General features: G+C 40.4%; 2 protein-coding genes across 3 annotated transcripts; both read right to left on the bottom strand.

Moving 5' to 3' along the window:
- Positions 1-4,352: 4,352 nt before the first annotated feature.
- On the bottom strand, positions 4,353-9,676 carry MSMO1 (methylsterol monooxygenase 1; the record flags this gene model as incomplete). Its single annotated transcript, XM_079534834.1, has 5 exons — positions 4,353-4,557; positions 5,834-5,988; positions 7,383-7,509; positions 8,289-8,437; positions 9,422-9,676. 5 exons carry the CDS (start codon positions 9,674-9,676, stop codon positions 4,353-4,355), a joined length of 891 nt encoding a protein of 296 aa, XP_079390960.1.
- Positions 9,677-11,757: 2,081 nt separating this feature from the next.
- Positions 11,758-68,112, bottom strand: KLHL2 (kelch like family member 2; the record flags this gene model as incomplete). Of its 2 annotated transcripts, XM_079534715.1 has the most annotated exons (15): positions 11,758-11,786; positions 12,453-12,596; positions 12,691-12,831; positions 16,884-17,012; positions 17,902-18,003; positions 18,690-18,887; positions 19,470-19,587; positions 20,405-20,554; positions 21,474-21,590; positions 22,775-22,884; positions 32,643-32,805; positions 55,410-55,531; positions 60,051-60,157; positions 64,946-65,071; positions 68,090-68,112. In XM_079534715.1, the coding sequence occupies 15 exons, from the start codon at positions 68,110-68,112 to the stop codon at positions 11,758-11,760; spliced, it is 1,779 nt and encodes a 592-aa protein (XP_079390841.1). The 2 variants fall into 2 exon arrangements, with proteins under 2 accessions (XP_079390841.1, XP_079390842.1); XM_079534716.1 differs by lacking the exons at positions 55,410-55,531; positions 64,946-65,071; positions 68,090-68,112 and having other exon boundaries at positions 60,051-60,065.
- Between the last annotated feature and the right edge of the window lie 3,961 nt (positions 68,113-72,073).

Genomic DNA, 72,073 nt, shown 5'->3' with positions numbered 1-72,073 from the left:
GATTGCGGAATAACGCCGGGGATACCGGATACTACTGGCTCAGAGGGTAAACCCCGTTATTCTCTACGGGAATGCTCCCAGAGGAGCTGCTCACGTAAATCCCCAGGCAACGTTTGGGGCGGGGTGGCTGGAAGACGGCGTAGAGGAAATGGACCTGGGGTGTTGATTGGTGCTCAGCTGAACGTGAGCCAGCAGTGTGCCCGGCTGGCCAAGAGGGCCGACGGCATCCTGGCCTGCGTGAGGAATGGTGTCAGCAGGAGCAGGGCAGTTGATGGTCCCCCTGTAACTCGGCTCTGGTGAGGCTGCACCTCGAGTGCTGTGTCCAGTTTTGGGCCCCTCGCTGCAAGAAAGACACTGAGGCCCTGGAGTGGGTTCAAAGAAGGGCGACAGAGCTGTGAGGGGTCTGGAGCAGAGGCCTTATGAGGAGAGGCTGAAGGAGCTGGGAATGTTCAGCCTGGAGAAGAGGAGGCTGAGAGGAGACCTCATTGCTCTCTGTAACTACCTGAAGGGAGGTTGCAGTGAGCTGGGAGTCAAGCTGGCTTCAAGCTGCACAGGGGAGGTTTAAGCTGGACATTAGGAAATACTACTTTTCTGAAAGAGTGGTCAGGCACTGCAATGGGCTGCCCGGGGAGCTGGTGGAGTCACCGACCCTGGAAGTGTTCAAGGAACGTTTGGATTTTGTGTTGAGGGACGTGGTTTAGTGAGAACTGTTGGTGATAGGTGGATGGTTGGATTGGATGATCTTGTGAGTCTTCTCCAACCTTGGTGATTCTGTGTGATTCTGTGTGATCAGTTCTGTGCTCCGGCACTGCATGCAGTCAGCTCAGCCTGCTCCGATAGAAACTATGTCAGAATGCCCCAGACAGCTGAGAAAGGCAAATCCCCAACAAGCAACATCCACATCAGTTTTATAAATTTCCTGCCGCAAATAGAACCCCGTCTCTGGTTATTTAACACCTGGTTTGCCTCCATCCTCTGATCTAAAAGACTGAGCCCATGGCACATCCTCTCCCATCACTGATCTACACCAAATCAGCTCTCAGGAAGTGCTACAAACAGCCCTTTGTGAACCTATGGACGTTCCCCTGCACGGTTGGCTGTCTGGTTCCACAGCAGCATCGTGGAAATAGTATCTCTAGGGGAGTACCATCATTAACCACTGATGTATAGAGGGGACATAAGGAAGATGTTTTTCACACTTAGGGTGGTGAGGCAGCAGCACAGGTTGCTCAGAGCAGTGGTAGGTGAGACCCCAATCCTGCAGACAGCCAAAGACAGGCTGGAAGGGACTTTGAGCGCTGATGGAGCTGTAGGTGTCCTTGTTCAGTGCAGTGCAGTTGGACTAGAGGACCTATAAGGATCCCTTCCAACTCAAATTGTTCTATGGTTGTACGACACCAATGTGGAAACCCATCCAGTACCAGAAACTCGGACCTGGAAAAATAGTTCCCATGTGGTACATCTGTATGTATGACACGTATGTAAGACACAGGCACCAAAGTGCCTGTACTCCTTTGCAGTTTTTCCCTTTCAGCCTCCTGACATTGTTTCCTTATTCCACAATCGTTGTTGAGGTCCAGAATCCCCACACTCTGGAGCAGCTTTCAGTGGCTGCTCCTAAAGGCGATTTCTCCAAAATACAATCTATAGTTGACACAGAAATCAGCTCTGTTGATCTATCCAATCCACGATTCCTCCACATATTCTCATGCATACATTTTAAAATTCTTTTGACTTGCCTCAATCTGTCCTTTTCAGCAGATCATGACTCACCACAAGCCTATAAATAAACATTGCTAAAGACAGCCCTACCAGGTATTGCAGAGCTTGCTGTGCTTGCCAGGGAGTGGAGGCAAACATTTTTTTTTGCTTTTTACAGGCTTGAATTGCATCTGAAACGGATCTGATGTTCACATTTGGGAATTGGGAATGTGATTTAAATTGCATGGTAAGTCAAGCTGTACTTAAATATCCCATTCCTGGAGTTGGATGGGGCCCTGGGCAGCCTGGTCTGGTATTAAATGGGAAGGTTGGTGGCCCTACATGTGGCAGGGGGGTTGGAGATTCATGATCTTTGAGGTCCCTTCCAACCCTGGCCATTCTGTGAAATGAGTAATGCTTCAGCACAGCAATTAGTAAATTACATTGAAGAGATACAAAACACAGTGGCAAATGGCACCTCTAGTAGCAATCAGAGATCACAACAGACAGGTAACTCCACTGTATTTTCCAGTGCAGCCCTGCAGAACTACTAATTTTATCTTTGAATTTTTGAGCAGAAGGGCAGTGCTTAAAAGGAAGGATGCGATTCTGCCACCAAGGAGGTGTTAGTGTGAATGACCCAGAACTACTACCCTTACTCCTTGTAGCTGCACTGGAAAAACACCTTGAGAATTCAGAGCCAAGCCACAGAAGGGACGTGAGAAATAGGAGAAAGGTCTTGCTGCAGGGGACTGGATGATGAAAAATACCATTAAAACTAGATTTGGTTGTGTTTACTACCCTCACAGATAGAAAATTACAGCAAGAACCACTGCAAAGAAGTGGCCCTGACAGCTATAGGCTTCTGTGGGTAAGGTTCACCAGAAAGCCGTGTCAGAGGGGCAACAGTGATGGGATGGAGATTTGGAAACTATGAACCAGACACCACTTAGCAATAAATTCCGAGCCAAAATGCAGGTTTCACTGGTACCCGTGTTCCTATAAAAATAAATGTTGAAAATCACCTTCAAATGACCTCAGCAGTCATCACTTAAAGTATAGGTGAGGAAGAAAAGGTCTTAATGTTTACAAACATGGTCTCTGCCTACCAACATTCTGTGGTATACCTGGCAAGGTACAGTGTGATGTAATAGCACCTATCTCATATTGGTGGACAAAAGGTGTTTGTGCTGCATGAAATAATCCAAAAACAGAAGTAGCAATGAGTAGCAAAGCAAAATAAGGATTCAAATAAGAAAGAAAAAAAAAAAAACCATCAGGCAAACCCCAAAGATGGGGTACCTAAAAAAGGTGATGTGTTACTGTCAGATTCACTACTTGTAAACTTCTTGTAGGATGCAATGTATGTTGTAGCTTGGAATTGCTAAGGCTGGAGAGACACTCTTTACTAATGAAGAGAGTGTTTAAGCAGTTGGCTGGCTCACAGTGGTGATTTTGTTGCTGCGTTTGCACCGACACAAAGGTGAGCTAAGAATCAATGAACAGAATCATAGGGACCAGGGACATTCCATAGCACTGAAAGCCCCTTGTATTTTTAGGCTGGGAGTTCAGCAAGAATAAAGCTAAGTACAGCTGCAAGACGAGTGGGAGTTGACAAAGCAAAGAGGATAAGGGCCATCTTTGAAACCTGATTAAAGAGGTTGCTTCCACCACAGAGAGCTCAGGCTGGCAATTGAGCAAGTAGATCCCTTTCTTACTGCTGTCTCTGTGTAACAGTTCCATCTGTAAAACATTTCGACTTGAACAGAAACTGTGTTTCTCCATTAGAGAAATAAACAAAGCAAGACGCTGCATCCCAAATGCTTTTGGTCAGTTTTGTATTAAAAACATATGAAAGGTGTAATACCCATCTTAAACCAAACCACATTTATTTCATCAGTCACAAGTGCAAATACAGCAACAAGTCAGTTCAGCAAATTACAACACTGAAAGGAATGTAATGTAAATGCTAAGTACACTGACAGAGCAACTTCAAAGAGCAGCAAAAACCAAGTTTGTTCAAATAAAAACTTCTATTCTTTTTATCTGTACCCTAAAATAACATAATAAATCTAGATCAAGAATGTCTCTGCTAACTCATGTTTAGCCAGGTATTCTGAGATTAACAGCTTATATTATCCAGTGTGCAAAAGGCCTGCCTGTCCATGCTTTCTATTAACAGATATTTTGGATATTTGGAAGCAAAATTTTACCCAATATTTAAATTACTGTGCGGATACCAGTCTGCTACTTGATCTTACACATTTAAGAAGACATATTTTTAAGAAAGAAGTCCAATCTCAGTGAGCATAAACAATTCTACCAAAAAGACCAAAAGGGGGCAACGCCAAAGATAAAACTGAATAATTTTTTGCAAAAGGAAAAAAAAAAAAGCATGGACAGACTCAAGTAATCTCTGTCTTTTTTGCATCATCTTTAAATTTGTAGTTAAAATATATGTGGTGCTTACGTATAAAATAGAAAGCATTCCCATTAGGAAGATACTGCAGTTTAATTCTTGTGTTTTTTTTTCCCTACCACTTAGTAGCCAAGGAAAATGATTTATGCTTCATACCCAATCACGACTTTGCTTTAAAGAAAAGCAGAAGTTGACTACCAGTATTAGGCATCACAATTTTTACACTGGATTTTTAGTTAGCCTTCTTCATCCTGAGTTGCTGCTGCTTCTCTTTTTCTTTATAGGCAATGAATTGAGAGTCCGTGCCAAAGATTCTGTCCCACCACGTGAAGGTCGATGCGTAATTGCCAATAAAGTTCATGTGATGGAAATCATGGAAACGGGCTCCAGCGTAGAAAGGCACCAAATGAAGAGGGTTCAGTGGAATATCGTAGCCACTGGAAGGGAAGGGGAAAAAAAAATCGTTAATTATATTTGGGAAGAAACCTTACTACAAAATATAGGCAACAATTTGTTTTTTTTGTAATACAGAAAAAAAATATATTTTTTATTTTTTGTTTTATAGGGTCCTGAAGTAACCCTCCTACAACAGAATCCCCTCCTGCCTTCAGCAAATGCTTCTGTTAACAGTGGCTTTTTGGCACTCAGTGACCTTTTTCAGCTCAGTTGAGCAACACTAAGAATTCAGCAGAAACACCTAGGAGATGACAGAGGCTGATCTCCTGCTTTGTTAAGCAGGCTTAGCTGTCTGAAAAGTGATGTTAGTAAAAGGAAATAACAAAAAAACCTTAGTGACAGCAAGCTATAAATATCAGCCAGCTCAGCTCCTACTCAAACAGCAGCTCAAATCAACTACAGTTGTAGACTTTCTGCTCTTAATCATTTTCTGCTTACTGCAAGTTCTTCAAAGGTTTAAAACTGAAAATACAAAACCAAAGTAATATTAAAACCAGACTGCTCTGCTTTAAAGCCATTTCGACTCATCTGCTCAGCAGTACTGGAAAGCATCACCACCTAGTGGGGAGAACACAGTATAATCTGTTACAAACACCTGCAGACATTATCATTGAGAGATGAGGTTTCTGTTTTACATGAATTACTTGAGCATGAACTTGTGCTTCTCAGCCTAGGATCAAAACCACCTAAAATGGCAACGGTTTGTACAACGAGCCAGTTAATAGAGTCCTGTTCCACTAAAATCCTTCACACAGCCTATATAAGGCACCACATGCTTCACAGTGTATATCCAGACAGGAGGTCAAGTGTGATGCTAGTAGGTCAAAAAAATAGTTTTCCCCTTCCTCTTGAACACAGGAAAGAAAAGCTCATTTTCTCACAGGTGAATCTAAACCATCAAATACTAAATGGAAAGAATTCCTGGAGATGAAATATGAAGTTTTCCATTATTTGTGGCATTCTAAGATGCATGTATGCCAAACATCCTGACAAAAGCCAGGCTGACACCACACTCAGGTGCTCTAGCTCATCTATAGCACTCTTTTGATCAACAAGATTCACTGACTACACAACCTCAGAACAGAACAGAGCTTAGCTCTTTAGACCGTGCCATTCTAAGATGTGTAAAAGCACATTTCATTAAAATAATAATAACAATAACAAAGCAGTAAAGCTCAGCTCAGTGAAAAAGAGACAGGTAATTTTAAGACAGACTTAGGGAAAAGTGGAACTATTAAAAAGGAACAAAGGTCTCACCTGTGCACGTCAATGGTTTCCATCAGGCGACATATCACCCATGCCCACAGAAGAACCACGTGGTTACAGAAGACAACGATTCCAATAAAGAAGCCAGCTCCGAGGATGAGCGTTTCCAGAGGATGTGCATATTCTGCTTGCATTCCAAATGGAGACTACAAAACAGAACAGACAGGAAAACTGTCACCCTTTCTGATTTTTTATACTCCCAAATCAAAATCACTATTTGATGGCACTCCCCACATCCCACAAAACCCACAGCAAGAGAAACAGAACATTGTGGATGAAAGGAACAGTCTGGTTGAGCAAGGATCTAAACACGAGGGTCCTTGCTAAAACAGAAAACAGTACTTCGAGTTGATAATGATTATGATGCCATTAGCAATTCCAGGTGCTTCCATATTAAACCCAAAACCTTCTGCTTCGGCTTACCATTGCCCCTGGCCAAAGAACAGGAATGTTAAAGCATTTGGCAAGCTCCTATCAGCTTTGCAATAGATCCAGTCTTGGAAGTAGAACAAAACAGAAGGAAGCCAAAAGAATTTGTCATTTAAAGAAAAAAGAAAATCCACAATCAAAACCTACCAAAATGAACAAGTGCCCATATTGATAGATCAGCTTTATAAATTAATTCAATTCTTATGATTCAAAACCTAAGATAGAACCAAAGCATTTTATGTATGTATACAGGCTGCCCAGAGAGGGTGTGGACCCCATCCCTGGAGGTGTTCAAGGCCAGGTTGGATAGGGCCCTGGGCAGCCTGGGCTGGTATGAAATGTGGAGGTTGGTGGCCCTGCCTGTGGCAGGGGGTTGGAGATTCATCATTCTTGAGGCCATTCTGTCATCTATACACACATATGTATATATATGCATATGCACATACATACACACACAGTCATTCCCACATTTTATTTACCAAAAACAAAATTCCACAGAGAGTTTTCAACAGTGGAATGCTCACATAAAGATACTAAATTAAAAAACAAAAATAAAAGCAAACCGACAACCTTCAGCATTGCGTTATCAAAAGAAAATGTTAAGTCTACTTTGGCTTAAGGATGATTTTAAAATCATCAGCTTGTGTCGTCAGGGGAAGCTCTTAGTGAAACAGCTGTTAGCTTATAGATTACTTCTATATGAAGTGCTACACGTACTTGAGAATGCTGGCCAGAAGCTGCTCCTGCTAGAAGTCTGAGGGGCTGCCAAGAGGAGAACGGCAGCTACTGCTGCAGATCTAAGCACATCACCACACACTCATCAGTTTGCAGCAATGCAAAGTGATGAGCAGCCAGAAAACCTATTGCATCCCTCCTCCCTAATAAGCAGACTACGCTTTTAAAAGTGCACCCTTTCACTCTCTTGAAATAAAATCAAAGAACAGCCGGTGCGTCCAGTAACAAAATGGATGGCTGTGCTCGATGCTGTGCTCAAGGAAAGGCCACTGTCAGAAAGATGCAAAACCCTTAAGTCTGCCAAATGAAGTCTTTAAACAAGCCGTATGAATCTGCGTATACTAGAAGCAACCAAATCAAAACAAGGAATACATACTACAAACTCGTGGTGAACCTTATGGATGTACTTGTATATTCTTTTGTGATGCAGCAGTCGATGCAGGAAATAGTGCCAGGCATCCTCAATCACTGCACATCCAAAACACTGGGCAAGCAGAACATACCTTTAAAAACGAAAAGAGGAGTCAAGAGTTGTAGAAGATACTTGGAAACGCACAGTCTTGAAGGATAAAGGAGTTGACAAGATATTGAAGGCAGGAAATATGTATTACTGGTTGAAAAGGTAACATCTGTGCACTGTGATGTAAAAATCTGCATCAGCCTTCGTAGCTCATCTGTTGATATGTCAGAGCTAACGTGCAGTGCAGCAAGCTGTCATTTCAACATCACATGTACAGCCTATTAGGAACACCTGCAATCTAAGACCTAGGTACAGAAACCTGCTGGATATTTGACCAGACAGAAAACAACTAAAAATGATGAACTTCTGTTGTAAAAACAGTTACTGGTGGAAAAAAAAAAAAGGCATTTCTAAGTATTGCAGCATTTTTCACCAGTTTAGGGCAAAAGAGGGAAACATGAGGCATCTTCCCCTCCCCTGAGTAACGCACTGCTGCTGTGAAATAAAACAAGGTGGGGCAAAGAAACACTTAAAAGGAAATAACAGAGAATAAAAAAAAAAGCTGGATGATAAAAAAAAAAAAACCCACAGCACATCACACACTTGGTATCTTACATGAGCCACTGTGACTCTAGGAAGCTCTAATGAGCTTCTACTGCAATTTAGTCTCAAGGCTGGTTAGCAAATATAGTTTGTTAGCCAAAAAAGTTACGTTAACGTCACAAACTCCATAATGAAGTTTCACAAACCCCATAATGAAGTTTCTGTTACGTGTGTAATCAAGTGCCGCTCAGTACGAACGCACAAGACATGTCTACGTACCACCTAGGCATCTCTTCCCACTCATACGGGATGTTGAAGAACTCTGTGAAGTAGTACGTGCCACAGATTAGAGGAAGTTGAATGAAAAAGTGATTGAACATGAGTGTTTTGAAGCACTTCCACTGTTTTTCCCACGTTTCTGGTTTATCCTAAGGAAGAAAAACATAACAAGAAAAATGAGCTACGCATTTCTACTGCACATAAAGCCAAAGACGACTTCAAAGGCAATTTCGTATCACAGTACGAGACAGGTAGCTGGTCTTCCCACCACACAAATTAAACCAGGGAACACCAGTTTCATAGGCCTGGATTTCACAAAGGCTCTCACTTTTCTAAACTGCTTTTCACAGAATCACCAAAGCTGGAAAAGACCTTCAAGATCATCCAGTCCAACCCCCCACCCTATCACCAGTAGTTCTCACTAAACCATGTCCCTCAACACAACATCCAACCGTTCCTTGAACATTTTCTGAAGTCTTTCATCAGAAATTGTCCTTGCCAGCCCCCTTAAACTATTCTTGTTATTTCAGTCATTGTAATTAGCAGAAACGTTTCAGATTCCGTAATTCAAATCTAAGTTTATTTCTCTTCTTTGCACCGAAGTGTTACCATAGCTAAAGGAATACAACAGAAGCTGAAGATAAAAAGTTGTCAAGAAATTAACTGCCTTGAAAAAAGAGATGTTTGCAGGAAAACACCTTATCAAATCATTGTGATGATTCTAGAAAGTGGTTTATTTCCAATTCCTATTACAAAGAATAGAGGAAAAAACTGTTACCAGGATGGGCAGCCTGGTCTAGTACTAAATGTGGAGGTGGTGGCCCTGCATGTGGCAGGGCGTTGGAGATTCGTGATCCCTGAGGTCCCTTCCACCCCTGGCCATTCTGTGGTTCTATGACTCTGCGATACTCTCCCCCTCAGCAAAAAAAACCTCCTTTGCCTCCCCAAACCCACTCCTCTTTGTCCCCTCATCACAAACACTCTAATTTCCCTCTGTTCCTTCCAAATTGCTCGCAGCAACTGAGGCCAAACGTGGCCACGTGAAATGGAAACCCCCAGCAGCCAGGTAGGTCAGCGTGCCTCCTGCACACGTCCCTAGGTGGGTCAGCATGCAGCCCGCTGCTTTGTCTTACCGGCTGGATTTTATACTTCTGCATGTAGGGAATAAACTGGAAGATGAATCCTGGCACGCAGAGCAAGAAGTAGGAAGCTTCATGAACTAGAAGCGACCCCCACGTCGCTATCTGGAACTTGGTGTAGTTGTCCAGCATGTAATTCCAGGCATTTTTAAACGGCTGCTGCAGAGGGTTGTCGGGCAGGAAGGAGTCTATATATTCCACTGCCAGGTAAGCGGAGTTCAGGATATTAACGCTGTCGTTCGCTGCCATCGTTCAGGCACAAAACATCACAGTTAGGGCTCTTCTACGGCCGTCTGCGCCTAACCTGAATGTCTGGAAAGGAATAAGCGGTGGTTATCGGCCAGAAAGGGAGAACCTTAGCCGTTAATTAATTCGAGGATCAAAACCGAGGAGCAGGCTCACACAGCCGCTTTTCCTAAAGCACAGCATAAAAGAACGAAGCTCCGCACGGCTACAAAAGGCAAGCGGCGGGGTACAACGCGAGGAGACGCCCGGCTCGGCCCTCGCTCTGCCCGCAGCCCCGGCCGGGCGGCACCCCAGAGCGGCCCGCGGCCGCCCGCCGGCCCTCGGAGCCCCGACCCCCGCCCCCCGCCTCAACGGCACCCGGCGCGGCCCTCGCTCACCTCGGCGCTGCGGCGGCCCTCTCGCACCGCGGGAGATGGCAGCAATAACAAGAGCGGCGCGGCCGGCTCTTGACCCGCGCCTTCTCATTGGTCGCCCGGTAACCCCGACGCGGCTCTCATTGGTCAGCGGGAGGCGACGGCGGAGAGTCAGGCGTGGGAGGGGGCGGGTCGGAGCTGCCGTGCGCGCGCGGCGATTGGCTGGAGGGGTGGAGTGAGGATAGTGAGACCTCGGCGCGCGGCCAATGAGGCGGGCGGACGGCCGGGTGACGTGCGCGAGGTGATGAGGAGGAGGCGGGCCCGCAGGTGGGCAGGGCGGGGTGCTGCCCTGAGCCCCGTGAGGGCGGCTCTCCGCCTGGGGAGCTTCCTCCTTCCCCCAGGGCCTGGGGCCAGCAAGGCATCCCCCTAACAACGGGTAACTACAATTCCAGTACAGTGGCTTGAGTACGACCCCTTCAGAACCACCCCATTCACTAAACACCCACCGCTTCCCACCCTCAGCCATCACTAACTCACAGTCTTCCCTGACGCGAGGGTGGAGTCACTGCTTTTCTCCCCACACATCTCTTCCCTCATGGCAGACGAGGCGTGTGGAGAAACGCGAGCTTTAAGCAATTGGTTGGCATTAGGAAACCATATACAAACTGTTTATTTGAAGAAAATATCTCAAATATGACAATAACTTTGGTCGTGTTAAAAGGAGGCCATCCAGGAATGAATAGAAACGAGCTGCTCTATGAACATGGCCACATACAGCATATCCAGTATTAGCTAACAGAAGCTAAGGTTACACGCATTAAGAGACCTTAGTACCATGCAAGTTCAACTTAATTTCACACATTCATTATAAATTTTCAGTTATTTTCATGCCAAATCACCTCTCACATAAAAAGGTAAGAAAGAAGTAACATCTAAACGTGACCAAAATTGAACAGAAAGAAGAAAAACATTAAGTACAGACAACGTTTTTATTAAAAAGACCTCGAAATCAGACCTGTTCAAGAATCATTATACCATCTCTGATCTCCTTCTGTGGGAATTAGTAGTGGTAAGTATTGTTAAATATCAAAAAATACAACTCTCTTGTACAACATAGTACTGGCATATCCAAAGTACTGTGCCAAATTATAAATAATCAAGTGGGGTTTTGAAGAGTTTCAATAGAAAGCAACTTATGCTCACACATACATTATGCACATATTATAGTTATGTAACAAAAGTTTTATATAAAAGGAAACAGATTCCCCCCATGCCAGCTTGAATTACTGAGGTGGAATTCCATACCTACTATGTAGACTGACGGTTCATTTCTTTCAATACGATTATTAGTCTCTGGAAAAAATAAGACAAATTTACTTCCACCAGAATACACACCATTCTCCACTGACAATCTGTTTCTCAGTCACAACCGACATAAGTCTGTCCTTATGAAAGTGGCTTCTGTGTTTGAAGACCTTGCAGTATAAAAAGAAACGGTCCTACTACACTTCAAAAATTCCATCAGCCCCTGTTCAGCCGCAGAGCAGTCCCACGCATTGCTTCTGCCCAGAGTAATCTTCATCATCCATCATCTCTAATTGTACACAGCCACATCTTCCACTGTGACTCAAGGCGCAGCTACAAGTAGAGAAGTGCTCAGGTACTCAGTCACTTCAAATACACTTGAAGACTGCTTCTAGTGCATAATCAAATTGAAAATCCCCTCGTCGATCATAACGGTTTGTCAATAACTGTAACACCTGGAGCAAGGGAGAAAGGTGCAGGTCTTGGGAAAACAGAAGAACCTGTGCTCATGCACAGCTTTTCAATATGATGCTCGTTGCAGGCTATTACTATGTTCTCGATTTATTTTTAATAGCACATCAATTACACAACAAACTTAAATGAATCAGTGTAGATTTCTGAATGTTTCTGTTATTTGGAAAAAAAAAAAAAAAAAAAAAAAAAAATCAACCTTACCCTTTATAGTTAATATATCCTTTACATACACTTAGATTCTGTAATAACTTAAGAAACTGCAGTTATTAAAGGAGAAGCTTCCTACAACACCTCATTTTCTAAATAGCAGTTTCCCACAGAGAGCTTCAGAATTGGACCGCTGCAAGTTGAGACAATGACAAAAACTCTTCCGAGGAAAAAAGGGACCAGTCACACTGCAACCTTCTAACTCATCATTGCACGCTAAATTCTTCTTCTATACAGTTCAGTATCTCTTTCATTTTAGTGAATAATTGTTTGAAGTCTTTATTCAAAATGAACCATGAAATTCTTTGTACCTATTCTAGTACCTTAGCTTTTATTTTCGACGCTACTTTGTGCTGGAAAGCTTGCTTTATCAAGTTTCTTATCCTGACTACAGTTCAATATGCTCTAAAGTCTTAAAAACAAACCCTAGACAACGTTACCTGCATAGCTCCTTCCTGTACTCATACAAGATGACACAACTGTCCATTTATCAGTTGTTGGATTATAATATTCCACTGTTGATAAATTACAGGAGCCATCATCTCCTCCAACTACATACAAGAGCCCATTTACAGCACAAACACCTAAAAAAAAAAAAAAGACAGGGAACCAATTATGAAAATTAATGATCAGCTCATTCACACCCATGAAAGCGTGAGGAGTGACTGCTGTACGTACCTGCGTTCCTTCTGCACATGTTCATATCTGCAACCTGCTTCCACGTGCAGGTGACAGGGTTGAACACTTCCACGCTTTTTCTTACCAAAGGACCATCATGACCACCTACCGCATACAGTAAATTGTTTAACACACCAACACCTGTGGGCACGTGAAAACACTCCAAATTAACCACAGCATAATTTGACTGATGCCAAAAAAACAACCAACCAAAGAAATGTCCGCTAAAATAAATAGTTCATCCAATGTTAGGAACTGTTTCAGAAGACATTTGGGTCAGGATACATAAAGAGACAGTAGAGTAATGCAAGACACTGATAAAATGTCTTGCTTGCCCATCCTTATTATACAGAGATCAGAGGTGTTCTGCAACATAACATTTAGAAGATTTTGGATGAAAAAATGATGAGCAGAACCAGGAGGACGGCTGGAGCTTAGGACTAATTAGAAATGATAGTAAATAATACAGTAGGCTCAATTCAACGTAAAGGAAATCTGATGAAGTGATAAAGGCTTAACTGAATTTTTAGAAAGTAGAAACTATGCAGTATGGAGGATAAAAGCTGAGTGCACAGACATTAAACAATAGGAATGCCTCCACTGAAGTGCTGGAATACCTTATAAACGTGTATGAAACAAAATAAGCAATTACAGTGAGTACCTTCCTCTGGTAGAACACAAAACTCCAAATTATCCCAAAGTATTTTTTGGATCTCCTTTACTCCCACGGTCCCCTTTACTTTACAACATTTTATGAGTCTATAAGCTTGGGATGAAGTAATAAATGTAGCTAGTCCAAGACCTACTTGCTAGTTAGACTGCACATATGGAAAAGATGGTAACAAAGGAAACAACAAGGGAGTTCTGTTTGTTTATTCCTGGCTTTATAATGCACTATTATAACCCAAGCATATTAGGTTTCAGAAGTACAACTTTCCGGCACTAAAAGTTGTGAATGATGGACCACAAAGATAATTAAAAATCATTACTATGGAAGGATGTTGGGCTTAAAAAAAAAATGTTCTGAGACCTTAAAAGCCAGCTGAAACACCTTTGAAAAATGTATCCCTAAGACTGCAAGTGTGGACCACTCCTATCCTACATGGGGAAGAGAAAATAATTCTGTGGTAACGATTTGCTCATTAAGAAAACCAACAGATTTTAATAATGAAAAGAAAAAAGGCAGGAAACAAGGAAGAGTTAATTAGTACTGCAAATCTGAAAAGCGGCTCTTAATATGACACTGATTGTAAATCATGCTATCTAGCACTCTGCCAGTGCCGTTCACGACTGACATTCGCCTCTACCCATCCCAGTTCATTTAATTCCTCTTGGATTGCTATTATTTCTAGCTATCATGTCACAGTACTAAGTGACAGCTTTTCTTCCTCCCACTCTCTTTATTAGACAGGATAATACAGCATTCATCTTTTGTATGGTTAAACATTATGGAGCTAGGATGGCTAAGATTTTTAGTTTCAATGTGTGATGTGATATAGATCAAGCAAACAACCATAAAGAATGTGCTTCATTGCAATTTTTCTTCCCCACCTGAATTTTCTCTCCAGTTTCTGACCTGCCTACATAGTGTAAATAGGGTTGTTTTTTTTTGCCATATTGCCATTTCTTATTTGGCAATTCCTTTTTAAAAACGTCTTTCATTTCTCTTTGGTCCTTCATTTTCCCTTAACCCCACCCCCAGTTTCCAAGTCCTACCTTATTTCTTGCTCCCTCCATCTGTATCTTCTTGTTGCCGTCTTCAGAGTTCTCCTGTTACTTTTCTTTCCTGCCCATTTTCAGGACCCTGTCTTATCTCTCATCCCTCCCAAACGGCCTATATCTGAATCTGAAGTTCCTCATCCCAACATGTTGCCTGAAACAGATCTGTCCCCACACTGACCAACAGAGATGCAGTCACTACTAGAGAAGATGAACTGAGGGTTAACCTCTGAAGTGGCTTTTGAATGAAGGTGAAGCAGTAGGAACAGCAGAGATGGGCTTAAGTTCCTTGAGATGAACAGAGATCCATAGATTTAATGCAGGAACGAAATTCTCTTTAAGGAGTACCTAAAACACCAGGGCTGATCACCTGCTGAAGCAGATCTAGAGCTTTGAGATACCTGGCTGACAGACAAGCTCAGTCAACAGCCACGATTTTTCCATATTACCACCCGCTCCTCCCCAAGCACAAGTGAAACTTTCCATGCATTTAAGAGTGGCCCCAAAGAACACTGGATTATTTTCCTCAATTACGTGAATCTGAAATTACTGACCGGATTTACCTTTTTCCTCTCTATTTCTTTTTTAAACAGAGGATGAGGTAAGAAGCAGCAGAGTTACATGAACAAGGTCCTGAGCTGTAAGGCTAGGGACAGGAGGAGAGGGGCAGGGCAGAAAGATCCCTGTAGCTGTTGCATTTAAGGCACTAAATTTTAGACTTATAGAAGTAGCTCAAAATCCAAGAAAAATCTGAAAATATGCTGTACATAAATAGGCTGCAGGTGCAATGACAGCTTGCAAAAACAGGTTGTGGCTTGTTGTTTTTTTTTTTTCCATTTAATTATTATTTTTTAAACTTAGATAAAAGGGTGTTGCTGGAAGACTGCAAAATGAACCTTCTTAGCAGCCCACCAACGCTGTTTGTCTCTGCGATCATTCAAGTAATTTGGCTGTTTTATATAAACATCTTCCTCAAAACTCGCCAGTATTAGACAACTGCCTACTGCAGCTCTGGCCAAGTTTTAATCCTGGATTTATTTTCGTGATACACCAACTAAGTAACTAGAAGCTTCAGACTTCTTTCATTAACTTAACTTTCATTTAAAAACCACAGAAATATTATTGCTAGCAACAGCAGACCGGTCTACTTGCTAGTATTGTAAGGGCGGTAAGGAAATATGACCAACTATGTAGCTTAAATTCAGTGCTGATTTTAATGCTTCTATATAATGCCTACTGAAATAATTTGGATTGACTTTAGACATCATTACCACAGCTTAAAAACTACTCAACATTAATAAAGAATAATGGAAGGCAAGACGAAAAGTTGGGACAACTGTCAGTCATCTACAGAGCATACAGGAAGGCCATCCATTTTATTTGCAGCAACATCTTTTCCAATTGTGAAGCAGGTTAGCACAATCACCAGTAGGTATGTGAAAGGTGTTGCTAAAAAGCACCACTGAGTAATTGACAAAGAAGTGACTTAAGTGAAAAAATAAACGTAGAAAAATAATATTGCGCAATTTGACTTGAAAAAGTTCACGTTGGATGCATCTACAGAAATAAAACAACTTCAGCGAGTTGAAAAAACCTGAAATACCAAAAGACAAATAGAGGAAAGTGAACAGTAAATGAGAGTCGAGTCCAAAATAGATAATGAAAATGCTAAAGTCAGTGTGAAGCTCTGGAAACAACATTTCATTAAGCAAGAGCAGAATACCACAGGCATTTTCAATGTCTCTGAAGACAAATATATATATTCAGAATCCCAAAGGGAAAAAAAATCCATGAAAAAAAACAAGAAGGGATTTTTAAGATTAAAGAAACAAAAGGATATACCTTGGATAAATATGGAAGGACAACATAGTAATCTGTACATATCTAAAGGGTGTGAACATCAGGTGGTGAGAAGAATTACTGAGGATGAAATGAAGGGCGCATAAATGGAAGTCGTAAGATGAAAGCAGTAATGCCAACTTAGGGATGAACAAGGACAAAATTTCCTGTAGTAAATTATAATGCAGAACGAATCCTCTGAAGAGGTGGAAATCTAGATTATGGTTCACAAGAAAAGTGCATCTGACAATGCTACTAGATAAATCAGCCCAACACTGGCAAAGTGATATCTTGGAGGAAATGACATCTCTCATCCTAGACATCTAGATTTTGATAATTCCTTATTTAGCTGCTACTACAGTGACTGTAGTAACCACACGTAGTTCACTGTAAACTTGAGAAGCTATGGGAAGAGTATGAAAAGTACGAAAAAGCAAGGGAAAATATTTACTCTTACCAGACTGAATTTTACTCTGCAAGACACTTCTGTGTTTATAACCTGAGACAAGCCTGCCATTTGAGACTGATGCTTTTCATTAGACTCAGACATCACCTTCCCTTCTGTATTTCCGATACAATCTAAAAGCACAGATCGGCTTCAGTTTTACTACGGCTGTTGATTTTTGTTCGCTCACCTGCTCCGCTCCGCCTAGTGCTCATTTCTGCCACGTAGCTCCACTCATTTGTATTGGCATCGTAGCATTCGACTGAACTAAGGCACTGACGTGATGCCCCATCATAGCCACCAACTGCATACAGTTTACCTGTAAAGGTAAGAGAGAAAAACCTGTACATTTCTGATGCACATGGAGTAAGTACACTGTTAAACATGCAAAGGGAAAGTCACCGTTCTGAGTTAGCTGCCCACTACTTGTATCGATCAGTTGCTGTGAGTTTCTATTTTTGCACGTAGTTCACGATAATACACTGCGGTTCTTGTCATTTTTAGGAGGTTAAAGACAGCTTTTGTATCTAACAAGAACAGTGCAAGTCAAAAGACTTTGAACTGCCTAGCTGACATATAAGGGCACTTTACTCTGGTTTTAACTAAGAATTGTTCGAAGGCCAGCTAATTCAAGTGTATCCAACATTGCTAGCTCACTTAAAGGCTCCCTAGAAACATCAAAAAAATTCAGATGCAAATTACTTGTATACTCTCCATTTTTAGATAAGGAACAGCAGTGGCTCCTATGCAGTTAAAAAAAAGAAAGTGCCTAAAACTCTTTTAGGACACACAAGCTGGCTGTGCATTGCACAAGCAACAACCAAGCTATTCACCACCAAGCTGCCCTTGAACGCCAGTCACCCACAGATAACAGAGTTAACAGTACAGAGTTACGTCATTAAAGACCAATTTCAATGCTCGTTGCTTCAGCAAACAGGCTCTTTATCTTTGCTGACATGCATAATATAGAGCACGCACGGTTAGCACGTATTGTTGGTTGGCCTTAGGCACATCTGACACACAGTTGAAACCCTGGAAAAAACCCCTATGCTAAAAGCTTGCCAAACAAAATAGAATGCCTATGTTTTGTTCACACCATTTGAATGACAGGGTTGAGCGGAAACCAAAATCTGAAGTTGGTGAAAAAAGGCAGTAAGGTCAATGATTGCATTTCTCCTCCTCATTTCTAATGTTACTTGTAAACTTACCTCCAACAACACCCACTCCAACACTACTTCTTCTTGTGTTCATTGGAGCTACATGAAACCACTCATTAGTCTTTAAGTTGTAAACTTCAACTGATGATAAACCTGTGAAAACAATATAACGTCAAGTTCTCTACAAATCTAGATGCAACATGTCGTGTATCTTCCAGAAGGTTCTCGATATCTGTCAATTCAAATTAATTTTAAACTTAACTACTTTGCAAGAGGTACAACTGGTATCCTTCAGCTGGCCAAATATAGTCACCACATTCTTGGTGTCTGCAAATGGACAAATCAGTAAAAGCTTGGGGAATTTTGAAAAATTTTCCCTGGGATTTATTTCTCTTTAAATAAAACGTTCTCTACTACGTACACATCAGTAGTAGCTATTAAGGGAAGAACCTCCAGACAAAAGGTTTAACATACCTTTGAAGCAAATGACTATGCTTTCTCACAGTTCAGACAACATTGTTTACAACCCTGTTTACACCAGACACAAACTCAGAGGTGTAATTTTTCTGCTCACAGGCTCCTTGAGGTACGGACCTAGACTGTAGAAGTAATACTGAAAGGGAACTTGTCCAGGCATTATGCCTGAAGCCTTAGATGGAAAAGAACAGCCTGCAGCTCAGCACTGGGTAGAAGGATGAGACCACTAAAGCATGCTCCAACCACAAGGTGCTAGGCTATCCTCACCATTCCCTTTCATCACCCGTAAGAGATACTCGTATTTGATACAGTTGCATCAAGAGTAGAGAAAACTTATCAACAGAAAGTAAAGGCAAAGATACCTGTACTCCCATCAAATCCTCCCACAGCATAGAGAAGTCCATTTAATACAGCTGCTCCCAGTGTGCTTCTCCTGTCTTGCATATTAGCAACACTCGTCCACTGGTCCTTCACCGGATCATAGGAATCGACTGTGCGAACTCTTAATGAACCATTGAAACCACCAACAGCATAAACCATGCCTCCCATGTACACCATTCCTAGAGCAGGAAAACGGAGAAGAAAGTGGAGCATTTTGTCTGTTTCTTAAATCATTTCATTCTGTACTGTAAGTATGCAGATACTGGACACAATTTACAGTACTCACTACACAGACTTTTGATACTGTCACAGAGCCACACTTCCTTCCATTTAAGTACTAGAAGTTGTGATACTTTTTGTTATTAACGTCTCACACTCCTGAAAGTGATGCTTTCTGAATTTCTTCTTGCTTAGCTATCTCAAATATTTTAAGATCACACTTTCACCTTCTTGGTATCAGGTGGTCATTTCTTCCCATTCGTCATCTAGCATAATAATACTAAGGTATGTTAGTAATAGAATTGCTAATTATTATAATGTATTAGTATTTCACATATTTATCCTCTGTATCACTGGCAGTTGATGTAATTTACTCTCAGATTATGAACTGAAATACCAATTAAATTCAAATTATCAAACTTGTGTCTATCTAGATTAGCAAGCACATCATTCCCCATCTGCAGCACTGCACCCAGGCCTGTCTGGAGCCAGCTGAAGTCTGAAGCATTAATCAACACAACAAAATATTGGGCATTATTTACCTGCTCTACATCTTCTGGAAGGCAACTCAGCCACCTGATGCCAGCGTTCCTCTTTAAAATCATAGCATTCAACACTGCGAATTGCCTTTGGTGCCTGTCCTCCAACTACCATCATCAACTGAAAGAGAGATGATATTTATTAATTATCTGTAAATATGAGAGCACCTGTTTTTAAAAACCAAAGGGTGATCCTCCTAGAAAAGCAATTTGGGCCTCGCAACGTAGGCATAACTCATTTTTCAAAAAACACAATTATTAACTGTGTCCAGAGAAAATATCTCAGGTACGAAAGCAGGCAGTAACAAGAATTTAAAGCTCTCATGAACGAGGCACAATTCTGCTCCGTTTTCACCTCATACTCAGAATGCAGGTAGGAGAATTCAGTAGCTCTGATGTTCAATGGCACTGTGAACATCCGTCATAGAACAGCGTATTTGGTTCCTTGGAGGTAAAAGTGCTAGGAAAAAAGTGAATCTCCTTTTCCATTACTGCAGTTGCCATAAGAGCACAACAAAATTTCTTTATCACTGGATAGAACATTCTATACACACACAACACGCACACGCTTTGTTTTAAATGAGCAGAATTTTATACTTTGGAAAAAAATGAAGTGCCATGACTCAGAAGCATGGGTCCATTTTTTAATTTTATTTTATTTTTAAACCAGGCTTATGTAGTCAACAACAGGATCATCACCGTGTATTTCACAAACGCTGAAGAACTTCCTCGAAATATATATTTTGGAGAGAAAGGTAGAGCAGGAAGGAAAAGAACTGTTCCACCAGTTACATGGATTGTAAAGCTAATGACTTCTTGTATTTTTTTAGACACGCTATTCTGCTATTCATTATTTTACTGGAGTGATAGTAATGCTGTCACGTCTGTTAAAATGGGATTTGAAGAAATAAAGTGCATTGCAAAAACAAGGGTCTTACTTTTGGAAGGCTGGCAGGTGTTCGCAGTTTCGTTCGAGTGCTTTTCATCAGAGCTCGTTGCTCGGTAGGCAGCAAGTGATACTTCATAGCTTCAATGAGGTAATCCTTACAAGCACTGCTGTTCTTAACCAGTATTTCCTCTTCAACTCTCTGTTTATTAACAGAAGTTTAACAAGATCTGAGCACGTTAAGGAAGTAAAACAAATCATGAAGTGTAATAAGGCCTGTATCACAGAAAAAAATGCAGATTACCTTAATTTTCTACTAATACTTTAACCATTTAGGCACAAATGTATGTATGTGCTGGCAATACGCAGTCACTGAGAAGAAATCAGAGGATACAGATTCTCTTAATTAGTAAGTGGAAGAAAGAGCATCTGACAATAGCAAGCGACTGCTCACAATCAGACCTTTCTTGGCTCTTCAAGTACAAACACTTAAAGGTAGACTGGAGGAGAGAAAAGAATTTAAAGCAGCCTGCAACAACAAAGTGGAAGAAATTCATCTCATAAAGACAGAATTTCTAAAACTGGATACTAGCAACCTACTACTGGAGCTATTAATTAATGTTAATGGTGAAATTGTATTTTCAGTCTTAAATATTTGACCTGACACCAAAGTAGTCAACGTAATCTCACAGAATTAACATATGTGAACCAGGTAAAGAAACATTTTCTTTGTCACCAAGCCCTGATCAATTTAACAGACATAATTCTGAAACTTAAAATCCTCTTAGGAATTGTTGTATCGAAGATCATATTACAAATGAAAGCTATCCTGGCCTCCGAAAATTAAATCGTTCAGCCTATTAGTATGCCGTGACAAGCAGTCATCCAAAGCAATAAATTACACGTGGCATCCTTAATGTGGCAATCTCTTATTTGACTGTGTGCATGCATACATGTGTGCACATGTGGTAGTGGCTTCTTTTATTATTATTATTATTTTTTTTTACCATTAGCAATGCATTACGTGACACCGTTGTTTAAATGTAAAACTCTCCACCTGGCATTAAGAAAAAATAAACAAGTGTTCACGTGCTCAAGAATTAGTGTTCTTTTTTGCTTACCTGAACTAAATACTCCCGGGAAAGCAAAGGCAGCCGGACATGCTCCATCAGGCGTGCCATTAGCTCCTGCCTTACATCTTTGTCATGGTTTACCCATGCTATCACCGCTTCAAATACCTTCCAAAAACAAACAAATGCAAGTCCCTTGACTTACAAATCCGTGAGTACAAAAGTATCAGTCTGTCTCCAACATTAGCTTTTACTTTTCTAACGTAAGGAAAGACCGTAGTAGTTACAGCCCCAATTATTTCTGTATTTATCTAATCAAGGGTAGTTGTGCTGCATTGACAGAGTGCACACAGTGATATCATTAATACTGAAAACCCAGTAATACTGTCTAAACAAACAGTACAGCAGAGTTATCACAATGCTCATGCTTCTCTTCTTAGAGAACCAGCACGCCACCACTCAAATGACTTATCATCATGGAGTCTTAGCAGGAGAAGCAGCACCAAGTCTAGTTTCTCCTGTATTTCACAACAGTTCATTAGGTGCTTGAGCATTAAAACCTTATTAGCATTGTATTGTAACAACATCTGGAGCTCCAGAGTATTATGGGAACTTTGTTAATTACAGTTTAAGCAGATGATTCTTAGATTGAGAGTTTCTCCGTTATGAAAAAATATTTTAACATGAAACACAACTGAGCCATCATTATCAGCACTGAAACAGGCTTTAAAATACAGTTAAAGTTCATTTGAGCAGAGATGTCACTACAAACTATGTACTCATTGGAAAAAGGATAACTGATTTTTAACTGCTCACTGCTAGATTCAAAGGCCCAAAGCAAATGCCTCTACACAAACAAAAAACCACTTGAGGCTCAAGGAGATCTGCTAGACTCACAGATCAGTTTCACAAGCTTTGGCAGGGTAAGATCTAGCTAAAGCAGAACTTAAACAACTTCAAATTCAAGTTTGGTAGTATCAAGCTACCGAGCCACCTCCTTTACAATGCACAATTTTCACTTCATCTAAACAGCCTCATTAAAAATGGGCAATCACAGCAAGAACTCTCCTTGTTCTGCTGAAGATGAGAAGGAATTTCCATTTAACTGACTTTGCTTTTTCAGGAACAAAGGCTTAAGGGATTTCATACAATTGTAGGATTTCCACATGTGGAGATCAATTTTCACCAAACTGACAACACTTTTGGGAAAAATCCTTTAGACTAGCACAGTTTGTGCTTAATTTCATTAAGGAAAGAATGAATTCATCCAGATGGTTTTCAGGAGCAGTAAGAAAAAGCTTACTTTCTTACACAAAAGGAAAATCAGAATAGTGTAATATAGGTGGACTTACCTTCTCTTCTGAGGCAATTGTAAGTTTGTCACTGGATATCAGACTGCACACCTGTTCTACACCAAGATTGAGGTATTCTTCACTAAGCACAACGTCAGAAAAGTGCTGTTCTGTTTGGAGGGGAAAAAAAGTACATTAATACAGAGCGCTAAGTCACAGCAAACCAAGCATTAGAGCAGTAGAAGAAAAAGAGGGAATATGATTCCATATATATGCTACTCCATCATACTTGGAAGCTGCAGCTTAACATTTTATATAGGGTAAAAGTACTTACATATAGTATTTATATTCTTCAAAATGACTGAAATATTAAAATATATGCTAACAGTAGCAACCATATCAATTTAAGGTTTTCAGTGGTTCTACTCTATGCTTGTCCTTGACAATTACTTAAAGCTCTTTTTGCTAACTTCATATTTGAAAGCACACACAAATACAGCAAAAAAGATTCCAGAGAAAGAACACAGCCTGTACGTTGTTGACAAACGTTTTAAACCTGCAGTTCAAAATGAACAAGGGCTGATTCATTACAACTAACCAGCGGTTACACAGAGGAACGTAGATCAAATCAAAGAGCTGTCCAACAGGTTTGCATCCTATTGCATCTCTCAGAGCTTCTTTCAGTTCATTAACACACCACATACCTCACTGTTTACAAGATGTAGGAGCTGCTTAAGTTTTCCTCTTCTTTTTTTATTGTCTCAAAGCTTTAAACAAAGCTGACAAAATTTCATGAACTGGCTGCAGAACCAGCAGCTTTCTTTTAGCATAGAGCATGTAACCTAACCCAGTTGTTGGTTCAGTTACTCACCTGTCTTCTCTCTTCTTTTATAATTTCTTTGTAAGCTACTCACCTACATGCTAAGTAGCTCCATCCACTTAACTGCAATTTCACCCTCTTCAACTAGGCTTAACGAAAGTTAGAAGGAACAATTCTTACAGGAAATTTAAGAGTTCACTCAAAGTTAAAGTTATGTTTTAAAAAGTTATCACATATATTCAAACTAAAGAATTTTCTGAAGCCTTTTCTACCACTCCACTGGTGGTACTGTACAACTTGATGCCTGACATTAACTTTTTCTTTAACAGCTGCCCAGAGAGGCAATGGGTTCTCCTGCTTAGAGATCTCCCAAAGCTAATTAGATGTGGGCCTGTGCAGCCTGCTCTGGGTGGCCCTGCTGGAGCTGGGGTTGGACCAGGGGACCTCCAAAAGTCCCTTCCCACCTCAGCCATCCTTTGGAATCTGTAAAGACATTTTAGACAATGCTGAATGCTCCCAGATTAACAAGACCCATGTTTCAGGTTGACTTTTTCAAGGTACAACAGCTTTTTTGAACTGCAGTCAAGATTAGAGAACACTATATAATTTATAATGTGCAATATATAATATGTAAACCTAGTGCAGCATGATTTTTCTAGTTCTCTATCTAGTTCAGCATCCTGCTTACCTTCAAACAGGCAATATAAATTGCTTCAGACAAAAGTTCAAGAACACGTAACATACGTAAATGATAATAAAACCTTCTGCCATCAAGATCTCACCATAATTGTGAAAAATTAGGGATTGGGAACCAGAACGATGATATTTTACCTTAACCACATTTCATTAAACAATGAGTTTCAGGAAGACACAATCCAGTCCTCTGACCTCTGTTACATTATTGACTGATATGTGCCTTGTTCCATCAAAGTAGACGCCCTGCATCTGAACTTCACACACACTTCACCATTGATCAGACTTCAGTAACATCAACGTGCTCTAATGCTCGATACGGTGACAGAAAAAGTCACAATCTACTTAAAACTGTGACTCTTTTCACCCTTCAATTCTATTCTAAGTAGGCAGTCGTTGCCTTTTCTTTTATCCTACCAGCCTTTTCATACATGTAATGATAATCCCTTCAATTCTGCAACATTCTCTCCTAATACAGACTAGTATTTTCCATAGTATTTCAGGCTATGGAAAAGAATAGACGAGGAGAAGCAAATGGATTTCTGTAACACTGCCATTACTCTTCTATTCCTTACCAATCTTTATGTCTGCTTGCTTTTCAGACTACAAATATGCAGTTTCTTGAGCCTGAGTAGAATGTTGAGAGGCACACTTACTGAAATAAATATCTGCTTAATTTTACTGTTAGCACATTACACATAGAAACTGAAAACTGTAACTTGCATAAATTAGTTTCATGATAAACCCCACGTTTTAAACAACAATACCACGAAACAGTAGATTTGACAGAACAGGGAAGCTGAGTTCAAAAGTAGGCAGAAAAGAAGCCTTGTTCACCTTTCTTTGAGAAAGCCAACCCAACAGCATCACATTGAACAAGATACACTTTGTCATCTAGAAATACTCAATTTTATATACAAGAGACTTTTGTTTCTTTTCAAAAGGTGGTTTAGATTTATGACATGCTGTGAGGAAAAAGAAGAAATCCAGTCCATAACCAGAAGAGAAAGCTGAGAATTTTTGATGTAATTTGCAAAGGTGAAGCTGTCGTCTTTCCTCATGCTAGCAAAATAATTGTAGGAGAAATTATTAAAAAAAATACAGTATTTGAGTAAAAAATAAGAGGTTATTTTACAGGATGCCACCTCTGTGCTTAAAGCACGAAGTAATGCATATGGCCAAGAAGTAGGAGGGTACATTGCTATTTAAATTTTATTCATGCAAAAATAATGAGTGGGAAGGTGAAGTGAAATCACTTGCCTCTTCAGAACTGCTTTTCTTGTTGTCAAGGAGACCATCTTAAGTGATTGACAGGTAACTGTTTGGCAGAAGCCAATTGAAATCACAACAAAATGGATTATTCAAAATAAGAAATGAAAAAAATAAGGAAACTGAAGAACACCAATTAAATTTGCCAACGGTGGTTTATCTAAATCTGTTCAAGCACTGGAGACAGGAGGCTTTTTCTTTCTATTCCATAAAAATGTGTATGGAACTCAAATCTTTCTGCTTCCTTAGACACAGAGGATATCGGCATCTTACTCTGAAATAATATGATCCCATATTAAGAATTCAAAAAACTCCATTTGGGCTCACTTTCATAACAATTATGAGAGACAAATAATAATGAGTGGTGTTTTTACCATCTGGGTTAGGATTTGTATTGTTCTATATTACTCAAATCCTGAAAGCTTTGACAATCTGAGATATTAACATCAAGCATCACGAAACTTCTGACGTGACCAACCATTCTGTGCATCTCTTCCCCCAAACTAGCTGTGTTTTTATTTGTTGCAGTAGGTAACGTTACTTCAGTTATTAACATTTCCTAGATAAGCAGGCAGATAGAATCATTTGGCTAGAAGTTTTCATATGAGGATAAAATACTTAATTTTTTCCTAACCAGAATTTTGCACACAGCGTGCAACTTTCACAAATTCATACTGGAATCTTGCCTGAGTTCTTGCTGCTTTACCTAGATATTGAAGCCATCTGGCTTGAGAATCCAGCAGCCTGGAAGTAAGCTGGCTTATGAGCTACAGGATCTTGGCTCCCAAATTCCCACTTCCTGAGCAAGTAGAATTAGAATTCTTTATCATCAGAACTTAAACCTGCCTTAAAAATAAGAGGATCCTTCAATTTTAGGAAGCTCCTAAAATATCTGTTCCAATTGCATGTGAAAAACAGATTTTCACATTTTCACAACTGGCAGAGACCCAGTTTGTATCTGGGGAGATGAAGATGTGTCCTCGTCTGCTCTGTACCAGTAGGTTGGGACTTCAGCTTCAAGAACATACTGAAGAGACAAAGAGGAAGTTCTTCGTGTGAAAGCAGCTGGTAACAAAATGCTCGGAAGTACACTGCACATAGCTAACGTGCAGAGCAAAGGAAGATAAGAGGAGCTGTACAAGTACCACGTGTTGGTACTTTTCATCAGGAGCTTGGAGATCCGCGTTCGTTCTACATACACACAGCAGTAGTAAGTGCTTGACCAAAAAGGCTGGTCCTCCTGGCTGCTGGATTTGGCCATTTGCACGTATCTGATGCCTGGTGAGAGATCTGAAAATAGTGGACATTTGACATCAATTACTTTTTCCTTTTGGAGCTTTTCCTGTCCAAAAGGTACACGTCTCGATAGTGTGAGAGATGTTGTCACTACTTTGGTGTTTCTCACTTATGCAGGGAAAAAACACTGCATCTGAAGTTTGCATAGAACACTTCATGCTACAGACATTTGTGGATTAATTCACAAAGACTACTTCACTCATTTATATACCCACAGACAAACATCCCCTTGGTTGATCTCCTTTCCATAAAAGGAATAAACACAAAAAATCTTTTCCTCAGATGCAAAGCCTTCTAGAGAGTCACAGTGACAAAAAGAGTGTAACTCATCTCCTACTTGCTTTTATAGCAATGTCTGTTCCCAGTGCTTTTCTCCACGTACTGAAAACTGCCCACGTTTCTATTCAATTAGCAGCAGGCTTCAATCATTTAGCATCACTGACTGCTGGAATACGAAAATGCTATTTAAAATGCATTTCCAAACAAACTTTTCAATACATCGTACGCTTCCAGAAATCTTCTCCCAGTGCATCTTCCCACAGCTGCATTAACACATGAAAAATATGGCTGGAGCTTATCAGTGGCATAGGTTGCAGTTAATAAAAGGACCCTCCTATTTTTTAGATCTTTGCATGACAGTAATCCAGCATCTATTCGTTTGGGAAACAAAAGATCACCATCAAATATCTCAACTCTCTTTTGCAAGCATTTTTTGTGTTATAGGCCAACTATTTCTACTCTGTTAGAAATCTGTTTCCGGAGCTAAACAGAGTACTTGTGCCTTCCTGATGTGCTAGTGCTACAAAGCCAGCTGGAGCCTCCCAGAAACACAGCTTCATCCTCAACTGATAACATTCATTTTATTTTACAGAGATGCAGAGCATGGAGCTTGGAAATATCTGAGCCTTACATTCACTTCCAAGAACAGTGATAATTTCTCAAGCATCTCAAGCACATCTCAGAAGAATTAGTGTAACTTTTTTTTTTTAATTATGACTTCACAGTGTCACATTTCTGACTTGTGAGAAAAGGTCTTCACTAATAGCTTATCACAAGGCACTGGCTAAGAGGAACCCAGACAAGCTTTTCCAGTTTAACCAGCGAGAACTAAACACAGCAGAAACCAATCTTTAAAAATCTGTCTTGTTAATTTTATGCTTAAACAACTGCTTTTTAGAACACCATGAAACTCATAGCAGCCAAGGTAACAGAAGCATAGCAACAGACGTTGCTACTCAGAATAGAATTGTAAGAAAGATCCTGCTAAATATGTCCTTTAAATCTCACGAGTACAAACGTACACCAGAATAGTTTGCAGCAGACATGCATGCTTCCAGATCTAGTCAGGGCTCCAAGTTTTAGGCACAGTACCAGAAAGCAGCATGCAGTGTACCACAGCTAAGTACAACCTAGCAGTCTGTGCTTCACAACCCATGCTAAGATTCCCCATCAAAAGTTTCTCAGAATGATACTAAGGCCAAACAGCTTGGCTGTATAAAGCTGGTTATCGAGACTCCTTTAGCTCAAAGCATAATAATGAAACAGTGCAAAAAGGAAGAACAGATACTTTCAGCATCAAAGACGAGTAGTATTTCTTCTGGTCCAGCTGCCTTGTATGGCAAATAGCCTTTCCAATTTATCCCAGGATCTCAGAAAATCTAATTGTAAAGGAAGCTAATTCCAAATCATTTGTATCAAGCATCCACTATTTTCAGATCTTTTGATAGGTATCAGATAATGATGCCTACATAAATGGCTCTCCCAGATTATAGAAATCTAGTAGCCAAAGGACCAGCCCCATCACATAGTTATGAAGCTCCAATTTTAATGCAATTTGGGATTTTAGTCCCACTGGAAGGCAGCTTCAGAGTCTCAGTTTTCTAATAACATTTGATCTACACTTGCATCATTTGTTTTTTATGTCACTGTTGTCTGTTAGCAAAAGTTATCTTTCTGGCTCTTTTTCTTCAACATTAAATGGCAAATATAAACAAAAAATTTAAATATCCAAATGCATTTTAGTTACTCTAGCAGGACGATATTTTTTGCCACACTCAAATAATCCTCTTCTGTAATCCTGAAATGTTTGCTCCTGGGAGTTCAGCTGTCTCTGATTCTGAAATGACACAGCCACATACATTTGGCTCAGACTATTAAGAAAAAAAATGTTAAGTTGTGAGAAAGAGCCTTGAAGGACACAGAGCCATCCAAGAACAGGCTAAAAAGGTGCTGTGATGCCAAGATGGCAGTTGGATGCTTGAAAATTCATGAGGAAAAACACTGACCTGAAAAGATATAAAATTGGACAAAAGAAAACCAGGAAGTTAGAAGACAAAACCAGCAACATTGATGATCAGCCCACTGCAAGGAGAAATGGAGGCCAGCCTAAGCGCTTTCACTAGGAGTGGCAAGTCCCAGATGGAGATGGGATCAACAAATGGAACAAATAGCTTCCTTATCCTTCTCTGTTGTCTACACTCTGCTTGCAGTGTGTCTCTTACCTCAGCAAAGGACACCTAAACAAAACCTTCCCTCAGACGGAAGGCTATAATCTGTACACAGCACAGATGCCAACAAGTATTGCACGCAAAGACTTGCCAATGTCTTAGATTTTATATTTCTAGAAATTAATTTCCACAAATATCAACTGCAACTAGTAAATTAACACAAGATCATTCAGAACTGAAGTTATCACAGAGAACACTGACATTCATTTGAACTTTTCCCCCCAAGGCATGCATTACAAAAGCTAGTTGTTTTAAAACCAACATGAATAGCTCCTGAATTGTGTCTTGTTGTTATTATCGCTGTTGGCTTGAGGGTTTTTTTTTTTTAAATTGATATACAAATGGTTTTCATACAGTTTCGTGAGGTTAAAATAATGAAATACTACTGAGCACAGTTGCTTTGTATAGCTGTTTCACACAAGACAACACCCAGGGATTCTTTTCATGAACACCCAGCCACATGAGTTTGCTGCCTCAAATTTATTTCTTCCTCAAATGTGTATTCTTGATAGAGAAACTATAATCTACTAAATTGGAGGAGAAAAAAACTATATTGAAAACAGACACACTTGGAAGGAAAGCAATTGAAAACATCCATGAAAATCTTTCTGAGATCTGAAACGGCCATAAAAAGCCTACTATTCGGACCTATACATCTGCAAGAAGCAGTTTGGGCTCTATTTCAGGCAGATCTCCAGTTTTAGCATTATTAACATAGGGTTATATGTAGTACAGGGTTAATTTGCCATTATTCATTTCATAAAAGCTATGAAAAGCAATAAAAATGTGTCTTTTTTTTTCCTGGAGCATTTGCAGGATGTTTCATTTTTTATTCTCTTTTTCATACTTCTCTCAAACTGAGCCCAGCAGAACACAAGGGATTAACAAAGACAAGGCAGAGAGTGCCAGGCAATGAACAAGCTCACATTCCAACCACACACAACATATTGATCTTAGGAGTAAGAATAGAGTGCACACTGCTTTAAAATCATGACAGGTCCAGTGAAGCTACAGCAGGAGTGGAGCTGACAGCTCACGGAATGGCCCAGGAGGACTCCAGGAATATGATGACCAAAATGGAAGCATATATGAGGAGGAATTTATGGAGGAATCCGACAGAAACAGTGGGGAGAGAGAGAGATGTGAAATGATAGACTGAAGTACAGGAGAGTGTGCTGAATTGGAAAATCCAAGCTTGAAAGACTGGAATATAATCTGGCTGAGAAAAAAAAAAAAAAAAAGGAGGGAGGAGGAGAGGGCAGAAGAGAGGGGACTTCAGAATAGAGAAATTAGTGAAGTGAGCTTAGTAGATGGAGAGCAGCAAGTTGAAGCAGATGTTGATTTACACCGCAACAGAAGGGAGATTCAAGGCAGAACTAGTTTTGTGGAGAGGCAAGAAACAAAGAGGAATAAATAAGACAGCAGTTGAAAGTAATGGCAGAGGAGAGTTCAAGTTTACAAAGCTCGACAAGTGGGAAAACGCTGAAATCACAGAGGGAAAGATATTTAAGTGAAAAAACTGCATTGAATTTTGCTGGCTCTAAAGTAAACTAAATGAAACATCCAGCAGGCACCAAAAGGACAGAGGAAGATCCGTGACTGTGGAACTGTTCCACTGTTCCATAGACAGTTGCATGTAAAGAGGCTCACCTGAGAATCTCTCTCAATTTCTGACAACCCATGATTTCTGAATTTGTAGTACTTTCCAAAAGAAGTTTGTCCTGTTCTTTGAACGTTCACTACTGCGTAGTACAATCTGAATATACTAATTTCCTGGTTACTAAGTTTAAACTCTATTGTAAAACAGGCTTTTTTGTTCACTGTGAAAAACCTGCATTAAAAATTAAGTAACTGTAACGTCTTCAGTCTTTACCCAACATCAAGACCCCAAGGCATTAACACACACAAAAAAGATAGCCAGATAATTGCTATTTGCACCAATTAAAGCATTAGATCTAGTCAGTGGTATGCTACAAACTTGCTGCTTTGTGCAAAGCTTACGCACGTAGCTATGTTTATGCTTTACTCATCTACATTAGGCAATCTATCTTAGTATCAAAAGCAGTCAAAGTAACGTACTAGATTGTTAATAGCTACTGATTTGGTAATAATTTCTAACAACAGAAAATGTTTTTTGAAAACAGGAAGGATTCCAGCCTTCACAGAATCATAGAAATGCAAGCCAGCAAATCACGTTGCGCACCCAGGTGTGATTTAGATCAATCTAAATCATCAGTTCATCTACTCAGTTAAAGTCTTGACCTAATCAACTCCTCTCTCACAGCCTTTGGCATAGGTCAGTCTGTGTCCTTAATGTGTTCTTGTTAGATTTCGTTGGATTCCCTCCAGCCTGTTTGCGTCTGTCAGAAAGTTCAATTCAGCATTTTCCACCTGAGGCCTCATCAGAAAAAGCAGAAAGGGAATAATTGCCCCTTGCCCTGCCATAGCGCTACTACTAGTTCACCAAAGAATCAGAATTGCTTTATTTTTACTTCTTTTAATTTGTGGCAGCAAGCAAAATAAGAACCTAATTTTGAAAATGTCAGGACTTGATGAGCCAGTGCACTCACAGATATGAAAAACGGTCTATGATGACAATGTACTTCTACCAATAAAATTTAGATTATATAAAGATTTTTCAGCCAAGAATGAGAAATAACGACAAGCGTTCTCTGAAGGCAAGTAAAAATTGGAGTAATAAAATATCTTGTTGTTTGAGCTACATGCTTAATTAGAAGATGTACCTCTATCTAGTTGGTGTCAAGACAAAAAGAATGATACTACACATACAGGAGAAAATTTGCAGTCTTGGGCTAGATGAGTAAGATTTTCAGAAGACAAATTACAAGACACAATACTGATATGGTATGTTTCTTGCCTTACTCTTTACCCTTAGTGCAGTACAGGGGCTACAGATAGCTTTCCCGTATGCTCTCCTGTTCCTACATCTTCATCCAACAGCCTTGAAAACTGTAGACAAGACTTCCCCTCTTAGCAGTTGCTCTTCTAAAACCAGAGTTTTAACTCTTTTTTTCTACATTCCTCCTCTGAGTCATGGTGCAAATAGTTTCAAGCAGCAAGCTAGATTCTTTAAGGATTAGTTCATGGACCTGATAGGCCATGAAAATACTGCCTCTCTGTATTCATTATAGCTGTGTTACAGAGCAAAGCTTCTTTCTGACATTCATACAAAATGGCAGTCTTCAGAAAATGTATCTTTGAAATATCCTGAATAAAATTCAATTACCTTTGGGCAACTGTGAGTGGTTAAATATGAAATCCATGAGCATGTATGCATCTCCATGCAAATATCAAGCTCTGCTCTGTACTAGCAGTAACTTGCCTGCATATGTGTTGGCCTTGTTCAAGAGATCCGTGCACGCATGCATGTCAGCAAAAGCACGAATTCCCAAGCAGTTGACAGGATGAAGCTGGGATTCCAAAAATTCACAGCAAGTCCTTTTCACATCCTGCAGTTGCAAGAGACCAGCTGCTGGAAGCAGCACCTGTAAGAAGGAATAGGTGGTTAATATCCCAGTTCAGTTCTGACCTTACACAAGAGAATACCAACAGCAATGAAGAAAACACAAGTCAGTCCACTAATAAAAAAATGAAGGAAAATTTCAGAACTACTGGACTGAAGAACTCAAAACCCAGTGTCACTTCACTTGTCTGCAAATTCCGTTTAAGATTCAAGATCACAAGAAACATCTCCATCCCTGAGAAATCATTCCATAGATTATAATTCTCACGCATCAAGTCTTCCCAATATTTACTCACAAGTTTCCAATGCTCCACAATTGCATCTCACCTCCAACTCTTCAACATGAGACACTGCTTTAATTTAATAGTTATCTAGATCGTGACAGAATACGTAAAACTTATTTGCCTGCTAGTTTCCATGGACATTGTCCATTTTCTTCTAGAATCAACAATAAGCATTTTTATACAATACTTTCCAGAATGGATTCAGTACAGTCTCCAAAGACAACTATGACTTGCCTTGAAAGAATAAGAGTTCCAAGAGTTCATAATTCATTAGAAATCCATACCAGTAAAAGACCAACGTAAATGAGATCTGCCTCTCCAATTTCACAAAGAAAGCCAAAAAGTAAGGAAGAATTTCAAAAACAGTTAAGCTAATTAATGTTAGCTTCCATCCTCAGTGGAAAATAAAAAGATATTAGCACAAAAGTCTCGAAACTTTTTACTTACATATAAAGAAAACATATTGTAGAGCTGCATCAATAACAAGCAAAATAACGGCTGCAGCACCCCTGTGAATTTTTACTTTTTGCAAGCAGTTGCTTGGGTAGAATTAAGAAGTCAGGCAAGAAGACAACAGGAAGAACAGGACAGCTGCAAGAGCAAAGAGATCTATGTAACTCTTTGCTCATGAAAACTGCCAAATATGCTTAACTCACTGCTCTTGGGAAGAAGTTTTAATCTTCGCAATACTGTTTGCAGAATCAAATCAGCTATTTGCCATAATACCTGTCAACATTACCTATCTAGCTTCTAAGGAGCTACTCTTATTGCTTACTGTTTGTGTTCTTTTCTTGAAACTAAAGATCACGACCCAAACAAAAACAAACAAAAAGGATTTTGTCTAATAGTCTCCTAATTGATGTTTGTTTTACATTTTTTGCTGTGCCATATAGGAAGCCTGTTTGAAAGTCATATACGAGATATTAACCCTTACCTCTGGAGCCAAATGTGTAAAACAAAGAATAGGAAGGTAAATAACAAAAAAGAAGGATCGCATCTTTTAAAAAAGGTTTGCTTCAGGTATTAATTGTTAATCAAAGAAATGAAAGAGACAAACATGTATGTGACTACAATAAGATACATAACCTACTACTAAGCAAAATAACTTAAAGCTAGCTTAAGCCTTCAGTACTGCTTGAAAGTATCAAATAATCTCACAAAATAAATGGAGGTGTGTATAACAGTTAGGAACAAGTATCGGGTAAAGTCATACAATAAGTCATACAAAAAGAAATTCAGATAAGCTTCAAGTCTGTTAATGACAATGTTAAAAATGAGGTCACTGGACTTCTTTATTAGCATATATATTAATGAAAATGTGAATTTAACTCCAGAAATGGATACTGCTTTGCTGGAACTACAGTATGATTGGTTACAACAGTGAGTGAATAAACAGGGAGGTTGGTGGCCCTGCATGTGGCAGGGGGTTGGAGCTTGATGATCCTTGAGGTCCCTTCCAACCATGGCCATTCTGTGATTCTGTGGATAATTCATTTGATAATGAATTCTAGGATAAAATACCATCATATCATTATATGCCAAAACTCAGGGCAAGAAATCTGTAAGTATTTATTTACAAAAGTTATTTCAATAAAACCAACGTTTCACACCAGCTTACAAATTCAGTAATTCGGACAGTCCTAGATAAATTGAAGTGGGTTAACTGGCACAATTGAGTAAATTACTCATAGAATGGCTTAGGTTGGAAGGGACCTCAAGGATCAACCACCTCCACATTTAATACTACACCAGGCTACCCAGGGCCCCATCCAACATGGCTTTGAACACCTCCAGGGAGACTACAAACTCTGGATAGCTCCAAGAACTATTTCTAACGTAAGAGGATTTAGCAGAAAAGTGTGTAGAATTATCATCATCATCAAAACAGTAAAAGAAATGAAAAGATGAAATTTGAGAATATTCTGCAGGGGAAAATTTAATATCTGTATTTACAAACAGACTTGTAGTACTTGCTCATATATGTAAACAGCAAATAAATGTTACAAAAACTAGAAGCTGTCTTCATTATATGAAATTTAAGTGAGGTCCTAAATCATGGTAAACTGGGTTGGTAAAAATAAAGATATTAATACATCCCTGTTATTAAGCAAACGCTCATTTAAATCTAAATACACAAATGTGTATTCTGCTAAGTAAAAAGGAAAAGACAGGCAAAATGCATCACATTTATCCCACTGAAGGTATAAATTGCACTTTAGCTACTAGGCATCAAGAGCAACGAAAACATCCAGGTATCCCCACTGGTACCTACTGAACTCAGCCTGAGAGCTACAACTACCTGCATTTGAGATAGTTCTATCACAGGCAGGCTCACTCTGTTTAAACCAGGAACAAAATTACATGTTGGGGGGGGAGAGGGAGAAGGGGGAAGAAAACAAAACAGCAAACAATGATGCTCTTCTTCAAATTAAAATTGCAGTTTGGATTAAGCTAAAACTGCGGCTGTCTGTGAAGAGGTAGGTTACAGTTCAGATTAATTTCCAAAAATAGTCAGTAGGGGGTACCCCTAACTTTCCTCTAACAGACAAAAATAGCTTAGTATGCATACTGTTTTGTACACGTAGGGATACAAAGGGAGAAAAAAATCATTTCCAACCGTATATTCAAAGAAAAAAAATATCCTCATTGTGGTAGCTGTTGTTTTTGCAATGAGAGATACTGAACAGATTGCTTCAGAAGGCAACTAAGAAATAATGTGCTTTCGTCTTTGCATCAAAGTAATGGTGATGAATTTTGGAATCACTGCTAGATTTGATAGAGCACATTATCTAACCCTTACAAGTTGTAACAGGTTGCCCAAGGAGGCTGTGGATGCCCCATCCCTGGAGGCATTGAAGGCCAGGCTGGATGTGGCTCTGGGCAGCCTGGTCTGGTGTCTGGCGACCCTGCACATAGCAGGGGGTTGGAACTGGATGAGCATTGTGGTCCTTTTCAACCCTGCTATTGAGGCAGTTGCCCTCTCTTGCAATCCCTTCAGACACAGGCCAGAAGTATGATGCAGTGTTCTGTCATTGCCTGCAGCTCTTCTCCCTCTTCTTTTTTCCAGCTCACCATCGTACAGCTGGGCAATCTTAGTTCATGTTGCCAAAGCACACATCTGTTCAGCTCTGAGATGAGGAGCAGCTCAGACAGGCAGGTTCCCATCCAGTTCACCAGTCTCAAAGAGATACAGCGTGGCATGAATGAGTAACCAACAAACCTCTGCAATGGAAAAAGGCTCAGAGGAGATGGGCGAGGGTGATGACCTCATGGAAGAATGCAAGGCACAACCATTCTGTAGTGTTAAGCTAACTGAACTTATCACAATACCAGCAAGAGTAACCTTTCAGATATACAGCTGTACCAGTAGGTTCAAGCTGTTTGAACAGACTTCCCTGAGATAATTAGCAGAGCAGTGCCTTTGCAGACAGCCAGAGCAGCAGGGCAGTAGAGAAATGTATGTAGCTCAGTCCAAAAAAAAAAAAAAAAAAGAAAAGAAAAGCATAAAATCTGAACAGCCAACAAAAAGAACCTCTGGAGAGAATAATAGACTTGAACTGGCTTTAACTCTCATATTCCTTCCTGGTGACATGGGATGTCCATCATGCTGTGGATGAGCACGTGGAGACTCAGTGATGGGAATCACATTTTATGGTGATTTAAGCATGCACTGCAATTGCAACACTGTGCTTGTGCTGTGATTTCAGTATACTGCTGTCTCCTAAATCCAAACACAGAACTAAGCAGCACCAAGTATCTTTGTATCAATAAACCTGACATTAAATGTTAAACCCTCCTCATATGGACTATCGAAAGCAACACAGTCAGTACTGAACTAGCAGCATTCTACAACATTGTGAAGACACAACAGACGAGGGAGTTCATCATATCTGAAAAGCTTCACATTATTTCCACTTGAAGATATTCAGCGCTGTATTTCACTCCACGCAGCCCCTCACTCCAACCAAGGTCACAAACACAAGTTGGCACCACTTCACACAACACAAGCACAGTGAATTCTGCCCAGCCGTGAAAGAGGTGAGGGCCAGAGCACGACCTTGCTCACTGCTGTCTGCAGCTATCTGATGGGAGGACAGGGTCAGACTGCTCTTGAAGCTGCACAGCAACAGGACAAGAAATAACACGCAGCTGAGAATGGAGGAAAATCTGTCTGGAAAAAAAAAAAAAGAGACTTGGGTTGTGTCTGTTGCTTAGACTTCATTTTTTTTTGAACCATCAGGGTGGTTACATGCTAGAACAAGTCACACCAGCAAGATGCATCACCTCCATCCTCAGAGATGCTCAAAATCCAGTGCACAAATCCTCCTGCAACTTGCCTCGACTGCACCTGCTGTTTAAAAAAGTTCAATGCAAAGTAAAATTTGAATTGATCTAAGTTTTCTGCCTGAGGATTTTAAACCATTTGATACAGCAACTGAGCTTTGTTTCAACTCGTGCTATTATCCTTTGTTTTCATCCTCTTCATCTTTGGACTACTGGATTTCCTGACAACTTGTATCACCTGCAGTATGAAAACGCTTAAGTCAGTATTTCTATCTCACCATTTTTAGTTTCCTTGGAGATTCTTGAAAATTTAATCAATTTTTGCCTAAATCCAGATTGATACACACCACCAACGATGTATCTGCACACAAGGAAAGGTTTTGAGGAAAACCTTTTGCAGACAGAAGATCACATTGCATGGAAAAAGAATTACTCAGAACACAGCTTCGTGCGTGAATAAGCCAATGAAAACCAAAGCAGACTATGCCAAGAGAAATGAATAGTGTGCTGTCTAAAATAGAAAAGTGACACTATTTTTAAACCACATGCAAGGGAAAAACGTATCAGTAACATGAGGAAAGAACCTAACCTAGTAAAGCAGGTATGGGAGGAAACCAAACAGTGCGACATAAAAGCACCCAAGACATCAAGTTACATCCTTGCTCACTGCAGATGCTCCAAACTTCAAGTTTTGATATTAAAATTAAATCAATTTCAGAGAGCAGCAGCTATGTTAAGACAAGTCATTAAACCTTGAGGAAATACATTAATATGTAACCTCTATTTAAATAATTATCTCAAGGTAACCCTTAACTTGCTGTTTATATTGCTACGGCACAAGGAAGAAAGAAATGAACAGAGTGGTCTAAAAAACACTCAAATACAATTTATTTTTTTTTTTTAAATAAATGTGCTATAATTACAACTGCTTTGTAACTAAAGATCAGCCTTAATTCTAACAAAATAACTGCGTTGCTCTGAAATTATGCTGTTTGAGTACACATATAAAACCACTGAAACAGATACAAACACTTTAACACTTGCATCTATGGGAAAAAAGATAGCATTTTGACAAATTCCACTTCACCAGCACTTTTACAAGGACAAGATGTGCAAGCTGAGCATACTGTTCCAATGTGAAATACACTGTAATAAGATGCTGTACTGGATTTCACAGTGTGCAAGAGCTACCAGATTAGAACATGATACCACACGTCTTCATGAAATGCAGCTTTTGGCTTTCTTCACAGTCCTTGATTTTATAGGCTATTGCATGCTGTTACAATGCCCCGTGAAATTATAAACACAGGTGTGGGTGGCAGTTCTACAGCATCACAGGAAGGAATCAAAAGAACTACAAGAGATACAGTCCTGTTCCTTTCCATTCCCTTAGTACTAGCTACACATTGGTAAAGTACTTTCAGTTGAGAATAGGCAAACAACCACACTAACACAGTATTCTGAGTATATGAGAGATGATCTGTAAAAATACTAAGGAGATCCCAACCAATAAAGTGGTGTCAGATTAAGAAACTATACAAGGCAGAAGTAACTGGTTTACACGCTTGCTTTTCAACTAGAGTCACAATCTCTAAGAATCCACAAGAACTACAATCACATGCAGTTTAGTGGAAGGAACTGATCTGCTCAAAAAACTGGCTTTAGAAGAGATACCACATTAGATCAGCCTGAATGAAAGTTCTGGGAGGGATTCGAAAGGAAGCCTATGTATGGGTTGCAAAGAGTGGAAATAGTTCACAAGGCAGACACAGTAACAGAAGGCTCACTTGAATCAAATAAAGCACCATCATTAGCAGTACCTGTCTGGCCTCCAATGGAGAATTGTGTTCTCTTGTTGAGCATGAGGATTTTCATACATCTTCTCTGTCAGAACTGTGCCCTAACCACCATCAAACAGCGTATCTTCAACTTACCCAACTCTGATGGTTATTTTTGTTAACAACGAGCTTTCACATCCTCAGCTTGTGTTAAAGTTTCTCAAAATAGAATAGCAAATTATTTCACCTCAAGTGAAACATTCCTGAACCTACAATATTTTTAGTTAGAATTTTAGATTTTTCTTACAGTGAGAAAAATACCACGCGTTTTGATTCAATACAAACACGACTGAAGTTTGGTCATTGAATGTAAGCATATGCACAGCAAGTGATGTAAAACAGCAGCTCAACAACTCATCATACTGTAATTCAGAGCTTAAAAGATGATACAGCTGCATAAAGACATCGGTATGTTTTCTTAGGGACAGGAAAGCTTAACTGAGACTGACTGCAGTCTAAACAAAGCCAGTTGCTGCTGATACTTGGCCATTCAAAAACAGTGTATTTTCTAATCGTGGGAGCTGAAGTATTAAGTCAGTCAAATTAAACACAGAAGTTTCCTGCTGAATGATTTAAAAAGCCGAAGAAGGTAAGTAGGCAGGATAGCATAACTTACTCCATGTAATGTACGTAGTCTGTGTAGTCTAACATCTTCCTGCAAAGCTGACCCACAAAGAAACACTGCATCAGCTGATGCTTTTAGGTGATGTGCTTAATCTATAGGATGTAACCATAACATCTCACACCTCCAGAGTCAGACCCCACTGACAAATACACTGAGCCTGGTTATAAAGAAAGATCACCACAACATTTTAAAAATATTCCCTAGTTACAGACATATATTCATTCTACATGACAGACTGACTGACTTGTAACAAACTAGGATTTTTTTCCTAATATAACTGAGTATTTCCTGGCAGCCTTGAAAGAGAAGAACTGCAACACCATTTCCAAACCATAAAGCCTGTGCTGAAAATAAACAGCAATGCAACAGAGGAAGTAGATTATGAGCCTCTGCCATCTCTGTCATCCCAATCTCTGCTTCAGAAGATGTATCCATACCACCAATTTCTCTATTAATAGAAGACTAGGGAACTAAGAACAACAGAAAAAGCATGAAGAAGAAATATTTTGTTGGTGGTTCTTAAGCCCAGAATAAAAACTGAGACAAGATGAACAACTAGTGTGCAATAAAAGGCTCTTCAGTAGACTCCAAGTAATTGATTACAATCAGCTTTTAGCATAACAGTATGTTTTATATATCAGATCATATTATTTATATCCTCTCAGAAATGTCACAGGGGTCTACCTCCTAAAAAAAGGGAGTGTTTCAATGACAAAAACTCATTATCATTTTAATCTGGTTTTTGTACCTGTAAGATTCAGGTATACAGGAACTGAATTCTCAAAGCAGATGGGATCCCTTGTCTTCCAATTGAAAAAAAAAAACAAAAATAAAAAATCCAAGTAAAAAAAAAGCACAACCAATACTCCAGGTTCTTATTCACTAATGTCTAGTTGAAGGGCAAGCACATGTTAGAGAGGGAAAATGAAAGCACTGGGGTTTAACAACCAGAAAACTTCTGATCTTAGTCCTGACTGCTACCAACTTAGCTGGTTTGTTTGCCATTCCCCCCCTGCACCTCCTTTTGGGCCACACCAAACTTGCAGCTTGTCATAACTCCTATCATAACAGAATCCCAATCCTATCTGTCCATAAAACAGACTTAAAAATATTTTCCAGGCTAACCTAAAACTTTACAGTTCTGCAGCTCAACATATGTTCAAAACGGATAAAATCTCTGTCTAAAGAAGGAAAAGCAAGGCATCTCTCCCAACTCAACTGCTGGGAAAAAAAGAAAAATATATTTATATATCTATGCTTCCTTTCTGCACACTCTTCTATTTGCATGTTCTTCCCACCCTACTTTTTAAGACATTTTTAGAATGCTAACATCCTAACAGAAGCTGGGCACTTACAATGCGTTCTGAGACAAACCTTGCTTCATGTTAATACTGAAAATATGGGGATAATTATATTAGACCAAAACGACAGTCTTTTCATCTCCAGTCATCTAGGAACATCCATCAGACAAAGATGCATGAGATCCCATAGTCTGCAGCAAATCAGCCCTTAAAACTACTTTTATCTACCTCTTCTGGAACCAGTCAGGGAATTCACCCACCGTTTCAGCTGTACAGGAAGCAAGTTTAGCAGCCATCTCAAGAAGGAATCTGTTAAAGTCCTCCTTCCTTCACTGATGTAACTTGGTACTGACTGGGCTGATGCTTCAGAGCACTGGCAACATTCCCCATCCCTTCCCTGTCTCCCTTTCCAAGGACAAAAAAAGAAGAGGAAGCCAAGGAGAAAGGAAAGTAAAATAGGTGAACTTAATTCAGAAATGAAGCAGCCGTGCTCTACTTAACTCAGGATGTAAACCTTACTGGGTAAGGAGGCCTGTTGTGGAACACTGTCCGTTCAATGGTAACTCAAGATCACATTCTGCATCCCAAGCAGCTCCTCATATGCAGCAACAGACTCCATCCATTCCCAGTCACATGTTCAGGCATGCACACGGGTGTTTTTGTGCACTCTTCTCTCTGTGTATCTTAAGGAACTCATTATCTTTCAGCATAAACACATAGATCAATCTGAATGTAATACATCTTCCTTATTTCCACGGAAACTCAGCTACAAAACTAAAATAACACTACTTGATGGAGCACATTCTTAGCTACAAAGCAGCTTTTTTCAACAGAGCCACTACGATTAGCTAGGCATTTTCACCAGCCACAAACAAGAGCACGCATTCTTTTGATGTGGTAGGCCAACATAATAAGACAGGAGGCATTACCTGTGGTGCAGTCCTCATAAATAACTCATTCTTTTACCCCCGCTTACCCTTTTTAATGGTATTTGGAACAAATACGGTATTAGAGAAAAAACACCAAGTTGTCCTCTAGTTATTTCACAGTCAGTCTTAAAAAAAAAAAGGCCTGAATTATCCGCCTTCCTTAAATGACAGCTTTTCTATGCTTTTAACAGCTTTAAATCATTCCCAGAATGTACTCTTCCTGTCATATCCTTCCAGGTGGGAACGATGATTTATATAATGACATACACAAGCTACAACATCGCTTTGTGCACTCCTTTTCTAAAATCACTATTTCACAAACAACAGAAGTTTTTTCTAAAGTGACTCCAGTATTATTATTGCACTCAAAGGAAAAGTTGTTGAAGTAGAACACAGCAATGCATTGGAGTATTTCAAATTTATCTATTCATATAGACATATAACACATATATGCACTGTAGGTCCCAACATTTAATCCAGCCTGCCATCGTGCTCGCCCAACATATTGTTTAGCTAGAAAGCAGTGAAATTTCCTATTTTCATCTGTTCTTGACAAAGACTTAAGCCAGTTTATCATCTACATCTTTTTCTACTTTTTCTAAATAATGATGAAAATCTATCCTTTATATTATTACAACTATTTTGTTACAGTGGAAACCAGCGCTGTCCTGCACAATATACCGGTCACCAAACTGGAGAAAAATGGATTTGATGGATTGACCTTAAAGCAACCTTCCAGTACCTGAAGGGGCCTACAGGAAAGCTGAGAAGGGACTTTTTAGAAGGGCAGGTAGCGACAGGACGAGGGGAAATGGCTTTAGACTGGAAAAGGAAATATAAACTAGATATTAGGAAGAAATTCTTTACTGTGAGGGTGCTGAGACACTGGAACAGGTTGCCCAGAGAAGTTGTGGATGCCCCCTCCCTGAAGGCATTCAAAGCCAGGCTGGATGGGCTGTGAGCAACCTGGTGTACGGGAGGTGTCCCTGCCTATAGCAGGGGGTTGGAATTAGGTGATCTGAAAGGGCCCTTCCAACCCAAACCATCCTTATGATTCTATTTATTCCTATTTCCTCCTGAGCTCCCTAGGGATTTTTGATCTATTTATTGCTCATCACATGAGCAGTTTAAGAGGGACTACAACTAACTTGACTTTCAAAAGCCTTTGATACAGTTATTTCTGGACCTTTCAAAGAACTATAGGAGAGTTTTAGGAGCAGTGCACGACTCAGAATTGTAATACATACACAGTTTGAAATTCACTCATACTACCTGACACTAACAAAAAAAACCCCAAAAAAACCACAAACCACCTCGTAGTTTCTTTAATACTCAGGATCACAAGTAGCACTGTATTTATTTACCAGAATCAGAACTGAAGCTGGAGTAAACAGCCAGCTAGAGAACATAACACTTCTGTACCATCTCAGCCACTTCATTGTAAAAATTTCTTCTTAAGGGTATGCAAGAATTACTTTTAGGTATGTTTATAAAATCCTTTATGCTCTACTGATCTAATGTCCTTATTTATTTGCTCCAGTAACTCATCTTTTGACCTCCCTTACTGTCCTTGATCTGTAAGAGCATGCACCTTGCAAAGTACTTCAGTATAAATGGGACTTAATTAGTTCTTGGCACCTTGCTCATGCATGGCTCTGGCAACCCACACGTTCTCTAAATCACTCATTAAAGAAACAATATGCAGGAAATGAACAGCTGTTATATTTAGAGCTGCAATGCTGAGTAAAAGTGTTTTATTCTTTCTATCATTTAAATTAAACATGCCTGTTTAAATCCTGCAGTGACTTCCCATTCACCTCCTACAGCAATCAGAATCACATGTTTATCAAAAAGAGGAGCACAGATTAGTATCTCTTCTATAATATATTCCTGTCTCAACCCCACTTCTATCTCACCCCATCACCTCCTCCACGAGTTTCTGATTCATTCCTTGAATCTTACTTAGACCATTCTGGTGAAGTCAAGCTTCAAGCCTCATCATATTCTCTACCCAGAATTTTCTGTTCCAAATAAGTAGAACCAACTGTTTTGCACCCAGCCCTCAAAACACCTTCTGAAGTAACAAGGAATTTGAGATATGGAAAATCTGCGATGCAGTCCGTAACGGTTTAGTCTCTCTCTGGAAGAAATTCTAGGTTCTCTGCCTCCCCCCAACAGAGGCATTTGATAGTCCAAGATTCTTTTACGACCCTAGAAAATTTTAATTCAAGTCTCATGCCTTATGATCCAAATGGAAGATACATCTTCATTTCTCACACTGTGTTTCAGTCCTGTTTTCCCTGACTTACTTCTCTTCAGCAGCTGCAAACTGTGATAAGACAACTCAAAAATCCATTCAGCTTTCTTTTCACTCTTCCAAGGCTCAAGCCCTTCTGCCTACCTGGTTTGGCTGGAAAACACCGGTCAAACATGAATCAGATGGAAGTGTGAACAGCAGGTTGAGGGAGGCGATTCTGCCCCTCTGCTCTGCTCTCATGGGAGCCCACCTATAGCAATGCACCCAGTTTTAGGGCCTTCAACACAAGAGGACACGGAGCTGTTGGAGCAGGTCCAGAGGAGGGCCATGAAGATGATCAGAGGGTTGGAACACCTCTGCTATGGGGACAGGCTGAGAGAGCTAAGGGTCTTCAGTCTGGAGAAGAAAAGGCTCCAGAGGGACCTCACAGAGGCTTGCCAGTACCTGAAGGGCCTACAGGAAAGCTGGGGAGAGACTTTTTACATGGGCAGATAGCAACAGGATGAGCGGAAACGGCTTTAAACTGGAAGAGGGTAGATTTAGACTAGATATTAGGAGGAAAATATTTAATGTGAGGGTGCTGAGACACTGGAACAGGTTGCCCAGAGAAGTTGTGGATGCCCCCTCCCTGAAGGCATTCAAAGCCAGGCTGGATGGGGCTGTGAGCAACCTGGTCTAGCGGGAGGCGTCCCTGCCTATAGCAGGGGTCATCTTAAAGGGCCCTTCCCATCCAAACCATTCTATGACTCCATAAAGTGTCACTTAGAGAACAGAGAAACAGCAGGAAGGTATCTAGAGGAAAAAAGAAGTCAGGAAGCAACATTTGCCATATCTGCGTAACAATTGCTTTTCCTAGTTTCTCATACTCCTATCATTTATTTCTGTCTTAACCAAAGCTAAAGCTGGCCAGACGGAGCAGTTGCCCATCTGCAAATTTCTTTTGCTCCCTAGTTCCTGGAACTTCACCCTGCCACCCTTAACTAATGAAGCAAACAGGAGACACTAAAATACATAGATATGTCTGAAAGTAATACCGCTTATTTATTGCCATGGAAACAACATACAAAGAGCATAAGCTATTTGATAGAGCAAATTCTCAGCTACAAAACATTTTTCATCACAGTCGCTATCAATAGCTATGCACGTTCACCAGAGATGAACAAGAACCTGCATACTGCTCTCATCAAAATCTGCACCGGCAGAGGTGACCCACTGTCATGGTCGGCGCTAATTAAAAGCATCACCCACTGCCTCACTGTGCTCACATCCACTATTTTGTCTCCATCAACGTTCAGTAAGCACTGATGAATGTCAATGGGTGCCACTTCTCCTGCATGGAGGAATTCTATTCCACCAGGCTGTTTATGCTTGCATGAGCACTGGTTGCCCCGACACGTGCCTACACGTTCTATGTGTTTGTGTACGTACCTACTGGAATTACATAATCTTGCTACTGGCTGGGCCTCAGGGACACAGAGCTGCAGCTGCCTTGAGTATCACGACACTGCATTTGCAGGCCCCAAAGTACACAGCACACTTCTACTAAGAAGAATACTTACTTCACCAAGTAAGAAAATGAAATGTCTTCGTCAGGGGTATTTAGTAGCCACATAAGCATGGAATATACTTTCAGCCAAACCAAACACTCCAGTTTTGCAGTGTTAGGAAAGAGAAGCACAGAAAAGACAGTGACAACATATAAACCACATCTATTTCGCATCACATAACAAATGAACATTGCGCGTGAGAAGCGAGGTTTCTATTTTGCATATACATAACAGCCAGTGCCATAGAAGACATACCATGGGGGAAAAAATGTACTAAAAAATACACAGTATTCAGTATACATTTAAAAAACTAACAGAACAAAATATTAAGGCTCCCTAAAAAAAGCTCTTTGCTCAGTATTTTAGTCAGCACAAGACCACAGCTCTTTTATGCAAAGCTTACTCATTCAACGCACAATTTAATGAAGCTTGTATTGGTAATAAAATACAGACGTAGAAAGATCACCTTTCCCTTTTCCCTTCACTCCTACATGCACTTTCCTGACATACCATCACGTATAAGCAGATGAAGAACGCACCGTAGGATTTTTTTCACTGGAAAAATTAGATCAATTACTGTCGCCTGACACATCTGATAACGCATACAGATTCAACTAGCACGCCACTGGCTCGGTCCTCCAGCTAAGGCACAGACTTGTTTCACCCTCACATTATTAAAATCCTCAAAGCCACTGTCACAGACCAAAAAAAAAAAAAGGGGGGAGGTCAAAAAAGGCAACCAGATGGTTGCATCAGGCACAGCATACAAAACACAGATAAGTGGTACTCCACTAGTACTCTACATGTGTTTTCAACACATGACCAAGACATTCAAAGAAACATTAATGATTGTTTAGTCCAACATTAAATTATTGGCCATTAAAACTTAATGTTTCTATTCAAAGGTTTTGTAATGAAACTCACGTGTGCTTGGATTTAAACACCTCTCTGCAGTGTCAGCAATCTCTTAATGTTAATAGTACTTTCTGTGGCATTAAAAAATAACAGTGAAAGTTTGGATTACCATATAGACAGTGGTTTCAACCTTCATCAGGGTTAACTGATTTTATAGTTCAGTTTTAATCATGAAGCCAGTAATTTAATAAAACATTTTAATGTGACAGACTTGAGCTACCATTTCATAAGCCGCAAGAATTTCCAGAGTTTAGTAGCAATGCCATTGCAGCCATGATAGAGTTCAGCAGAAAGACCAAAATCTTGTTTAATTTTACAGCTCTAGAAGATGATCCTATAAAGGAATTTCATCTCCTCCTAAAGCTTTAATAATACCTGTGTTAAGGAAATAAAATCACCAGCCATTGATAGCTGCTGAAACTCAATAGCTCTATTATATAGAATGTTTTAAAAGAAAAACATTTTCAGGAATTAGTGCAATTGCCTGAAATTAGGGGGAAAAAAAATCATTTATGGACACAAAGCTCAAGGTCTCCATGACAGCAGTGTAAAAAATAACAGGAAGCTGAAACATGATGAGGAACGGCATAAAAATATGGTTTCTAGGTTTCAAGATCAAACCACGTCCAGCAAAAACCCACTGGTGGAGGCTATGGAACACGAGGGAGGTGAACATTAGGACAAGCTCTCTAACTTCTCCAGAACTAAGCAGAATATCCATCCTCACATCCAGGTTCAATAGATAGCACCTTACTATTCTTATAAAGCACTGTGGGGTGTGGGGTTTTGCAGAAATTAGCACACAAGAGATTGTTGATGAAATAATAGAGACGTAATATCAATTGAAAAGTTGAAAGAATCAGCCCAGATATCCTTACTGTTTCTTCTTAACATCTTAACGTGTCATTAAGTCAAAGAATATCCTGAGTTGGAAGAGACCCACATGGATCACCAAGTCCAAGTCCTGGACCTTCAACTTTCCCCTTCCTTTGTTCCAAAAAGGTTCTACCAAGGGCGAGCCCTGAGAACTTCATGAAAAGAGCAAGCAGGAAAGTTGGAGAGTCTGCATTCTAGGACATGCCACAGTCTTAAAACACCTTGGTGTTATTATGACAGAGGAGAAATGTTTTCTCTTGACATTCCTGAATTCAAGTAAATACACAGCGGTAATTACACATTTCTGACAACAGCTTTTCATCTTAAGAAGTAATGCAATTAACAACTCGGTTTAGTCTTTCAGAGCATAAACTGCTTCGGTCTGATGAGATACAATGTACCTGTACCTCATTCCTAAAAGTCATGTTGTGACAAATTATCTGCTACCTACAGGAATGCACAGACTTAATAAAAGAATTTATGTGTTATGGTTTAATACCGATAGCTCTTCATATGGCAGCTAAAAACAAATCCCAGATAAATTCTTGCCGCAGGAGCAGGTACTGCAAGTAATTGCAGCATGCAGGATGATTATCACATCCTTAACAGGTCAAACGTTGAAACAAGATGTCATCTTGTTTCACAAGATTTCAAGATGCCCATCTGAGGCATCACAACACAGAGACTGTTTCTGTTTGAGTGGTGCTGAGAAGTCACTCAGGATGACAGTTTAACATTTCATGTTATTTAGCCTTATATGGAAAGAAAAACCATTTTGAGAAACAGCCTCAATTGTCATCAGCCAAATCTGTTCAAAATGTTAAGCTTGTAGTACATTCAATATCAGTTCAGAAAAACAGAACTATATGAACAGCTTGAAAGATAGTTGTACAGTTTTAATGAACATTTGGCCTAACAGTTTGTCAAGAAAAACATGGGTTGCACCAGGCTACTTAGCTGAGAGTTAATGGCAAATGAGATTTAGCTCAAGAAATACAGGCTCACAGATTTCAGCTCAAAAGATGCTGTCAAAATCCTTACTGACTTCACATTGAAGTTAGAGCTATTTTTATGATTAAAAACTAAAAATCTACTGCAAACTATTGACAAGGAAACCAGTACAACACTGTTCCACCCTCTTTTCATTGTTTTGGGCCAGCATAAGAAACAGCTCACAGTGAACACATTCACTGCATAAAACTTTCTTTGGAAGGAAAAAAAAACATTCAATAGTGATAGCATTTTCTGACCTAACCTGTAACTTCATTTTTCTCGACAACCATGCCAAATTTAACAGGAAGTCTCCTAACAAAAGCCCTCTGGCCCAGAATGAAGATGCTTACACAGCCCAGGATTACATTTCCCAACAGCTGCAGCTAAACAGTGAGAGTAAAAGGCTGTGAGCTCGGCCATGCTCTGCTCTTCATACAAGTCAAGCAAGTGGTCGTGTATTTCTGGAGAGACTCTGAAAGCTAAATCAAGACAAAAAGGTTCTAAGGAGCGGCTGTCCTGCTGCTCTGGGGACACGTAAAGAGAGCTATTATGAAGAACTGTGGGGAAAACCAGCCCTGGCTTAAAAGATATATTTAACAACTCAAAACTTGTATTCAATTGATGAACATCGTAGCAAGGAATTAAATGAGAAGTGCAAGCGAAGTCTGAAGAGCAGACTGGCTTGGGTTGAAAGGAACATTAAAGATCATCTCGTTTCAACCTCCCTGCCGCAGGGCAAGGTAGCCAAGAGCAATTTCAAAATACTGTCACCAAGCAATTGTGGTCAGTGAATAGAAGCAAAACAGCGTAAACAAAAACCCTTTGTCATACCAATAACCAGCCTGCAAACTTAACGGATGTCAAATTTAACCTGTGGTACAGCATACCGGTCCTAATAGGTTACAGGGATCTGCTTTTAGCCAATAACACTGCTACTGCTATCCATATTGTCTCAACACTTGCACTGTCTAGTGTATGACATCCTATTTGGAAACTATTCTGACATTACAGTTAATTCAAGATAATTTTATCTCCAGAGGCACTGCATTTCACCAGAGTACATAACAGGGTAGGTGTTGAGCCTGTGCTGATTATCTCTTGGTCATGATGTATTGATAATGAGAAATAGGGATGTAATAGTGAAATAGGGCCTACATTCAGCCTACCTAGCTCTACTTTTTCCAGTGTAGTGCTTTTATTTCAGCTGTTTTCCTTTCCCTGATAATCAAAAGCTCCTCAAAGAAGAGGTGGCTGGAGAAGCACATCTGCAAATGCATCAAGATCAAACTCATTCCCTCCTTGTAGTTCTCAGGTTCCTACATCAAGCGTAGCACCTCTTTCCCAGGCATATCTATAATTGGTTCTCTAGTGGAGAAAAGCCCAGATCCTGTGGAAGAACTTTCAGCCTTCCTTTGACTCAAAGCAATTATATACATATACGGTAGATTTAAATTAGAACCTTGCTTACGATAAGATTCAGTGAAACCTTCACAGCATTCAGTTCAGTTGAACAAATACTCCTTTTATCTCTCCTACCCCCTTCCACAGCAGAAGGCATATTTCCAGAACACAGAATTCACATCTCCTCTTGTGATACGCAATTACGAGTTTGTATAGGACAAGCAGTCTTTAGTTCAAAAAAGGAGTTTACCCCATCTAGACTGGAAAATGTATCCGTTCATAACGAAAAGCAAATACAACCTTTTGAAAGGTAATGGACATCTTGTCATCCAATAAGAAAAACAGAATCACAGAATGGCCAGGGTTGGAAGGGACCTCAAGGATCATCAATCTCAACCCCCCTGCCACACGCAGGGCCACCAACCTGCACATTTAATACCAGCCCAGGCTGCCCAGGGCCCCATCCAACCTGGCCTTGAACACCTCCAGGGATGGACGGGGCATCCACAGCCTCTCTGGGCAGCTGTTCCAGCACCTCACCACTCTCTCCGTAAAGAACTTAAGAGATGCTCTGTAGCATTCAAATTGTATAATTTAATGGCAGGCTTCAGAAATTCTCAAAAAACATTCAGAGTTTGGTATTTAAAACCAATTTAGTTTCAAGAAACATGCAGCATGTGTCTTATGCTCTTCATACACCATACTGCTGCTAAGATACATGAAGACTGGTAGTTTAATCAGCAATTTGTATAAACAAAGTATCTCATTTGAAGATATAACTTGGTTAAGTATCAAAATATTCCCAAAAGTATTCTGGCTCCAAGCTCATACAGAAAGACAGTACTGCTCTGTAACACAAGCTATAGTTATTTGACCATTAAGTGCTCACGCAAATTAACGTGAGTCTTATAGACTGGCTAGTACCATTTTGTATTTTCTTCAAGCTAAAAAGCACATACAGTTGTCAGTGTTCAACTGATAAGCAGTAATTTGTTGAGATGGTAATCCCATTACCACTAAGTGGCCCAAAGAAGCTGTGGATGCCGTCCCCGGAGGCATTCAAGGCCACGTTGCACATAGCCTTGGGCAGCCTAATCTACTGAGTGTCACACTGTGGGGGGATGGAAACCTATGGGCTTTAATACCCCTTCCAACTCAAGACATTCTGTGACTCTATGATCCTGAACCACATTCTTAATTGAAATCCAATAAACCGTTGAATCTGTCCTTAGCGGCAATGGTACCAAAGGAGGGAATCTGAAACCATCACAATTTTGTTACCAACTCGGTCGTTCTGGTAACGCACCAGTTTCAGAAGGAACTGCTAGCCCTCAAACAGAGATATTTTATACATCCAACCCACACCAAACCGTAGGTGATACATCACAAACAGACCACTTCTAAATATAACTATTTATTCCAAGCATTTTGATCCTGAGTTCGGCAGAAGAATGAATAAGGAACGTTACATGCCGCACAGAATTTTATTTTTGCCTCTAAATTAGTACCCAGAAAAGACTATGCATGACAGAAGTAGTCTTGTCCTTACAGCACCTTTAGCATGCTGGCAACTCTCATCATCACGCCCTAGAACACAATCCAAATGGAAGCACGCACTATATTTCAGATGGCAATCTGTGCCTCAGTAGTTAAGAGTTATAAAGGAAGCATACATCTGTACCGTATGTTTATTTATTATTGTTTAAACATTGTCACTGAATTAATTTCAAAAAATGAGTACAAGAAATAGTACTTCTAATAAAAAAAAATAAATCACATTCAGGATTTGGGATTTTTGTTGGTTGCACGTAGCAAAACTCTTCAAAGAGAAAAATATGCCAAGAAAGAGCTTTGGAATATTACTAGGATTTGTGATTTTCCCTTCTGCTATCTTTCGTGCTCGCTTCTTGTTCAAAAGTAAGGCAATAGCAATATGTTTGTTGGTAGGCCCAAAGTGAAGCTGAGTGTAAGGTTTTCCCCAGGCAGCAAGAAAACAAGTTAAAAATAATACCTCAGAAAAACACGTAAAGGAACGCACTGAATTTTTTTTTTAGCTCAGTTCAGTGATCTGGTTTATAATATAGTTCAGAAAACTGTTTTATCATCACAACCATAGGAGCACACAGTCGTAGCACAGAACCAGAAAGGGACCCAACTAATGTCCAGAACTTTATACTGCATTTACCACAACCACATTCTACACACCTCATATCAGACTGACCTCTAAAGCTGATACCAAAACCACCGACTATGAATGCAGGAATTTCTTCTCGTGCTCCTGCTCTGATGTATTTGTATTCAGTAGAGGCCCTAGGTGTAAGGCTGACTAAATACATGCTAAAATGCATACGCACAGTGTGGGAGAGTTATTCAAGCGTGAGCTTCTTATAGTGACTGACTCTCCCACATTGAGTACTGCATGTAGTTAATATCTATATGCAGCTGAAAAAAACTCCTGTGTGAGAAAATTGATTAGCTTTCTGAAGACATTAACTTCTATGATCCCTGCTTAAAACGTGAAAATGTGATACAGGATTGTCTGACAGCTGATTTCTGGAGGAAAAAAGTATAAAAGGAAAAACAGAGTTAGTACAGACAATCATCACAACATGTAAAAATGACAGGAATGACATTACTGCATTAAGCAAAGTGAGTGCCATTAGGAAAGAACGATAAAATAACTTACTTAAAATGAAGAACAAATACTGGGAGAAAAAATAATGAGCACGGATGCATCTTTTTCATACACCAGCTGTCCAACTGTTGGGAGGGGTGGGGGAGAACCTACTGACACAGAACTGCAAACTGCTGAAAAGAACAAATGCTCTTTTATGCTTAACTAATGCAGTGATAACAAGCAGTGCTGAGGGCCTCTTCCAGTTTTGATAGTTGGATGCACTGAATGTGTTTTTCTCCTCAGTTATTGTTTGCACTGGACTTAATAGAGAAGACTCCCGTTCACGCCTATATCAAGTAAGATATTAATGAAAGAAGCTCAGTTACTTGCCTGTTGATGGCTAGTGAGCTTGCCTACACCACTGAGTATCATTTGTAATTAGTTTTCATGAATATACAACACAGCTATTTTAGCACCAAAGACTGCTTAGCAATTCTGCCTTACTTTAATGTGAAGCATTCTTGCCTTTTTTGAGCATCACATATTAGAAATGAATTTCATACCAATTCTTACTATGTATGATGAGAAAAGAAAGAATAACACACTTCAAATTCCATGAAGGATATCAGAATAAGAACTTCAAGAAGCTACCTCCAAGTTGAAGCTCAGTTAAGCTGCATTAGCTTGAATATTAAAAAGTTAGAGGCATGGCATCTTATGTTTTCATGGATCTGTATTGAGAAACCATGAATTCTGAACCTTTACAACATTTCACAATACTTTTTAGCAGTATTTATTTCTGTTACAGATAGGAAATTAAGAGCTAGACTACGTAATGTGTTTATCAAGAGGACATAGCTTTAAGTGAGGCCTGAAGAGTCTACACTAGGATTTTGAGTTTGCAGATTTTTATACTTTTTCCACTTCAGTTTTCAAACTTGAAGTCTTGCATCAGTGTGTCAGGCTTTATCTGTAGTGTTTGGCTCTCCTGTAATGCAAATAAATAGTACAATCTAGCACTAATAAAGATGAAAACAGCAAAATAATAACCTTTATATTAATTACCAGTCCTATAATAAGCATATTCACCAACAGTGTCTTGATTGTCCTCCCTGTCTTCCCAATATTTAACTACCCATAAACTTGGAATATTCCACACCACATTGTTTGTTTCACCAAGCACAATATTATTACACGCATCTTCAGGTAGTCAGGATATCAGGAGCTATGAAAACGAAAACTGTACCAGATTTGGGAGGTTTAAACCTGGAGAGCACAAGAAACTTCAATGAGTCTTGTACAAGGAAAAATAGAACAGCACCCTTCTGACCCCATGAACAGACAAGAACCAGTATTGGCAACATCAGATTAAAATGCACCCTCCCAGGTAATACACCTACAGCCATGATGCAGTAGGCTGCCTCTTAAATCCAGTCCGACATGCTTCAGCAGTACCATATTATGGTCATTAAGGTGTGTAAGCAAGACAGAACATCCTGCTTCTAGGATGAAAAGCCAGCATGACCAAGCCAGAAGAGATCAACTAGGGAGTATCTGACACCGTTGGATTTCGCCCAAGGCCTGCTACAGCGAAGCAGATTTGTACAACCACCAGATTGGCAAAATACAGCATAAATCCAGACAGGCTGCACTACATACATCCATCAAGGAACATAAAGTAAACAACTCTTTTAGAAGATAACAATAATTCAATCTTGCAGAATCAAAAGACTTATGGCATGATTTAAAACGAGCTTAGTAGTAGAATATTTCATACTGATAGTATGAAATCTCATTGCTAGGCCTTCAATAAAGCACAAAAAATACCTATGACTCCATCTGTAGCTGACTCAGTAGCTAACAAGAAAGCTTTTAATCTCAACCTAATGCCCACTAAAAGCTGTTTATTTCAGAATGCACAATTGCAACAAAAGTTCTCAGTGCCAAATAGAGAAACATTATTTGTGTCCTGCAAGAGCAACAAAAGAACTGCTAGCAATCTAGCATAGAGCAAAAGCAGAAACAAGGGCATAGAAGCTGGAAGGAAAAGACTATTAAACATAACTGTTATGCAACTGCTTTTTAATTTACCAAAAATCTATGCTGAATCTCAGAAGACAGTGGAAGTAAATTCCAACCAGGTCCTCATAAACCCTATTTTTCTAAGCTCATGTTTGCTCTATTCTAAGTGAGGTTTTAGCTTTTGGCACAGCTGATTAGAAAAACCGATCAGCACTGCTTGTGTAGGATGGGCAAAAACCTTCATGCTAGATATTAGTTGATTTAAAAAGCAGAACAAGCTAAAAATTCTTGCATGACTGGCCACCGAGTAGATACAGGGACTGAGCAGGAGAAAATAATTTATTCTGAAGGACAGAAAGAAATCTGACAAACAGAACAGTAACTGGAAGACATGAGCAAATCTACTTTTGTTTATGTAAATTGCACTGAAGTATCACAAAGGGGGTGGTACAGAGGTGGCTGACAGCATTAATTTTTAGGCTGAGTAGATCATCTGTTTTACTGTATTACATAAGGTTGGGTTCCAAAGCACGTTAAAGTCAACAGACTTCATCTACTTCAGTCTTGCAACATGACCCAGAATTTAAATGGTATGACTGCTTGCTTTGTAAGCACAGGGTCTGAAAAACTTGCAGTTTGCAGATGACATCTCCCTTGCCAGAGCTGAACCGTACTGACAAATTAGACGACTCTGTGGATTACATCCCTTCTGCTGCAGAAGTTATCCTTGGTCTTACCTGCACATTTTCTTCTGTAACTTGAATTTCAGCAGTGTAAATATAATCAATAAGTATCCTTAGGGTCCAGCCATCAACTTCCTTTATTCGAATTCTCTTTGCTCGGCTTTCACTCATCTCACCTACAAGTACATTGTGATTGGTAAGTACATTAGGTAGAGATACAGGACAAATTCAAAAACAGTTCAACAGTAATTACTCCTGACGACAGCAGAAATTTTTGTGTATGATCAGTTGTAGTAATAAAGCCATTTAAATAAGAATTGAATTTCTTTCTTTCCTCCCTCCAAAGAGAAAGGAAGATTTTGTTGTTCCCATCACGTGAACGCTACAAGGCTTAATGCTTTTACTGCAGATGATCCATTTTCACCCGTTTACAGAATCAGTAAAATATTACCATTATACCTAAATAAGACTATTCAAATGCATACAAAAATGTTCTGCTAGCAAACCAATCTATCACATACTCTTGATTTTTTTTAACTTCTTAATCTAAGAAACAAGCCTAATGCAGTCTGGAGTCACTGAATTTTAAAAAAGAAAAGGAAATCTATCCCCACAGAAGGCTTAACATACGTATTTCTTTGCTTGCCTGCTTATTATTCCCTTCACAGTTTCTCTTCTGCTTCAGTTCTAACAGTCAAAACTCTAACTAAGATAAAAAGGTAAGCATGAAAAAACTTGCTGGACCTCATTTTGTGGAGGCTGACACGCTGGCCATATGCCACAACTGATCTTCATAGAAAGTCCTGCAAAACAGCTTCCACTTCCTAATATCTGATAGAATCATAGAATCTTTCGGGTCTGAAAGGACTCTAGAAGGTCATCCAGTCCGACTCCCCTGCAATGAACAGGGCTACCTACAGCTAGATAATGCTCTCAAAATGCAATATTATGTTTGTATTTGACACTATTGTCTCAAGATAAATGTTGAAGAAAAGACTACACTACTCCACAGTGACCAACCACATGTCTGGATGTCTGAGACCTGTAACCCTTTTCACGCAGTAGCGTGAAATGTGAAGTACACTGGGTATAGACATGAAACTTTCACCTTGGAAAAGTACATCACGATCCCTGGATACATACATCCGCAATTCTTCTATATCAGATATACTATTTCTTCCCCGAAGCATCCAGAGAAAAGGGTATTGAGAGGTAGGAAATTTAATCCACACAGTAATAAAAGTAGACAGGACACGGAAGTGAACCAGGAGATGTTTAACATTGCTGACATCTCCTTACTGAAGTACACACATTTTTGTTGTGTTTGTTATCCTGTGGTCTTCTATGAACAACAACAAATAGTGCACCCAGCTCATCACTGAGAAGTTTATTACTGTTATTCACGCCTTCATTTTATTTTTTTAAGCTGAATACTAAGGAACGCATTTTAAAATCAACTCTTCGGTTGATAGGAAGCATATAGGATCACTTATAGAAATGCATTTCTGCTTAATGGCAGCACTTAACATTAGAGCTCTGGAAAGCACTGGTGAGGAACCACATGAAAGAACAAAATTCAGCTCCCATCGAACTTCCTTGTCTGCTGCTCTTCTGAAACGTTTCTGTATACCTGTGAAGGATCACTGCAGTGTATTCTTTGCAGAGTCCCCTATTTGAAGTTTAAGCTACTTTTTTGACACAGATTAAACCTATTGATCTTCAGAGCTTGCAAGCAGCAAGTCACTTATTATGCAAGCTGCTGTGGAGGTGGTCCTTTGGGAAAACTGTATGTAGGCGAGCAGAGTTTGATATTCTGCAAGCATATTAGTTTTGTTTTCAGATTTTGTGTCAAGGCTTCTAAAGCCATGGATAGGCATCTTCTCTATTTAATTACAGAGTTCAGCATCCACAGAGGGGGAAAAAAATTCTTTCATACTAGAAGGCCATGCAGTGTTCCTATGATGCTGGATCAGCCCTCTCATGATGCAGGTCGTTTTGTTTAACAGGTCATACACAGATAACCACTGACCCACATGCTCAGCATTCTTAGTTTAGAATGCAAACTTCTGAAGAACTCATGTCATGGGCAGCTGCACCACAACATCCTCACAGAGCTCTCAGTGACACAGAAAGGGAAATAGTGGGCTGGTCAATTCTCCTGAACAGGAGCAGCAGAGCAAAAATGGAGCTGAAGTTATCAAAAGGCCATTTAAAAAGCCAATATTATACAGCAACATCAGGAATGTGTGCGTTTGCTTGCTTTGCTCTTCTTGTTTTGTTTTTCAATAGAATTTTACAAATGGAGAATAAAGCAAGTAATTGCCTAAGGATAACTGCTGTGGCAGAACAGAAAAAAAAATGCAGGCCAGCCTTGTCTCAAGTCAAGGCTATAGGGCCACTGAAGTGCTCCTTCACTAATGTTTTATAATCTTTTCCTCTAACCATTTAAGCATATTTAATTTAAGATTACAACCAATATTTTTGAAGAATTCACAGAAAAAAAAATATTCCTTGTAACACAGTACAAGACATTTAATCTTTATTTCCCCCTGGTCTTACTTACAAGATCATTGTTACTAACTTATTAAGCTGTGTAACTTTAAAAGACAGTAACTCTTTCTTTTTGGGTATTTAATAACTCTACTTCTGTCATTGCAAGCACAAACCGGAAGGAAACAAGAGTCTGAAATCTTGATTGCAGCTAATGCTGTACCTTGTCCTGCACTGCTGTGATTACCTAATGACTCAGATAAAGATGGAAGCAACCTGCAAACGTGTGCCTAGAGCGGAGCTTCTAGTTTTCAGTCAAGAGCAGGTAACCCTGTAGCTGTTTAAACTATCAAACTTATTTGAACTTGCAGATTACTGCATTAGAATACATACTGCATTAGAATTCCCCCTGAGAAGTATCAACTCCAGAATTCACAGAGATAATTATCACGAACTATGGGACTATTTCTGTGGAAAATAGCTAAAACACACTGACAACACACTCGGTCTTTGCTAAGCACAGCATATAATAGTAATATAAAATCTACTAATAAATTTTGAAGCCAAACCTGATTTCTACTTAAATTCCCATCAATTTGGTTCACCAACTACACAAACAGTGCCATAGATGCATGGGTTAACAAGTTCTCACTCTTTCCTTAGATGAGTGTTCCCAGCTCCCACATCACAGGGGCTCAATGCAGACCTACCTTTGAAAACATAAAACAAGCAAAACTTCTCAAGAGGGAGCAAAGGAAGGGAAAAACTGTGGTTTCAGTGATTTTGTTCAGAGAACCATTGCATTTGCACTCCTAAGGGAGAATAAACTTCTCCATAGAAAGGGCAGTCAGTGGCAAGCAGAAGTGCCTTAACCGGGCTTTTGTATGCCACAGAAAGGATCATACAGAACCACACCCTGAGTAAAGAGTATTTTCCATGTGAGAGCCAGTAAAAAATCATCTTTAACACAGAACTGATTTCTTCATTACTTAGGTGATGAACTACAGAAACGGTTGTTTAAACTTTCCACTTCGGAGAAAGTACAGAAGTTAAGGAATGTGTGTCAGTCACCTGGAATGTTTGTAACAACCACAGATGCAAATCTGAATTACTTGAAGAACTGTTATTAAATGGAAACTCTTCAAAGCTTTTTTTTCTGCTAGTAGGGACTCCTCTTTTAGCTTTGATTATATCATAGCATATGTGCATAACATCAAGACTATATTGAACTACAGACTTCTTTAGTTTCATTGAAGTGCTTGCTAATAATCATCTGCTTCCCAGTACACAACAGTATGTCAAATTATATCGTTCTTCCAGCTGCATGCAATGAGAATTATTAGAACTTCTTTTAGCTTGCAGACTGGCATGCCAAGAGCCATATATTTTTTTCTTCCTACTTTTGAGCCTGAAGTAAAACATTACAGAGAATTCTCTTAATTTCAAGCAGCCAACATTAAGGACCGAAGCAGCACAAGATTTTAAAAGGAACAGATAAAACTTCAGAAATTAATTTTAACATGCATTTAATAGCATTCTCACTTTGACACCAAATTCCACATTTCAGTGTCATTTATAACCATCGTGAAATTAAACCCACAGAACAGCAATTCAGCTGTAGGGCACTATGAATCTGACTAAGCCTTGCAAGCCTTCTGGCATTCCTGGAGCAACTTGGCCAGGACAGAGCAAGCAGAGGCAGAATCAAGCCTGCTCTGAAAAGTTGTGGCAATGATGCAGAGCACATCTGTCACAAAGAATTATCCTGAGAGTACTGAAACATGCACTGCAGCTACAGGCTGCCAAAGCCTCAGAAAGCTTTCGTATCTTTTAACAGCCTAGAACATACAGGGGCTGAAGAATGCAACAGTAGTTGTTGAAGGACATACTTCAGAATTCACATGAAAGTTATTTTAACCATAATTTGTACGTTACTGCAGCTTTCAGAAGTGTAACCACTCTACTATTCCCAGCTTACTTCGCATGTAAATTACTTTAAATAATGAATACTTCAAAAAAGTATTTGCAACGCTAGCAGAGTAAATTGCCAGCATATCCTCAGATTGCAAGCAAATTCATCTTTAAAAGCTCCTGCTGTCTTACCTAGAAATTTAAATGAGATCCTAAAAAGCAGAGGTCACACACTGTTGTGAATTACACGGTTGGATTGGATTAGAACATAATAAATGCTGAAACATTTGGTACCTGTAAACATGGCATGGAAGTAGGGGCTGCAGGCGGCTAGCACAACTCTGTGCGCTGCAATTTCCATGTCTTCAGCCACTATCGTCACATCACACAGCAAGTTTTGACTAGATAGAAAAGTCAGAGAAAGTCATTTCACATATGTGAACCACAGCGGAACAGTATAAATTAACATGTCATTTCTCCTCCCGTGCCCTCAAAGCAGGCAGGCTTACAAGGTTGATAAAGCACTGTTTTTCAACGCGCTACAAAATGGCAGGGATGTTACTCAGAAGGGATGCAGGGGGTGCTTGGGTATACACAACTTCCCGAAAGTCAAACAAATGAATTGTGATTTCTTCCACAGCTAAGTTTCCTGCACTGAAGAACAGAAATTGACATCAGCCCAATTTTAAAACCTTCTCACTGGAAGGCTGGGCTTCTTCAAATACCTGCAGTGAAATAAAAAATAAAGACTCGGATATACACAGGCACTAAAAAAAAAAATGAGTTAAGAAATAAGACTCTACAGATAATGCAGAATACAAAAATTCAGTTGTGATGCTTATATCGCATTTCACTGGAAACTCATACCTACTTAATTGTTGAAAAATCACTAATTATATTTTCTGCTTTCCAAGCATCTATCATATAAACAGTAGCAATTGTTTTTTTCCACTCAAGCTAGTTTACAATTTACCACAGTTATGTGTTGCTCAATTTTTTATCTTCATTACATCCACCTGCATTGTCAACCTTTGCAATTTCCTCCCCCTTCTACTGCAATAATACAGTATCTCTTTAGAGCCATGCATGGCACAAATGTTTCCAACACAGTTTACAGCTATTAGATATACTGCTTCTGGTTAAATCCACCACAAAGCATACTCTTCATAATTTAATTTTGCACAATAGAAGGAAAACATACAAAACACCAAAAGCCTACATTCTCCCAGCATCTATGTAGCCAAAGTATAGACATCTTTTTCTTTCCTTCCTACTTTAGCAGTCTCTCTGTGTAGAAGTAGCATATAAATGACATAATGCAGAGCCAGGGTAACACGTAACAAGGGATGAGGGAGACAGCATGCCTTAACAGCATGTACTGCTTAAGGAAAGAGTTAGAGCTGTGTGTCAATCCAGTTGCCCTTATTCTCAGTATATTTGAAGTACATTTTTTTGTGTGTTTTTCTGTTTGTTTTTTTTTAAACCACCTTTCCAGAATATATATGGTAATTAGAAGGCAAGCCTTCTGACAGACCCCAGAATAGGGTCACAAAGATGATCAGAGGGCTGGAACACCCTACCTACAAAGAAAGGTTGAGGAAGCTGAGTTCCTTCAGCCTGGGGAGGAGAAGGCTCTGGGGAAACCTCATTGTGGCCTTTGCTGAAGGAAGACTAGAAGAAAGCTGGAGAGTGACTCATTACCAGGGAGCACAGAGATAGGACAAGGGGAACAAGGAGGGTAACAGCTTTAAACTAAAAGAAGGGAGATTTAGATTAGATATTAGGAGGAAATTCTTTACTCAGAGGGTGGCACAGCTGCCCAGAGAAGCTGTAGATGCCCCATTCATCCCTGGAGGTATTGAAGCCCAGGTTGGATGGGGCCCTAGGCAGCCCGATCTGGTGGGTGGCAGCCCTGCCCATGCACGGAGATTGGATTTAGATGATCTTTAAGGGTCCCTTCCAACAAAATCATTCCATGTTTCTTTGATAATCTGAAACTACAACACAGAGCAGCAACAAATTCAGGTAAGATTCAGGTAAGCAGTTGCATTCCTGCTCTTACACAGAATGGGAGCTGTCAGCCAAACTGCTCAGATATTCACCTCGGTCTCAAGAAAATACTGTAACTGCTCAGCCTCTGCAATCGTGCAATTTCTTTCACCGGAGCCTCAAGAAAGCAAGCCTTGTGGAGGCCACACACCATAAACCTTGGCAGCCACAACTAAACTTTGTGGTCACACTGCAACCCCAGCGCTAGATTTTTTTTCCCCTTTCAGCTCAGAATCTATAGCAACTACCCAAATCTCTTTAGTGCGTGTAACCCTATAAGATGATGGAAAATACAGTGATAACAGTGGGGTGGCAAAGTCTTTGGCCGCAACAAATGAGGATGAGCCCAAACGCAGCACTCACAGACAGAGAAATGAAGGACAAAACTGCTTACCTTTGGAAGGCCTCAGGGAGGCAGGGATCTCCAGCAAGATAACCTTGCCTTCACTGCCAGCCCTTAAATGAGGTGTGGGAAGGGGTGGATCCTGGCTCCAACCTTCCAGTCACTCAGTGCACTGCATGCACCTGAGCTGGCCCTGCCTTCCCTCCAGGTGCTCAATCACTGGTTCAGACTTAGCATTTCCACTACAGTGTGCCATATGGCTATTATTTTAAAAAGCCACGTAAAGTAAAGTAATCCAGACCAGACCACATCCAGATTAAGCAGAGAATTAGGAGAAACTTCAGAGCAATCATTAAATTTATCATACAAAAACTGACACAACCACAACACTAAAAAAAAAAAAGTTACCAGTTACCACCACCAATTACCCAGCTTTCTCAGACACTTCTGCCAACAGTAACAAAAGGTTTTACTCTCAGCTGAACAGAAATATCAAAGCTATCCAAGCCAGAAGCAACAGAATTACATCAACACAAAATTCCAGCTGATTAACTACACAGCACTACATTGATGCAGCAACTCAGTGTAGACCCAATACATCTCTTGCCTGGAACTGCACTAGGCAACTATGCCTTCTGCTGACATACATAAACTGACAAGTTTGTCAAGTATTAGACAAAGAAACAAGCTTACCAACTAACAGTACACTCCTCACAAGCACCCTGTGGCTCCCACAGCAGCTCAGCCCATTGCACTCACTCACTAACTTTAGAAAAGTTTGCTTTCTGAAGCAATGTTATAATAGTATTCTAGAAGAAAGTGACTGAACAAACAGAGCCATGGTGGTATGCCATCTTCGTGGATGAAAGGAGAAAATAAGAGACGGAAAAAAAAGTAAGTATAGATTTATGAATCACTACTGTTTACTAACGTGGGCTTATACATAGAGGAAGGTCGTTACCCAGATCTTCAAAGTATCATTTTAAAAGAGTCTCGTCTGTAAGAATGGGAATTTTTAAAAACATAGCTAAGGTCAGATTCCACTGTGATAAAAGCAAATTACAATTAAGAGCAAAGATAGGCACTACAGTTAAATTATTTTTGTGTCAAGAACTAATTAGCTATCCTAATGATCTGACTCACTGCTGAGGTGACGGTGAGTAATGAAATGACAAAAATTACCAAGGACAATATTACCCAAGTCTGTCAAAACGTGAAGGTTCAAAAACCCTCTTAGGAACTAACAGAACCAGGCAACCTGGTGGTAGCCAAAGATGTAATACTTCGTGGACACGAGCATTCCAAACATAACACATTTTAGACACTTCAGCAGACAATTTCTTCACTTCACCTTCTGGAAAGCGTTCCTCTGGCAAACACTGCCTTGTGCTATACTCATAAAAAAATCTGAGATGGAAACCACTTTAAGCAGTCAACAAAATGCAACATTTTTACTCGATGAATGCCAGATCTTCATTTAGAGTAAGGAAGTCTGAAACATACCTGCAATGTAGCGGTTTCTTATCTCAAATTGAAATTATCGCAAAAATTCATGTTTCTAATCTTATCAGCATTTTAAAAGGCGTACTTGGCTTAAACAGTAAACTTTGCTGTAACAACCTTATTAAATAAAGAAATAAAATGGAGGTTTGCACGGCAATGTTTCTGTTCAAACTTCAACTATTTATAAATGTAAGAAAATTGTTCAAACTGCTTGTACAGCAATCCCAATTTCAGTAACCATGGAAACCAAGTGTATTCTGGAAATAATCCCTGGTCTTCAACAGTGCATTCTGCTGGAAGACCATGTATGTTTTACTTGCAACACAAGGCTCCTCACTGCTCAAACTGCTGTATTCTAAGATCCATCTTGGGAAACTGGTCTTCATCTAAACTCCTGTATAACACACCTTTACACGGTATCAATTGCTGTTGTTTTTATAAGGTAATGCTTCTCCCAGCTTTTAGTCTCAATAACAATGGGCTACAGGATTTTTACACACTCCAGTATCACCTATGCTGCAGAAACATTCTATTTAATTTCTCTGTTGTTGCTGTTAGCTATAAAGCTGAATTATTGTCAGTGATAGTCGAGAGTCCCAACTACCAGAGCTCAGTTGTCAGATCTAATTATCAGCTGTCACACATTTCAACACCATCTCACCTCCTCATATGCAGAAAATAAATCAATATGGGTGCTAAGAGCAGCATTAGCACCAGTCCTCCAGTTTTGCTGAAACTGATGGTAGTATCACTCAAGGTCTTACAAAATTTTATCTAAACATCTTTCAATATTTGATCTGGGAGTTCATAAATTGCCCCCAGTGGGTGTGCAAAAGATACCTAAGAAAAGAAAGAATACCATCAGTTGGTTTTAGATGTTAGACTGGGACCTATGTCTCCAGCTTACTGAAGTATCATTTTTCCAGCTTGCACACCTCTACAAAAATCAACAGCAGATATACCAAGAGCTTCAACCTCAATTAGAAAGCCACTTCTAATCTACACAGGATCAACATAAAAGACAGGATCCATAGTGTCTCATTATATACACCCTCCATGCATTTTTCAAGCTCAGAAACCTAGCTGCAATTAACTTAGGAAGAACAGAAACATAGTGCATCCATCACAACTACCATCACTTGACTATTATTCAGCTGTCGCTTCGCTGAATATATAATCTTTCTCATCAGCCACACTTCAGGAATTCTATGTTCCATTTTTAGAACTTCATAAATGTAATTGAAACTAAACCTGTTTTACAGACTCCAGGCAGGTGTATACAGTGAATTAATACCTTCTTAACTCATTCATAACTTTAAAAGCTTTCTTCATGTGCCACGGATTCACTGTAACAGGACAGTGAATTTCAGTGTTATCATCTTTCAAATCCAGAGGCTTCTGATGGCAAAGCTTGGTGCATCTGGAAGAAAAAAAAAAAGATTAAAAAAAAAAGTTTTAAAAAAAGTTTTTAAAAAGTGAAAAGGTTAATACTCCTACTCCCTCAGACTATCACTCTGTTTTTGCCACCTTTGTCCTTGAATGGGACTCGCGCTTCATTTTATTCTTCACTCCAATTTTGCTCTTCCTTTTACCAACAGTGTATGATAGAAAGGGAAGCAGGTAAGATTCTCTACCTAGTAATAAGCTAGTGACTAACACCAGTAAAGTTTAGAGAAGCATTCAGGGCTAACAATAAGCTCCACTGTAGGAAACACAAACAAATGCCCTAAAATACTTCCAATACATTCTGAAACAAGGACAGAAGCAATGGTCCAGCAACTTCTAGTTTACCACCGGTACAGACTGGCAGAACACATTCCATCAATTTGGTCTCTGACCACTTGCAAAAACAGAGCTGAGCTCTGTGTGGCCATTGGAACCTCGCTTACTGTTTCACACAGCTTCCAGGTCATCTCCTCTGATATGAAGGCTATATGATGACTGCTTTAATTCTTCAGGCTTTCCCTAGCAGAATGGTTTGGCTTACCCATTCATTGTACCAAAAAGCAAAAGCGACCAGCCTCTTAGTTCTTCTTACATCCAGGAACAGTACCAAAAATTGCAAGAGGAAAAACCAAACAGCTAAATCACTAGCTCTACCTACAGTTAACTCTTACTATAAGAGATAGCTAAGTTCTAGATACTAAGTTCCATAGGAAAACAATTATGTTGAACTGTCCAAACAGCAAACACATTTTTCAATCCAAGTCAATGAGTTTGGTGTTTACGATTAGAATGCAAGTTACCTCATTAACCTACTTAGAAAATACTTAGCTAAAGTTACTTATCGTAACTTTATTCCAAACTGAAAATAAGCAAAATACATTTGGCCACTACAGTCAGTAGCGGTGGGCAACCAACCCTGGTGCATCAGGGGTCTGACTTCAGATAAGAACCTGACTTACCTACTTTGAGCAAGAATCAAACCTAGCATATACATTGACACCCAGAATTCCAACTCCCCCTTACCACAGAATCATTTGATTTGGAAGAAATCCTTAAAGGACATCTAGCCCAACTCCCCTGCAACGATGAGGGACACCTACAGTTAGATTAGGTTGTTCACAGCTCCATCCAACATAATCCTCAGTGTCTCCATCCACTACACCTTCAGGCAATCTGTTCCAGTGCTTCACTACACTTGTCATAAAAAAAAAAAAACCATCGTATATTCAACTTAAAATCTCCCCTCTTAGTTTGAAACCATTTCCCCTTGTCCTACCACATCAGATTCTGCCCCTTCCTTCTTACAGCCCTCCTCTTTAGGCTGACAGGCTGCTCTTGGGTCACCTCATAGCCTTCTCTTCCCCAGCCCGAACAGCCCCAGCTCTTTGTCTATCCTCATAGGGGATGTGTTCCATCCCTGCGATCATTTCCGTAGCCCTGCTCTGAACGCAATTCAACAGGTCCATGCACATCTCTCCTGTATAGAATCATAAAATCATAGAATGGCCTGGGTTGAAAAGGACCACAATGCTCATCCAGTTCCAACCCCCTGCTGTGTGCAGGTCACCAACCAGCAGACCAGGCTGCCCAGAGCCACATCCAGCCTGGCCTTGAATGCCTCCAGGGATGGGGCATCCACAGCCTCCTTGGCAACCTGTTCCAGTGCCTCACCACCCTCTGGGGGAAAAACTTCCTCCTAATATCTAACCTGAATCTCTCCTGTCTCAGTTTAAAACCATTCCCCCTTGTCCTATCACTATCAACCCATGTAAACAGCTGTTCCCCCTTCTGTTCATACAGGAGTACTTGCTCCTTTCAAGTACTGGAAGCCCACAATGAAGTCTCCCCAGAGCCTTCTCTTCTCCACTACACAATCCCAGTTCTCTCAACCTTTCCTCATAGGAGAGATGCTCCACCCTCTGATCATCTTAGTGGTCTTCCTCGGAATGCATTCAAAGAGCTCCATGTCCTTCCTGTGCTGGGGGCCCCAGGCCTGAATGCAGTGCTGCAGATGGGGCCTCACAAGAGCCAAGAGCAAATCACCTCTCTCTCCCTGCTGGCCACCCCTCTTCTGATGGAGTCTTCCGGGCTGCAAGCATACACTGCTGGCTCATGTCCAGCTCCTCGTCCACCAGAACCCCCAAGTCCTCCTCCACAGGGCTGCTCTCGAGATCTTCCCCCAGTCTGTATAAATACAGTCTCCACAAAGAATGGCCAACAAAGTAAGGTCCCTCCACGAAGCTGAAACCCGTCACCCCTTACTGCACTGTACCTTGGCACAGCAATGCCAAGTTTCTTGCTCAGTCGTGAGGACGATGCAGCTCGTGGCCAAAAGGAGCCAAGTCACAAAGCAAAGAGCACGTACACGAGTTGTCGTGCAGAGGGAAAAAACACGCTACCTGGTATAGCCCTTATTTCTGCGACATAAGCAGTGATGAGCACCCAAAAACCACCTCGAATCAGAGACAGCAGTTCAACGCGCTGCCGAGTAACGGGCTGGCAGAGCCCTCCGCTAATGAAACCGCCGAGTTAAGTGTGACACGAGGACGCGGCACCTCCTTCCATCCCCACGAGCACAGCGGGTGCCGGCCGGACACATCCGCACACACAGGCTGCAGATACGTGACACACAGGTGCGCTCGGAGCGGCGCAGAAGAACAGAGCTGCCCAGGAGCCCGGAGCCGCTCTGCCCCACGCTCTGTCGGAGGGCGGCCGGGATGCAGCGCGGCCCCTCGTTCCCTTCTTTTTCTCCCGCACAGCCGCTGACTCAAACGGAGAGCGAACGGCATACGGAGAAATCAGGAGGAAAAAATAAAAAAAAAAAAAGAAAAAAGAAAAGAAACAACACTAATTCCCCAATAGGAACGCAGCGCGAGGCCCGCCCGCAGCCCTCACCGCGTGGCTCAACCGAGCTCCGCCGCCGGTCCCCCCATCCCCAGCCGGCACTCGGGCCCGACTCCGAGCCCGCAGCCCGCCCTCCCGCCGCACTCACACGGGCGGCAGCAGCATCTCCATGGCGGCTCCGCTCGGCCTTCCTCCGGGTAACGCGGGCACCGCGCGCTGCCGCCAGCACCATGCCAGCCGCTGCCGGGTGCCGGCTGCGCCCGCCCGGCGGAGCCCCGCTGCCCTCCGGCCCGCCGGGAGCCGCCGGCGCTGCCCACTTCCGGGGCCCCGCCCGCAGGAGGGCCGGGCAGCGGCGCGCAGCCGTAGTGGAGCCGTGCGAGCAGCCGGCCGGCGGAGGGTTCGGCACCTGTCGGCAGCTGAGGATGATGAGGATGTGATGCTGAGCAATAGGCTGGGTGAGGGAGGGCGGCGTGTGTGTGTGTCTGGATGCTGCTGCCTTGTTTGTTTTTCTTAACAATCTATATCATCGCATTTGTGTCCGGGTCTGGAGCCCCCAGTACAAGAAAGACAGAGAGCTGTTGGAGAGCCACGAAGATGATCAGGGGACTGGAGCACCTCACCGACAAAGACAGGTTGAGGGAGCTGGGCTTGTTCAGCCCGGAGAAAAGAAGGCTGCTGGGTGACCTCATTGCAGCCTTTCAGTACCTAAAGGGAGCCTATAAACAGGAGGGGAAGCAACTCTTTGAAAGGGCAGATAACAGCAGGACAAGGGGAAATGGCTTGAAGTTGAGGAAGGGCAGATTTAGGTTGGATGTGAGGGGGAAGTTTCTTTGCAGAGAGAGTGGTGAGGTGCTGGAACAGCTGCCCAGAGAGGCTGTGGATGCCCCGTCCATCCCTGGAGGTGTTCAAGGCCAGGTTGGATGGGGCCCTGAGCAGCCTGGTCTGGTATTAAATGTGCAGGTTGGTGGCCCTGTGTGTGGCAGGGGGTTGGAGCTGCATGATCCTTGAGTTCCCTTCCAACCCTGACCATTCTGTGGTTCTGTAATCTCTGGAGGCCCCTTCCAAACCCTACAATGCTGTAATTTTAGTTCTAGTCACTGATTAGATTAGTTTCTTATGAAAGATAATGAAATGTTAAACTAAATGCATTTTAATTTATCATATAATGTTTGCCAATCTCTAGGAATGTTCCTTTCTTGGTAAGTGCAATTTTAGTTTCCTTCTTAAGTCTTCTATTTGATGGTTGGTTTGGGAACACTTAAAAAAAATTAAATGTATTTCCACAGGGGGGTTTTCTAAATGAAATCATCGCTGCTGTTGGTGCTGTTTTTATGAAGCCTGGGCTTTGCATCTCTTGAATTTGTCTCAACAGAGAAGCAGATCTGCCATTGGATTGTGTTGGAGAAGACGAGCTGCTTGTTAAAGATTTGAAAGAAACAACGAAACCCACTTACATGGCAGCCAAATCCAAAGGGACCAGCTGTAGGAGTGCATGCTCCTACATGAGCCCGTCAGTTGTGCCCACGGGAGCTTGGTAGTTCTGGTCATAGTCACATCACACGTTCACATTTCTGTATCCCAGGGTAAACTCATAAGGCAAGCCCCCTAACTCTTAACTATCCGGGACACCCAAGTGAATCTTACTAGTAACAGACTGCGCTGTGTTGAGGGATCCAAGATGTTGATCATGAAATCATTGTAAACTTGTGTGCAAGCTGATGAGGGAATGCTTTTGCACGCTACCTCCGTATAGGTCCTGTTGGCACACAGACAGCTGCAGGTCCTGCACCCTATTGTCATGGCAGAACTCCTTAATAATGTTCATTCCTAAATGAACATTAAGCCTTTTAAAACTCTAACTTCTGTCATTTTGTTCCAGTGTTATTTTGGCTTTTTAAGCCAAATGCCTGATGCTAGCAGAAGTAACTTTTGATGCAGAACATCAGAAACAAACACAAATAGAACAGGAATCTTTTTTTTTTTTTTTTTCCTGCAGTAATGTCTTTGCACTTCAGTGAACTTGAAAGGAATCATATACAGCTGTAACAAAAATGACTGTATCCAAATTGCCTAGTTTTGGCTTACACATCTAGCCATGAGAAAAGGCATTTGAATAGCATTTGGAATTTTATGGGATTCTATTTGATCCAATGCTGCTTCTGCTTAGAAAAGAACTCAGAGAAAAAAAAAACAAACAACCAACATTTAAATATGGGGGCATACAGGCAGCTTTGAAAGGAAATAGGCTGTGTTTCTTAACAGAGATGAAGCAGCTGTTTCTTTATACAGCAGCAATTCAACTCACTGCATTTACTGGGAAAATTCAGTCTTGTGGTTCATTCTGCTCTTGCAACATTTGGACCCTTCCCACTTGTTTCAATGTTCAAAAAGAATGCTGACAATGCTTATCAACAATTGCATAGTTCTTCAGATATACTGACACTAAAAGTACTTTGCTAATACAGAAGCTACACCTCAGCAAAGTATATCCACTAGAAAGGAAGTTATGCCAGCAAAGCTCTGCATTCTAGCAAGCTTGTTCCACAAGTTGGAGACCTACACATGAAAAGCAATCCTAGTAAAAATGAATGCAGCTGCATATGAGCGTTTTTAAGGGATCACTCACCATGCTGCTGTGGTCACGCAAGAGTAAGTCTCTTAACAGGTCAGAAATGTGAAATGAGGAATAGCAAAACAGCTGCTATCACAAGTAAATTGTACTGTGACTAAAGTTAGTTAAATATGACTAGACATGAATAAGACTATTTAAATATTTTCTAGCATCATTCTTCCACTCGAGTAATTGCACCAAGAATCACAGAATTGTAAGGGCTGGAAGGGACCTCTAGAGGTCATTGAGCCCAGCCCCTCTGCAAAGCAGGCTCCCTACAGCAGGCTGCACAGGTAGGTGTCCAGGCAGTTCTTGAAAATCTCCAGAGCAGCAGAATCCACAACATGTGGATCACAGTATGAGGAAGTCTGAGGCCCAGTGCTGCAAAGGTTTGGATTTCACATATGTGTATCAGAGATGTCTGTGAAAGAGGTGGCCCAGGCTTTCAGTCTCATACTTGCAGGCTTGAGATGCATCCTCTGCACCGGATAAGGCAGTCGTGGCTCTGTGCTCAGTGGGTTCAGTCCACTGAAACAGCAGAAAACCCATCAAAAATTCAACTTGTAGCTGTTAGATTCAGTGCAAAGGTAGCGACAGGAAATCACAGCAGGGATTTCAAAAGGGAGACTGAACCATTCCACTCAGCAGAAACCCATACTTAAATCAGGCAAAGCTCCACCCATCAACACAGTTACACCTTACTGAAGTAAGTTCTGTACAGTTTTTGTGTACAGTCTACATGCACACACAAAAGGCTTCTCAACGTCTTGCTCTTAGCAAATGATATATCATGTGGATAAGCATACTCTTAAGGCAGCTCTCTTGTTCTAGAAATCATCTCAGCAATTTTTTTTTCCACATCATTTTGCTTAAAAGAAACCAAGTGTATATATTACTGTTCTGTTTGTTCATACTTGCCTACAGCCTAACATGTCAATTTTATGTTATTTTCCTGTAGAATGAAGCAAAATTGTTTTCTGTGTAGATAATAGCTGCAAGGTATTTTATTTAGCCAATGTAAGTCCATCACAGCCAATATACTCCTGCAGCAATGTTGTAAAGTAACTCAAACCAATTCAATCAACTATCACACAGCTTTTTGAGAAGAAAACACCTACAGCTAATGGAAGAAATTACATTCAACCAATTATTATACTGCCATCTAGTGCTTACTGAATGTACAACTGTTCAGAGAAATTCTACTAATTTCATAGCAGCATACAGGCATACACTATCCTGAATTGGAAGGGGCCCACCACGTCCCATCCCTGGCTGCACGCAGAATTCAAACCTGATGTCTGAGAGCACTGTCTAAATTCTTCTTGTGCTCCAGCAGCTCAGTGCTGTGACCCCTGGGGAGCCAGTTCTATGCCCTCTCTGCTTCAGTAGTTCGTGGTTCCTACGATTGGCTTATAGCAAAAGAAAAGTTCAGCTCACACATTTGAATATAGGCATGCATACAGGGAGCTTACCTAAGAGCAGCAATTGGGAACAGTTTAAACTGTGAAAAGTGACAGAATA

Source organism: Tetrao urogallus, assembly GCF_951394365.1.
Source record: "Tetrao urogallus genome assembly, chromosome: 4".
NCBI lineage: Eukaryota > Metazoa > Chordata > Aves > Galliformes > Phasianidae > Tetrao > Tetrao urogallus.
This window is presented reverse-complemented; position numbering and strand designations above follow the sequence as displayed.